The sequence below is a fragment of the Manacus vitellinus genome, unplaced genomic scaffold (genome assembly GCF_001715985.3).
Source record: "Manacus vitellinus isolate BGI_N305 unplaced genomic scaffold, ASM171598v3 scaffold_41_pilon, whole genome shotgun sequence".
Classification (NCBI taxonomy): domain Eukaryota; kingdom Metazoa; phylum Chordata; class Aves; order Passeriformes; family Pipridae; genus Manacus; species Manacus vitellinus.
Window position 1 is genome coordinate 210,032 of NW_021940545.1, and position 70,716 is coordinate 280,747.

The 70,716-nt window shown below is 45.0% G+C and overlaps 2 protein-coding genes across 5 annotated transcripts; both read left to right on the forward strand.

The window, feature by feature from the left end:
- Nucleotides 1–1,046: 1,046 nt before the first annotated feature.
- On the forward strand, nucleotides 1,047–11,762 carry ADAMTS8 (ADAM metallopeptidase with thrombospondin type 1 motif 8). Its single transcript, XM_029962040.1, has 9 exons — nucleotides 1,047–1,103; nucleotides 5,018–5,257; nucleotides 5,501–5,633; nucleotides 6,495–6,662; nucleotides 6,858–7,156; nucleotides 7,641–7,824; nucleotides 8,144–8,316; nucleotides 8,404–8,579; nucleotides 9,930–11,762. The coding sequence occupies exons 1-9, from the start codon at nucleotides 1,047–1,049 to the stop codon at nucleotides 10,660–10,662; spliced, it is 2,163 nt and encodes a 720-aa protein (XP_029817900.1). The 3' UTR covers nucleotides 10,663–11,762.
- A 5,973-nt stretch (nucleotides 11,763–17,735) lies between these two features.
- Nucleotides 17,736–54,178, forward strand: ZBTB44 (zinc finger and BTB domain containing 44). Of its 4 annotated transcripts, none has more exons than XM_029962094.1 (6): nucleotides 17,736–17,790; nucleotides 34,727–35,796; nucleotides 39,618–39,702; nucleotides 44,190–44,353; nucleotides 46,653–46,953; nucleotides 49,001–54,178. In XM_029962094.1, exons 2-6 carry the CDS (start codon nucleotides 34,746–34,748, stop codon nucleotides 49,281–49,283), a joined length of 1,884 nt encoding a protein of 627 aa, XP_029817954.1. In that variant the 5' UTR covers nucleotides 17,736–17,790; nucleotides 34,727–34,745; the 3' UTR covers nucleotides 49,284–54,178. The 4 variants fall into 4 exon arrangements, with proteins under 4 accessions (XP_029817954.1, XP_029817951.1, XP_029817952.1 ...); XM_029962091.1 differs by having other exon boundaries at nucleotides 17,748–17,790; nucleotides 44,241–44,353; XM_029962092.1 differs by having other exon boundaries at nucleotides 17,748–17,790; nucleotides 44,244–44,353.
- The last annotated feature ends 16,538 nt before the right edge of the window (nucleotides 54,179–70,716 follow it).

Here is a 70,716-nt window from a genome sequence, read left to right on the forward strand (position 1 = left end):
GTAACCACACTTCAGTTACCAAATATTTATTAAACGTCACCAGCATCGTTTGTATTCCCAGTTATTTTCTTACATAAGCTGTAACAGCTCGAGCAGAAGAGCCAACATAACATGCACTCAAGCATTGCAAGTTACAATCAATATGCTGTTGTTGGGGAAATGCTGTTAATGGTTTATTTCTAATCAATTTGAGCCTTATAGCTCAGCTGTTAACCTAATTTAGATAATAAGAGCTTAATGCTACCTCCGTCAATACTTGTGTGTAAACCAGGAGGGGATGGTGAAGTGAGAGCAGAACTAGACTTGAAATTTAGGGGTTTAGTCATTCTTTCGGCTTGATGATTTGCAGGGGGTGGGGTATTTTAGGGGGCATTAACAGCAGGACAGTGCTAAGCACTAAATCCTGTGAGGATGTGGCAGGATGTAGCCTGCAGTGATTGGGAAGAGCCCACTTATATAGGTATGGGAGTGAGGCTCCAGGCTGGACACATGAGTTATCCTTCTTGTTTTTCCTGCAGAGAACCCAAAATGCTTGGAAAAGGACTGTGAGCATCACTACCAGAATTAAGTGGGGGTTTTGGCAGGGGAAGCTGAGGCTAGAGACATGCAGAAGGGGTGAGCACCTGCAGCTGGGCTGCACTTGCAGGGATGTTCTCCATGGCTCAGGGATGTTCTGCCTAGACACCTCAAACACCAGGCAGTTCCAAAAACCAGCCACAGCATCCCCAGCCAATTGGCAACCAGATGGGATTCCTGTGGTGGGATTTCTCCAGTCTCTTGGGTGCAGATGGGACACATTTCCAAGCTTTCTTCTGCAAACACGATGGCTGCAATCCCCTTTCCTTTCCCATCTTGCAAGTGAGGAATCTGCCATCCCTGACTCCAAGGGTTGGTAATGACTGAGGACCGGGGCAGAATCAGATCACTCTGGCTAAGCCGGGGTTCCTCGCTGACTCCTGTGTTTTTTCCAGGCAGATTTACGAGTTTTTAGGAGTGCTGTTGCAATCCCTTCCCTCTCAGAGCAGACGGATGCTGGAGTGCATGGCATGGGGCACTGCCAGGGTCCTGCTGCTGGCTCTCCCACTGTCAAAGCGATCCTGGAGGTAAATCCAAAGCTACCCCAGAGCCTCAGGGCACCCCTCCTGTCTAGCTCCTCCACTTGCTTTGGGATATTTTGCAGCTTGAGTGGGTAAATTCACTTAATCCCTTGACAAAAGGAGCCAGCCTCTCCTGAGGCCATCCCAAAGGCAACCTGGGTGGGATTAAAGGGGATCTTTGCAAAGGGGGACCTGTGCTGGTAATGCCATCAGCCAGCTTTTCCTCTGGGATTCGTCCCCTGGGTGTAACCCCGAGCCTGCATCCACTTTGGTGCCAGGGGTTGAAGGACCAGGCAGCTTCCCTAAATATTGCTCTGGCTGATGCACTCATGTCACACTGGGATGTTGAACAGCTGCTGTGTTACAGGGGTTTGGAATGAAATATGCAGCATGAAAGGAGCTGGCTTCCACTGGAGCAACCCAAACTGCAGTGTTCCTGCCCTGGGCTGCTCTCTGGATGGGGTTTTACTCCATCCGTGCCTCTGGAGAGGTGCTGAAAGTCTGCATGTGCCTCAGTTTCCCCTGCCCCAAACAGGGATAATGGCTGCTTTTGCAGTCCAGCAAAGAGGGAAAGGAAGGTGGGAAAAAAACCCCTATGGCAAAGAGAACAGGGATGGGCAGGGAGCTAGGAAAGCAGGAGGGCAGCCGGGCACATGGGCAGGCTGGCAAGGTGGCCCTGTCTCCCCTGGCTTGCCCCCCATTTCCTTTGGCTTCCTTCTGCATTTTTGCAAGGGAATTCTTGGCCTCCAACCACAGGAGAAGGCTGGAAGGGCAGCTGGCAGCCCCTGGGTACCCGAGCCAGGGGGTGGCACACAGACAGTGCTTTGGGGAGAGGGACAGCCTGGAATGTGTTTTTACCAGTGGTTTTTTAAAAACTGGGCAGCATCTGACCATTGGTTTGCTTCCTTCCATCTGTCTGTGCTCCGGAAATTGCGGCATTTCTTTCCTCTTTTCCCTCTCTGCAGAAATTCTGGCTTCTAGGGAGAAAAAGGAGGGGAAAAACCAAACCAAATCCAACCAACAAACAATCCTGCAGCCCCAGGTTGGGTTGAACATTGATCCCCTCACACTGTTGGAGGGAGGTTGTGCTGGGGTGTTCCACGGGTGCTCCCTGCCATCCTGTTCTGGGATCCAGTGATATTACATCGTTCTGTGCATACCATAGTAGTACTGTCTGTGTAGGAGCAGTTTCACCCACCAAAGTAATGATAATAATTAAAAATAAACCCCAAAGTTTGGGGATCTCTGTAGACTTCAGCTTCTGAGTGGTTCCCATGAAGGGGAATGTAAGCAGAGGTTTTGCAAGACCCTATATGAGAAAGTGAAATCCTTCAATGTTCTGAGGTTAAAAGCAACCACTTCAGTTCCCCTCACTCTGATTTGTATTTATTTTTCCCTTCACTATCCCTCTGCCTGTGCTGTTTGCTGCTGGAAGGCTCCTGTAGGGCAGTACCTCACTCAGGGCTCTCCCAGACCCAGCAGTGCTGTGGTAGGAGAGATTTCGGAGCTGCTGTGGTGCAGGTGTGTGAGAAAAAAGGCATCCCTCCTCATTTTTGGGCAGGGGGTGGGTGGTGGAATGGGTGGAATTTGATCTTCTTGAGAGCAGTAGGAACCAAGGATTGCAGCTGGGGAGAAGCAAGGTAGGAGCTTTTGTGGGAACATCACCCTGCATAGTGCCTGGACACCTGGGACAGAGGAGGGATGCTCCGTGACCCTCTCTGGCTCACACTGGTGTCCTCTCCCCCCAGAGCAGGTAAGAGGCTGATTTTCCAGCTGTGTTTACCAGCTGGACAGAAATCCTGCCAAGATCTCCCTGGATTCTGGTTGGAAATGGCAGGGAAGCTCCTTGTGCCTGTGGGGCTGCAGTGCCTTGCAAGGAGGCAGAAACCAGTCTGTTTGCAGCTCTGGGCTCCCCAAACCTGACCCAAAATGCTGCCCTGAATCTGATCCCAACACCCACATCCACAGCCTCCATGGTGGGAAGGAAACGTTGGAGAGGGCACATTCCCTCCTAGGTGGCTTATCAAGCCAGAGCCTGTTTGCAGAGGCACAGGGAGGTTGGGATGAGTGGGATTCAGCTCATCCACAGCATTTGTTGGCCGAAAGTGCTCAGTTGGCCTCTCCTGAGCCCTGGGGATCCCATAATTTGCTTTTGGCCATGACTCCAAACCCTTGGCCAAACAGCCGTGCAGGTGGATTGCTGCTCTCCCTGGAGCAGTCGGAGTCCATCTGAAACCCAACCAATGCCTGCACAGGCCAGGGATGGGTATAAATAGACACCAGATGGTGGAACAAGTGAATTTGACCTTTTAATCTGCACTAAAGAGCTGTTTGTTCAGTTCGCTTTCCATCTTCCCTTTCCAGACACAGGGAAGATGGATGGATGTTTTCCAAGTCCCTCTGTTCCTACTGCCAAAAGAGTTTCTTGTACCTCTGAGGATGTACCTCTGAGGATGTGAGGGTCAGCGTCCCAGGAGATTTGTGATAGGGACTGAGAGCTCCCAGGTAAAAACTGGGAAAACCTGTAATAGGTTAGAAAAAGATACAGCTGGATTTATTCCCTTGGAAATGAGTGATGATCCCATGATGCACAGCTCCAGCACAGCATCCTTCTAGATCTTCAGGGGCTTAATTTTAGGAAGGGTTTGTGATATTTTTAGGAAGGATCCCAATGGATTTCCCCTAGAGGGCAAACAGTTCCCCCAGCTCATGGAGCAGCCACTTGTGGGGATCTCGCCTGGGTTTCTTGCCTCAGCGGTGACTTTTCCGTGACATTTGTTGCATGTTTGGGGCTGGGATGTGAGTCATGTCAGGGAGATCTGGCCAGTCTAAATAAACCAGTCTATTCCCTGCTCCCATCAGCCTCCCTGGGGCCTGCCCTTGGATAATGAGCTGGAGAGTACTTGGGATACATCTTGCTGAAATGAAACATCTGTTTACGTGGAGCTGCCAGTGATGGGATAAAATGTGGCAGAATAATTTAAAATAGCCACAGGTGCCCTGGGGAAGAAGCAAATATGCTGTATCTCTCTCAACATCTCCCTCATTTACTAAGAAAATGGCATTTTGTGTCTAAGAAAGTGGCATTGTCCTGGCAGTATTGTGATGGATGAGCACACAGAGCACTCTGCTCTGGGAATGGTGAATTTTGGGTGAAACTTGGCCATCAGAGAGGACTCCCATTGAGTCCTTCAAGTTTAATTAGGCTCCGAATTGAGACCGCAGGGTGTAATCTGTCTGGGGAGGAGAGAAGCCACTTTCTCTTTCCCAACACTATGTTGTGTAATAGGTGCATTTTTTTCTCCTGACTCGGGGCTGTGAGCAGTGCCAAGCAGAGGAGGAATTTCGATGCTCCGATAAGATGTTTACATCAGCGTAAACATCACTGGCGCGGTTGACATATGAAGTAATCCCTGGTCACCCCAGTCTGCAAGCAGGGGATGCTGCGGGGCAAAGACTTGGCTACCAGAGTGTTTTGGGCCCAGTTTGTCACCAAGGATGTCAGGTTCAAACCCTGTGACCAGCACAGGTGGTTTTGCAACAGTGAAATGTTATCTGTGAAGTATTTCCCACCCCGAGGCGGCGAGGGCAGGGTTAATGCTTTGGGGAATATGCAGGGAACTCTACAGAACGCAGGTTTTCCATAAGAAAATTCCTCCCTAGGGATTTCTGGGTGCAAAGGTCATGGCAGGTAAGACGCAGTAGCTGGAGAAGGGGATGCAGGGATGGGCTTGTGCTGCCTATCCCTTCTGCCGTTAGAGGGTAACATCACTTTAGAAAGGCAGCACTGAGTCCATCAACTTGTGTTCTGGATGTGGTGGGCTTCATAAATGAGGCTGATTTCTCCTTTCTGAGCAAAAAAAAGAGCCCCAAAACAAAGGTTTTATCCAGGCTCTGCCTGCCCCACTCCTTCCCTGCAGAACCACGTCCTGACCCTGATGTCCATGGCTGCTCACATCTACAAGCACCCTAGCCTGAAAAACTCCATCAACCTGGTGGTGGTGAAGGTGCTGGTGGTGGAGGAGGCAGCAGCGGGGCCAGAGGTGTCAGACAATGGAGGCCTTACCCTGAGGAACTTCTGCAGTTGGCAGCAAAGGTTCAACCCACTGAGCGACCGGCACCCAGAGCACTATGACACGGCCATCCTGCTCACCAGACAGGTCAGCATTCCTGGGGAGTGCTCTGGGCGGTAGAGGGGTCAAGGTGTCCATGGAGGGAGAGAAGAGGGTTGACCGTGGAGGTTGATGCCCCACCATGCAAAAAATGGAGATTGCAGCAAAGTAGTTGCAGGGGGATGGTTTCATTTGGGGTGCAGACCACCAGTGGGTTGCCCACAGAGATGTTGGAGCTGAACGTGGGACTCTTTCCCCCTCCCTGACCCCCTCGGTGCTGCTCACAAACAGGACTTCTGTGGACACCAAAGCTGCGACACGCTGGGAGTGGCAGATATTGGTACCATGTGCGACCGCAACAAGAGCTGCTCGGTGATCGAGGACGAGGGCCTGCAGGCAGCCTACACCCTGGCTCATGAACTGGGTAACACATCCCTTCCCGAGGGGGAGTCTGATTTTTCCGGCCCTGCTGCTGGGAGGGGTTATAACACAGCACAGCCCAGCACCACCATCTCCCAGCTGGGGACCACCTGCCAGACCTTGGGCAGTGTGGGGAGCTTCTGGCACTGGTAGAAGCTGGTTTGCAGCAGCAAAGGCTGTTAGAAGTACCCAAATTGTTGTAAATTGGTGCATTTACACTGGTTCTGGAAGAGTTTCTGCACTGAAAGGATTGTCAAGCATTGGAAGGGGCTGCCCTGGGAGGTGGTGGAGTCCCCATCCCTGGAGATCTTCAAGGAACAACTGGATGTGGCACTCAGTGCTCTGGTCTAGTGACAAGGTGGTGATCAGTCAAAGGTTGGACTTGTTGATCTTGGAGGTCTTTTCCAATGTTAATGATTTCATGATTTACCTGTTATGATGAGCTCAGATGTGGAATCAAGCACATATCTCCCTTGGTTTGTCATTCCTGCACTGACTAATTTTTTCCTAGAGAAGCTGTGGCTGCCCCATCCCTGAAAGTGCTCAAGGCCAGGCTGGACAGGGCTTGGACCAACCTGGTCTAGTGAAAGGGGGTAGAACAAGATGAGCTTTAAGTTTTTTCTAACCGAAACCATTTGGGGATTGTATGAATTTGTGCTGCTTTGGCCAGCATACAATGGGCCATACCACTGAGATGGAGCAAGCAGGTTTTTATTCGTTTTGATTTATGGAGGCAAATGGCTTTTGCAGCAGTAGAAGCTATTTGGTACCTTATTGATGCTCCCAGCTGCCCAGGAGTTGGGCTGGGGGGGCTGCAGCTCTCTGATGCTGGGGGGCTGCACTCACAGTGCCCTCTGCTCCCCAGGCCATGTGCTCAGCATGCCCCATGATGACTCCAAGAACTGCGAGCGGCTCTTTGGACCTCTTGGTGAGCACCATATGATGGCTGCTCTCTTCATCCACTTGAACAAGACCCAGCCCTGGTCTCCCTGCAGCGCCATGTACCTCACCGAGTTCCTGGATGGAGGGCATGGTAAGCCTCAGCTCAGCAGCCTCAGCACTCAAACCCACCTTTTCATTAATTGTTCAGGCTCTCTGCAACACCTGGAGGGGCATGTGGGGTGAAGGAAGAGTCAAACCAGACCTCAGAGGAGGCTGGGGGTGCCCTGCTTGGTGCAATCCAAGCCCTGATGGTCCAACTCCAGCCTAATTCGTGAACTTTTCCCAGGTGACTGCCTGCTGGACGCCCCAGCTGAGGCCCTGTCCCTGCCTGCCGAGCTGCCCGGTCAAAGAGCCCTGTACAGCCTGGACCAGCAATGCCAGCAGATCTTCGGGAAGGACTTCCAGCACTGCCCCAACACCACAGAGCAGGACATCTGTGCCCAGCTCTGGTGCAGGACGGGCAGTGGGGAGCCCCTCTGCCACACCAAGAACGGCAGCTTGCCCTGGGCCGACGGGACGCCCTGCAAAGCCAACGGGCTGTGCTGGGACGGGCGCTGTGTGCCACAGGATGCCCTGAAACCCCAGGTAATGGGGAATTGGGGAATGATTGCCTGGGGCTTACCCTTTGGGATTCCCAAACCTCTGACCCCAGCCCTGCCATCTCCTTGACTGGCTTTGGATTTGGCTGCTTTATTTCTGGATGTCTCTCCTTCATTAATTTTTATTACCGGCAAGTCCAGGTCATAAAGTCTGCTGCCGAGGTACGGACGAGTCTGACCCAGAACAAGCAGTGCAGATCTGCAATTAAATCATCACTTTTTGCCCTGCTGGGGGAATTAGCAGCGGTTTCAGAGTCGGTCAGCAAAGGACTTAAAGCCCAGCTTAACTTTAAGCACATGAACAGACTGATGGAAGTCAGTATTAGCTTCGTATGTGCCAAAGTACTTTTCTGGATCAGGGCTGGGCGGAGATTTTAGTGTTGCTCCAGACCTTTGCTCACCCTGGGACTGAGCAGCCGGGCATGGACAAGCTCAGAGTGGATCAATAACTTTCTCGTGGCCTCTTGCAGCTGGCAGTGGATGGCAGCTGGGGCCCCTGGAGCCCCTGGGGCTCCTGCTCGCGGAGCTGCGGTGGAGGCGTCCAGTTCTCCCACCGGCACTGCGACAGCCCCAAGCCCCAGCATGGTGGGAGCTACTGCGAGGGCCAGAGGACCAAGTACCAGTCCTGCCACACTGAGGAGTGCCCACCAGATGGTAAGGAGTGCCCACCAAATGCACACTCACCTCCCACTCCTGCTCCTCCAGAATACATCACCAAGGATTGCTCTGCTCTTCGTTGAATATTCATATTTGGAGGGGCAACAGCCTTCTGCTGGGGGCTGTGACCCTCTCTGGCTGGGTGGAGAGTGTGTGGGATCTCTTCTCTGTGATAACCCGCCTCTGCATGCTCACCACATGCTCCTCAGCTCACTCCTCCTCTCCTCAGCTCACTTCCACATCTCTCTGATGGCCAAGGACAGTGGTTCCTGCTGGCTTCCCACAGTTTTGAGTTGTGTTTCTCCTTCCCTTTCAGGGAAGAGCTTTCGGGAGCAGCAGTGTGAGAAGTACAACAGCTACAATTTCACGGATCTGGAAGGGAATCGCCTGGAGTGGGTTCCCAAGTATGCAGGAGTGTCCCCTCGGGACCGGTGCAAGCTCTTCTGCAGAGCCCGAGGGAGGAGCGAGTTCAAAGTCTTTGAGGCCAAAGTAAGATACCTGGTGATTGGAATCACCCCTATGTACCCCATTTCAGAACTCATCCACTAATTGCTGCTCTACATCCTTCTTTCTCAGGTGATTGATGGGACGCTGTGTGGCCCGGAGACCCTCTCCATCTGTGTCCACGGGCAGTGCATCAAGGCTGGTTGTGATCACATCGTTGGGTCCTCCAAGAAGCTGGACAAGTGTGGGGTGTGTGGTGGTAATGGCTCCACGTGCAGGAAAATATCTGGCTCGCTCAACAGATCCAAGTAAGGCACCAGGGAGAAGGATTCTGCAGGGATAGGTTGGGGAAGAAAAAACATCATCCCCTCTCATTCTCCTCTTTTATGGCTGAAGTGCTAGACTAGGAATATTAGGACTCTGTGCCAGCACTCTCAGCCAGGTGGCATTGCAAGAGCCTGGGCTCCTCCCCAGACTCCAGGGCTTACGCTCAGTTTGTTTCAGGGCAGCTTTACACAAGCCAAGTTGAGTTTATTTCCTAAAGTAATAACTAATACGATGGGCTCAGAAGACCACTGCGCATAAATGTGCTGCCCAGAGGAGTTTACAATGCACATTTCACCCCTGTGCAGGGAGTTGGACACATCTTTGAGGGCTGACATGTGATATAAATAGTTCAAAACTTTCCCCTGGGTTTGGGGGTGAATTGGAATCCTGGGTCATGGACATTGAGGACACTTCCCTCACCCAACATCCCTGTCGCTTTGCCAAAGAGCAGAAGTTAAGGCTTTTGTTGGAAGGATTGTAACAAAAGGCCAACGCATCCAATTCCATGCGGAGAGTTGACTCACGCAGGCAAATTAGATTTCCTAAATGGTTTCCTTCCAGGGAACTAGTGAAATGGGGCTTCCACCCTCCTATGAATTGTTTGCGGTTGACTAAAGGGAGATTAGTGCAGGAGCTACAGCCAAGAAGAGATCCCATTAAGATCAGGGTGAGGGAGGCCAGGATGACGGAGAGCAGAGTTTGACTCAAAAGCTTTTTTACAAAATACTCTGAACCTAATTACTGACCACAGCATCCACCATAGGGACACATGGAAAGCTGTCCTGGGGCCCCACGGCATGAGTCACAGTGCTGAGGGCACCAGTGCTGAAGCCTTGAGGGTGCTATCTCCGGAGCTCTAGGGATAGGGTCTGGCTGGCTTTGCAGGGAAATGCTTCCCTGGCATGGAAATGCCCTCTGTGTCCTCCAGTGGGATTGCTTCCGCAATGTAGTGGTGGCTGCAAAAGCCTTCCAAAGATGCTGAGGGTGCAGATGCTCTCTCCTATTCTGCTGTTCTATATCTATGCCTTCAGCATCACCAGTGACATGCTTTCACAAATACTTCACCCATTTCCAAAGGAAAGGAGCAAGGGGAATTTTCCACTAAGGCTGGTTGCCATGTGGCTGTTCATTTGATTTCATTGCTCATTTTCCCATCTAATTCAGTGAAATCTCCCAGCTGAGCTCACATCTGGCACATCCGCAATACCTCTGGCTCTGGAGTGCTGGGGTTATGGAGAGATGGGTTCAGAGCCATGATCTCAAGTGCTATTCACTACATGGGTCTTCTCTTTATAAGTCTTGGAAAATAAGTGTCCCTTTGCTCCGTGCAGATATGGCTACAACGACATCGTCACCATCCCAGCCGGAGCCACCAACATCGACATCAAGCAGCGCAGCCACCGCGGGGTCCGGCACGATGGGAATTACCTGGCCCTGAGGACCCTTGAGGGCAAGTACCTGCTGAACGGAGACTTTGCCATCTCAGCCATGGAGCAGGACATCCTCATTAAGGGAACCATCCTGAAATACAGCGGCTCCATGACAACCCTGGAGAGGCTGCAGAGCTTCCGACAGCTCCCGGAGCCCTTGACTGTGCAGCTGCTGACCATCGCCAGTGAGGTCTTCCCACCAAAAGTCAAGTACACCTTCTTCATCCCCAAGGACATACCATTCAGCAAGCAGAAGGGCAAAGAGAAGAAGTCGCCCAATGTCATCCGCCCTATGCTGAACTCCCAGTGGATCCTGGGTGACTGGTCCGAGTGCTCCAAGACATGCGGCTCTGGCTGGCAGCGGCGGACAGTGGATTGCCGGGATGTGGAGGGTCAAACCTCCTCCACCTGTGACAAATCCCTCAAACCTGAGGACATAAAGCCCTGTGGAGACATGCCATGCCCTCTCTGGCGCCTGGGCCCCTGGTCTCCCTGCTCCCAAACTTGTGGTGAGGGTGTGCGGACGCGGAATGCCTCTTGCATCGATTACACCGGGAAAATCACTGCCCCGGAGAAATGCAGCTCTCCAGGGCCACCACCAGCCACAGCCGCCTGTGTCCTGCAGCAGTGCTGAGCCACGCCAGAATTCGCGGAGCCAAGGATGCCGCGGGATCCCACCATGCCAGGGCAGGACAGCAAGGGTGCCGTAGGCTTGCTTACCAGACAACCAACCACTCTCCAGTGGTTCATCCTCACCCCATTGATGTCTACCTCAGAGTGAGGAATAATGGCGGCAAAATGAGGAGGAATCACTTCTTTTTCTTTCTTTCTTCCTTTCTCTCTGGCTGGCTGCTCACAGGCAAGTTGTAATTTAAAGGGAAAAATAAGCATAGGGTGTTTCCGAAGAGCTGTGGCTGAACGTCGTTGCAGATTCCTTTTGGGAGGTTCACTGGGAGAAAATGTGGAGTCCGGGTTTGCCATCACCCTGTCCCAGCTGCAGGTCAAGGAGATCCAGGGTGGGTGGCTTTGCTGATAAAATTGGGATCCCTGTGCAAAAGGTGTGGAATGGGTTGCCGTCCCCTCCCTGCAGCAGCATGGGTGTCCTTGAGCGTGAGAAGTGTTTTATCAGCTGTGTGTTAACTTGGGAGATAAATTGCTTGTTTGGATGGGAGCAGGAATAAGCTGAGGACGAGATCATGGCATGAGTGAGGCAGGAGAACAGGTGAGGTGTTCGTGGTGGTTTCTGCTAAATTTATAATCCACAAACTGACAAACCTCTTCTCCGAACACCCCCAACATCTGCAGAGTTATTCCTAGAGCTGCTACCCCATCCATGTCCCCATTTCCCCAGCTTTAAAACCAAGGCTTAATTACACCTGATCTGGCTTACAGGGTTGCTGTGAGGATTAATTAATTGCTAATTCTGCAGTGCTCTGACTGTGAAATGCCCATTGCAATATCCCACTCCTTCTCTGGAGCGGACACTCTGGTGTACCAGCCTTTCCTCTCTCATCCTTTGCTTTCAGGCCCCTGCAGACTCATTTTTTTTCATCTCTGCTTGAATTTTGGAGTTAATTTGCTAACCTGGCTTGCAGCAGGATAAGCCCAGGACCTGTAGAGGTCCTTGCCCAGGACCTTGCCAGAGGTCACTGATGCCACTCTCCACCTCTGCTTTCCCGGGATATTGAAGTTGCTCGGATCTGATGCCAGCTCCAGCCTTCCTTGAGCAATTCTCAGTCCAAAACCAAGCCTGGCGAGGCTGGAGCTCTTCTTTCGCAGCAGGAAGCAACCAGATGCCTTTCCCCAGCCTGGCTGCTGCCTGGCCCCAGCACGGAGGCTGCTCAGCCCCTGAACTTTGCCCTTTCCAAAGTGATCTATGTTCTGGCAGCAGCCGGTGCCTGGGGAGCGGGGATGGAATTTGGGAAGGTTTTGATATCACAAGCAATTTGGTGTCTCCAGGCTCCTCTCTCGTACCCTTCCTTGGCTTCCCTTTTGGCATGTTGAATTTCCAGCGGGATCTGCCTTTTTCTCATAGGAAGGGGAGGAGGGCTGGAATTTTTGATGTCTGAGCTTCCCCATTTGTAATTACAGAGCGAACCTTTTTGCCTGAGCTAAGCTCATGTGAGACCCTTTCCTCACTGTCCAGGCAGGAATGGGATGGGATGGGATCCCCTAAAGCCATGCCTGAAAATATGAAATACTCCTGTTTTATCTCCCATAGATGATTCCTGTCAAAACCAAGAGAGCTACAGTCCAGGATTGAGGGTACTGAGGGCTTGGCTCTGTTTCTTTAGGGAAGGAAGGAAAACTAAAGGCCAGATGCAGAGTTTGGATGCAGAGCTGTTTGGGCTGTGGTTCAGATCTACCTTCGGGCAGTGTTCTGTGTCTGCTAATTAATCTCCAGGAATTTAAGCTCTAACAAATAGCTGGATGTTAAAGTCATGTAGCCTTGCAGGGTTATTTTCTTTTCCCCCTTTGAGTCTATGAGGCTTCTAACTCCAAGCCAGCATGTGTCTCCTCTCCAGTGTAACAACCAGCATTTAGGACAGAGCAGGAATATCAGCCTGAGCCAGTGCCAAGGAAATTGTCTGTATTTATCACACAGGAGTCATGCACGCCGAGGGGCTCTTCCAGTTTTTTTATAATCCCTGAGCTTCCTAAGAACTCCCTGTTGTGGGCAAATCCTGCTGTTTTTCCAGTGAGGAGGAGGAGGATGGGGACCCTGCTCGGTTGAGGTGTGGGGTCTGGGTGATAGTAAGTGGGATTCTTGCCTTAGGCTTCCGTAGAAACACGAACCTTTATGCTGATTTAAGTCAAAGAAGTTATATACTAGGATATATATATATGTATATATATGTTTCCCTTCAGTGAAGGATTGTAGCAATGTACTGAGCCTCTTGGGTTAGGTATTTATTATAAATTTCTGTTTGGTTTTGTACAGTAGCCGTCTGGAAAGGAGGAAAAAAAAAAAAAACACGTAAAAAGAGAGAAAAAATAAAAAGACCGTGTTTTAACATGCTGCTCCTACATCTCCTCTCCAAAAGCTGCAGTGGGGTAGAGAAGGGATGTCTTTGCTCATCATTTAACCTCTCTGGTCTTTGGTGTCTCCCTCCTCCCTGGAGCACCAACCGAACTGTGTGAGCATAACAAATCCAATTAAAATTAAGCTTGGGACTTGCATTTTAAGGGGGGGGGGAAATTATAATTTTTCAGGTTTTAGCCTCTTGTTTGTATTTGTTTGTAATTTTGAAAACAGTCTGTTTGTGGTTCTGCCTTTTCCCTTTCAATAAAGGATTTCCTGCCTTTTACCTCTTCGCATTTGTCTCTATTTGCACTTTTCTCAGGATATAGTATTTTTATCTCTATCCCAGAAGCAATAACTTAAATATCCTTTTTCCTTGTCTTATTGAGCCTTAAATAAATGGTTCATTCAGTTTTAAGACGCTGAATGAAAATACATGAGCGAATAGACAAAACCCACAAGCAAAAATTAGTCCACTGAAATTGTGAATCATCTGTTTTGTAGTTGCCTTGTGAGTACCTCCCTCCTCTCTATACATGTACAGTGTATCTCTAAATACATATTATAGAATTCTGTTATGTATTATATTCTTTTATTATATCATACTGTTTTATAATAATGCATTCTATTATATATTCTATGTTATATATTTTATTCTATATATTCTATTATTCTGTATATTCTATAAATTCTATTATATATGAATTCTGTGGTTCTATGCTAATATTATATTTATATATACATGATGTAATAGGTACATGATACATCATATGTTTTATAGATACATAACATAGAGAAAGTATATCGCTTTATGCATATAGATAATTCTTGTACTTACTAGGAGGACATACAGCCTAAACAGGGCTATATCTATATATAAATCATATATATTATAGATACATATGCATACTATATTTACCTATATATATATATATATGACAGATATCATATAGGTTATTTATACACAGAGATAATTCTTGTACTTTGTAGGAGGAAATATAGCCTAAACAGGGCTAAACCAGAGGGGATGTTGACTCCTTGGCTTAACTATGTAACAGCTATAGGCAGTGGGAATTTGGTGCTGTCTCTCTATAGGTTGACTTCAGAAGCAACAGGAGGGCTGGAATTTGGGATTTGGCAATGGAGATTTTGGAGCCATTTCATTGGAATAAGCATGAGCTTGTTACAGGGTAATTTGGATGCCTGTAACCCTGTCCTAGGAGAAAGCCCAGCCTAACATTGAATAGCAGCTGTGGTTTATTTTCTATACATTGGGGATTTCCAATGTACTGATGGAGCAGGAAAAGGATGCTGCAGAGGCTGCCTGTGTTCACCCCTGTGGGAGGGCAAGGGAAAGGGTTAAGGGCCATGTCCCCATGTCCATGGGCACAGTGACTCCTGCCACCCTATTTATAACCAGGTGTGACATTCATTTCACATGACTTCCCCTGGCACCCGGACAGCCCCTGGGGTTCAGCTCATTAAGGTGACAGCCTGCCCGGCTTTTCCCCCACATTTCCACTCTGTTGTTTTGTTGGGTTGGAGTTGAATAATTGGAATTTCAAGCAATGCCAAAGGCTTCAGGATATTACCAGGCTGGGGAAAAGCCCTTAATTAATTATAGCAACATAACCATCATCATTTAACTTTTTAGAAAAGAATAGTGTGATAAGAAAGCAAACTGTGGGACAAGAAGTTAATCTTATGGGAAGTTCTTTGTCACCATATTCACAGTTGTATCCCAGAGGCAATGGAAACCAGAGGGCAGAAATGCATCTCTGTAGTTCCATCAGGGGGAAATTATTTACAGACTGGATCCTCCCAGCCTTTGCTGCACATAATGCTGCTCCCCAGTTGGGGGTAATTATATTTTATGGGCATATTTCCTCTTATAAGGCACTTTCAGAGGATGTAGGATGCCCGAGGCTGCTCCCCCAGGCATGAGCATCACCAGGTATGTGTTGAAAGGGTGGTTTCGTACCCTCTTCCAGCCTTATTTTGCTAGAGTTTGTAAAGCTCACCTCATAAAACACCCTCCTCAGCTCCTCACTGAGGAACTGCAACTCCACGGAAAAAGCAGAGTAATAAAGGACAACCCAGTAGCTTGGGAAACCTGAGCATGTGGAAATCAATACAGCTCCTTCCCTGGTTTATTCCAGCAAATGCCATGGATCTGGGAATCACTGGAGAACCTCTCCAGGTATCGAGGGCTAATAAACTGTTATTAGTAAACAGCCTTTCCTGCTGCAGGGAGAGGAAACTGAGATTGGAGCCAGGCTGGGGAGGCTGATGTGCCCCTCCATGGTGATGATATGTAGTGCTCTGATCCCAAACCTACCATCTTTCCTGCATCCAGGAATGATCAGTTTATTAATGAATTAATTCCTTAAAAAGAAAGTCAGTGGTCCTTCATTTTGAAGTTTTATGGTTTATTTCCAGGCCTCATGGAGCAGGTTTAAAGGCTGGTGGTATGAATGCCTTACTTGGAGGATGTGAGGGCACAGGCCACGCTGAATTTCATGTCTTCCAGACATGAATTTGGGTAGTTTGGACCTGATTTCCCTTGTGTCCTGCTCAGAGCAAGTCTCGAGCTAGATACAAGCACGTGTAACAACCCACAGCACTGACTAAGCATCTCTGCTGCTCCCACCTGATGCTTTATTCCTGAAATGGTTACAAATAATCATTTTGAAACCATTTTAAAGATGCAACAACCACATCTACAGAGCCAGTGAGAAAAAGCAAATCTGATTCTGCATCTACAGGAACCAGCACTGGCTCTTGGTTGATTTAGATCACTCCATCTACAACAGTTTCACCATCAAACACTCCTTGATCGAGACTTTTCAGAGCATTTTGAAGGTGAGGGATGGCAGCCTTAGGTTGTTGTGTTAATCCTCTGTGATTCAGGAGTTACCATGGATAGCCAGGAGCAGATTTCCCTGAAAATTATGTCTTATGAAAGTGGAAACAACCCCTGCACACGTATAATAGGCTGAAATCAGCTCTATTTTACTCCTGCTTTACACAGGAGTTGCAACAGGAGGCTGCTGTGTATCAGGGTTACAATACAGATCCCTGGGAATATAAAGCCAAGATAAGAGGAAGTGAAAGGGAATTAAGCAGAGTCCAACTCTCTGCTCTGATTCTCCTCCCAGTTTTGCAAGGAATCATCTAAATGAATCCCAGAGTTTTCACAACAGAGCAAGGGAAGTTTGGCCTCTTCTTTTCTTTTTGTCATGGCTGTTCCAGGGACTGGTTTTAGATTTTTTTCCTGCTGATTAACATTTTTGGACCATGGCTGTTCAGTCTCTTTCCTGCTTCAATTCACTGAGTGCTCACCACAAAAAAACCCAAACACAGCAAAAACCCCACTGCAAAACAAGGCTTCGAGGAAGGGGTTCTGTTAATCCCATCAGATTAAACCGATTTTAGCCCGAGTTAGTGCAGATTTGGGCCAAATTATTGGGGGGGGATTAATGAGAGACTCATTAACTGTAAAGTTCATTGGGAGGGATGCAAACTGGAGGTGGTTTGCATGGTTTTGGGACTCTTGTTTTCCCACTATTTGGGTGCACTGGGACCCCATTACTCCTCATTGGGTGGCACTGGGACCCCATTACCCCCCATTAAGGTGCACTGGGACCCTATTACCCCCATGCTGGTACACCCACAGGACCCTGTTACCCCATTATGTGGCACTAGGACCGCTTTCCCCCCATTGAGGTCCACTAGGGCCCCATTACCCCCTATTATAGAGCACTGAGACTCCTCTCCCCCCACTGCAGTGCGTTAGGACCCTGTCCCCACCCTGGGGTTCACTTGGACCCCATTACCCCTCACTAAGGTGCACTAGGACACCGTCCCCCACTGTTACACAGCCCTGGCCCCCCCCACTCCCGGTTCCCATTCACAGTCCCCATCCCCCCATTCCCGGTTCCCATTCACAGTCCCCATCCTCCCATTCCCGGTTCCCATCCCCCCCATTCCCATTCCCAGTTCCCATTTTGGTCCCTATTCCCGGTTCCCGTCCCCCCATTCTCAGTCCCCGTTCCCAGTTCCCCTCCCCCCATTCCCGGTTCCTGGTCCCGGTCCCCGTTCCCATTCCCCCATTCCCCCATTCCCAGTCCCCATTGTCCCATTCCCGGTCCCCATCCCCCCTTTCCCGGTTCCCATTCCCGGTTCCCGTTCCCCGTTTCCATTCCTGGGTCCCGGCCCCGGTCCCCATCCCCCCATTCCCGTTCCTGGTTTCCGTTCCCGGTTCCCATCCCCCTGTTCCCGTTCCCGGACTCCGTCCCTGGTTCCCATCCCCTGTTCTCGGTTCTCGTTCCCGGTTCCCATCCCCCCGGTCCCGGTTCCCGTTCCCATCCCCCCATTCCCGGTGCCCCCGCCGGCCGGGGCCGCTCCGTGCGCACGCGCGAGGCCCCGCCCCCGCGGCGCGGTGCATTGGGGGACACAAACAAAGTGGCCCGGGCGGGCGCGGCGCGGTCGGCTCTGCCGGCGGCGCGCGCTCCCCCGCCCCCCGTGACGCGCCCCGCGCCGCGCCCCTCCACGGGCCCCTCGCGCGGGGTGGATGTCGCGCCCCCCCCCCCGCCCCCCCGCGCGGCCGCCCGAGGGGGAGGGCGGAAGGCCTCCGGCCCCCCAAATCCCCAAATATTCCCGCTCGTTCCCCGGGCCGGCCTCCACTGTCCCGCCGTCAGGGCCCCAGATAGTGGACCCGGCCTCACAGACCGCCCGCAGGTAACGGGAAGCCGCGGCCAAGGCCTGGGGCGGGAGGGGGGCGTGTTCGCATGGCGCGGCCCGGCCCGCAGGTTTCCCCCTCAGGCCGGGGCGGGAGGGCTCCGGCCCCGGCCCCTCTCCCTCCCTCATTTCTCTCCCTGGCCGGTGTTTTCCGGGGCCGTGCCCCGCGGACCCCGGGGCTGCGCTGCGCCCCCCCCGGGGACATCGCGTTGCGCGGGCTGCAACAGCCGGTGTCCCCTCCACGCGGGGCCGTGTCACCCTCGCGCCGCACCGCAGGGTTCCCGCGGCGAGGGTGTCCCCTCCCTCCGGGGGTGTCCCCCGTGCCAGTGTTTGGGGGTGTCACCTTCCTCCGAGGGTGTTCTCTGCCCCTTGTGCAAGTGTTTGCCCCTCCGGGGGTATGCCGTGCCCTTGTACCGGTGTTTAGGGGTGTCCCCTGCCCCGTGTCCCACTGTTTGGGGATGTCACCTCCCTCCGGGGATGTTCCCTGCCTCTGTGTCTGTGTTTGGGGGTGTCCCCTGCTCCCTGTCCCGGTGTCACCCCTCCTTGGGTGTCCCCTGCCCTGAGGGGTGACTGCCCAGGCCCTTGGGTGCACATCAAACCTGTAGTTCCAGGGGGTGTGAGGGGCAGTTGTGTTGTTTCCTGCATCCCAACGGGATACCTGCTGCCTCCACTGCAGCTTATGGGAGGAATTAGAGGGATTCCCACGAGTTGTTGGGCAGAGCCTGCTGTTCTCGTGTTGTTGTTTGGTTTTTTCCTACAACAGCCCTTTCTGCACATTCTTTAGTGCCCATCTGCTGGGGTCTGCTGTGCTGCCTCTGTGGCCATGCACCTGCCCAGACCTGCTCTGTGTTTTTCTGCTCTCCTTCTATCTATCCAGAATTACATTGCTATAGAGACATAAACATTGGCAGATTTTGGGAGGGTATAATCTGCTTCTTGCTTGCCCAGAGCCTGTTGCCTCTTTCCCACACAGTACCTCACAAAATCTGCTATCCCTGTTTCCATGTAAAGGTGAAATCAACTCCATGCTTGACCTCCTGAGCCCATTAAATCCTCCACTCCATGAGGCTCCTACCTGTCTACAAAAAGCTGCTGAGTTTTTCCCCACCCAAGGAGACGTATCCTTCTCCAGAGCCCGAGAGATGACTCCTCCAGCCCATCTCCTGTGCTGTGGAGCCTGTTCTGCCCACTGATGAAGGATGTGTGTCTCCTCCTCCACACACACGAGGGTTATCCCACTGATTTCCTGCCAAAAGCTGGTGCATCCCATGTTGTGTATGTTTGTACACCTCAGGAAGGTGCAACCAGTGTTTCACCAGTAGCCTTTGGGACAGGCAGACATTTCTCCTACATGCTTCCAGGGAGAAGGTTCCCACTTCGTCCTTTCATGTCTCAGATGTTCCCAGAGATGCCCTGTGGCAGCTGTTCCAGGTCCTGCCCCCAGCTCTTCCCTGCTGCATGGGCCAGGGAGGTCAGCCCTGTACCCACCGCTTGTCTCTTCTTGGCTGCCTGTTCCACCTTTCATGGCTGAGATTTCCACTTTTTGCCTTCCTGGTCCCTGTTGATCCTGCACTGTGATATTATCAGGTTAAGCCTACCTTGGTTTTCACTTTGGCTTTGAGGTTTTCTTTGCTGAACAGTTCACCAGAGTAAAATCAAGTAGCCTTTGTACTGCCTGGGTATCTGCAGATCCCACAGGTCTAAAATACCATCACTTTCTCTTTTTCTGGTCATATACATAATTTGTCCATTCCAGGATCTTTTCTGAGGCCTCCGAGCCCCTTCCAGTGCCTAAAGGAGGCACTCCAGGCACTCCAGCTCCAAGAGAGATAGAGAGGGACTTTGGACAAGGCCGTGGAGTGACAGTTCAAGGGGGAATGGTTTCCCACTGCCAGAGGGCAGGGTTAGATGGGATATTGGGAAGAAATTGTTCCCTGGGAGGGTGGTGAGGCCCTGGCACAGGTTGTCCAGAGAAGCTGTGGCTGCCCCATCCCTGGAAGTGTCCACAGACAGGTTGGACAGGGCTTGGAGCATCGTGGGCTAGTGGAAGGTGTCCCTGCCCATGGCAGGGGAGTTGGACAAGATAATCTTTAGGGCCTCTTCCAACCCAAACCATCCTAGACGTTTCTAGAAGTCTCCTGCTTTCATAGTTTTCCTCAGCTGAGGCCCTTGGTTTGCTGTACCCACATGGGGAGTTTCTCAGGTTTCCTAGTTACATGTTTGCCCCTGCTTTCCTTCTGTGCTTTTGCTTGGCACGAGGCTCTTCCTTTTCCCTTTCAAAATTTTTATTTTATTTTCCTTGGGGTGTATCCCCCAGGTAGCCACCTGGCAGCTCTTCCTGAGGTGCAGGTCTCCCAGTTCCCGTCCTGAGCTGATCTCTGGCTCCCAGCTGAGTATTTCTATAGACAAGGTGATGTGTTGTTTTTCACGTGTGGGACACACCTATGGCACTGCTCTGTGGACCCTGCAAGATGATGCTGAGTGGGAATGACTCCTGTGCGGGCAGGTCACAGACCAGCATCCAGGAGCCTTTGGGGTATTTTGAGTGCAAAATGTTTTTCTTCTGCCATGGAGGTCTCTTACTTGATGTCTACACATGACTCAGGTCTGAGTTGTGATGCACCTGAGGACCTTGCCTGGGTTTAAGTACAGCTATTTAAGGAGGTGGAACTGAACCTGAGAACTCAGACATGGCTCTCCCAGTGTAAATGCTGCCACTGATATCAAACTGTTTATTCCAGAAACCAGTTACAATGCTCTAAGTGTCTCTCCCTCGAGACTACTTGTATTTAAACAGCTGGTTTTAATCCGAAGCTTTAATTGGTGCAAACACTCCAAGCAGTCCCTTTCCAGGGGGAGGGAATTTCCAGCCCTACTTTAGTCTCCCCAGGTGGGTGTTGCAGGGATGCTGACTTGTCAGGAGGGAGGATCACACTGGATTTGTTTACAGGGTGAGAGAATTCCTGTTTCTGTGACTGAGGCTTGGAGGGGGGAGAGTGTCCTTGTGTATTCCTTGTGCAGTGCGTAAGAGGAGTAGTGAGCGAGTGAAACTGAATCCTTGCCATGTTTGTTGCAACAGGAGGTTAATCATAAACTCTGGCACTTTCCAAAGGGGTGGTTTCATTCTGTGGTGTCTGTAGGGAATTGTGCTGTTCAGAGGGTCTGGTCAGCTGTTTGCCAAGAGGATCAAAAGCAAATACAGCTTCCCCCTGACTGAGGTTGAACAAGCACCCAAACATTGGTTTTGGTTGTATCCCATGACTTGCTAAAAGTATTTTTAAGTCCTTGTGAATGAATGTGTGGTGCCTGTGGTGTGTGAGGTGTTCGTGTAACCAGGACCAAGTCTTGGGTCCTTCACATTTGTGTGAGTTATTTCACAACTTATTTCACCGGCCTTGACCATTACATCTGGTAAACTTCTTTTTCGGTGGGCTCAGAGAATGTCTGAGTGTGTGGGAGAACATCTGGTGGTATATCTCCAGATATATCACTTCTTTTAGCAGTGTAATCCACTAGTTTAAACAAGAAGAAAGTCAAACTGTGACAAAGCAGTGATGCTTCTGCTGGCACGTGACAAGGAAGGAGATGTCCCCTGACGTAGAAGGGGTTGTCTGTTGACATTTTTCTCCCTCTCCCAGTTATAAGTAGGTTATCCCTGCTCAAATTATGCAACCGTGCAGACAGCCAGACTTCAGGAATTCCAAATGCTTCAATGTGTCAAGTACTGCCTTCTAAATGAAATGCCACAGTTGCAGAGCCTGTTCACAGTCTGTCACTTCAAATACAACATCGATCTTGGAATCGCGTGTGGCTGAGAAGGGGCAGCAGCTTAATTGCTCCTTCCCTTGGGGAAGTATTGTGTGAGATTGCAGGAGCCAAACCGGTTGGGAGAGATGCCTCTACCTGTGACAGCGTTTCCATATGGAAGTCAGTAGTTATAAGCAGAAAAAAAATCCTAAAAACATTGATTTCTGTAACAAATTGAAACTCCTCACTCTTTGTGGCTGCGGCTGTTGCCTCCAAGATGCAGTTTCCAGCATCCAGATCTAATTAAATAGTTGTGTGCTTACTGCTAAGTAAACATTGGAGTCCATTACTCTTAGCTTGCCTTGGAGATCAAATTGATTCTTCTAATGGTTTCACTGGATGAAAGCAAATGTACTGGGATTTGTGCAAGGTGCCTAAATGAAATGGTGGTGGTAGGAAAAGAGCTGCAAACCTGATAAAATGGGATGACAGGAACCGTAAACGCCCAGCTTTTAATTTAATTCTTACATTCCAATTAATCAAGTTAAGGAAGGGACTTAAACTGTGCATTATTTGTCGATAGCGTGTTTTTAATGCATTCCAATTCAGGGCTGGTGAAATAATTATTTCACATGAACAGGTTTATCAGAGCACGGGAACGATGGGATAATAAGGACTGCAAAAAGTGTGTTGGGCTCAGCATGTGGTGTGTGACAGTGGCCGGGAGTAAATCATCAGGGGAAGAGTGGAGGAGCAAACACAGACAGCTCAGTCATGTCCCCTGTGCATCTACTGCACTTTGGGGTTTATTATTTGGGGTGATTTGACCACAATATTTGTTTGCCTGCTCTACACAAGAAGGCTGAATAAAAGCATTTCAGAGCATGAAGAGATGCTTTCTAAAAGGACACTTTGTATTTCATCTGTGATAACATTATAAACATTTACCGTGTGTAATGTTTTATATTCAGAAGTACAAGTGAACATAGTAATTGTAGTGAGAGATATTTTAGTGGAAATATAGGTAGAGCTACTGAAGAAGATCTGAGTTTATAAATACAGCTACAGATGGTGCTTGATAAAGCATTTTGTATTTGGATATTACCAAGAGTGTGTTATGGAAAAACTACAATTTCAGTGATACTTACCAGAGTTAAATCTGTTGGAAGGTGATGGAAGCATGAAGATGCCATGTCTTGGAAATTACTAGTACATTTGGGAATAACTGCTGAGTTAAGGGAAAGTTGGTCCCATGTTAGCGACAGATATTGACAATGTTGGAGCTCTGTGGGCTGACAGTTTCTGCAGTCTTCTGTCTTTGTTTTGGGGTTTTTAAGTGGATAAATGCCCCTGTTATGAAATACCTACTGTGAGAAGTTTCTGTGAAATGCTACATTTAAAAAAACCCACAAAACTCTCCTTGGATATGGTTCTGCCAGCCCAGCATTGGCCATACAAGGGCAGGCAGCTGCAGCCTGTGGAGTCGCTGCTCACCTGATAACATGATTTGTAGATAAATACAAGGATTTTTAGTTTGGGGGCCAAGAAGAGCTCCTTTTAGGCATTTATCTGCATAAATGAGTCATTAGGAAAATAAAGGGTACACGTAGTGCTGAAAGGGTGATGACACAACCACATTCCTGCCTTGCTTGAGCTTGTTCAGGATTCCTTATAGCTGCTTCCGTTGGAAAGGTGGCTGTTGTTTATATGTCTGTGACACCTTGACTAGCTGGCAGCAGTCCATGCCGTCTGGATTATCCCTGCCTTTTCTCCTCTGCAGATTGCATGGGATGGGAGGCTTTGCCGTGATCTCTCCCCTCTGCTCTTCACTCAGGTTTTTCCTCGGTCTTGCTTCCAGCACTTGAAGTGTTAATGGGGCTGGGGTGCTGCGGGGAGAGTTGAGATTTGCATTGCACTGCACAAAAATTCATTATTTATAGTTAACGTGGATTTCATTGCAGTATAACACTTCCTCGTTAATCTGGAATAAAAGTGAGAGAGAAACTGCCATTTTTTGTAACCCTACAAGAATGTTTTGGTGTGAGTTACAAAACCCATGCCATTTTACCTGATATTTCTTCCACATTCTAGCACCAAAAAGGGCTTGGAAATTTTTACTTTCATGACTAATTTAGGAGGCTGACTTGAGTAGCCTTTCATGTATATTTTTCCCAAGTTTATATCGATATGCTTTTCTGAGAGTGAAGACTGAAATGCAGTGGGTAGCCATGGTAAAACAAGAAAAAATAGCGTTCTAGTTTAAACCAGCAGGTTGCTGCCACGTGACAAATGAAAGTACTTTATGGATATTTTTTGGCAATTTGCAGTACTTAAAAGAATTTAATTTTCGATTGTATTTTTTTTTGCTGCTTTTAAAGACCAAGGATTATAAAACTGAAGCCTTGCTTTTTATTACACAGAGTGGGAAGCAGTCATGAAGCGGCTTTTCTACACTGAGAAATTTGGGGAAAATTTAACCTGAGTTTGCATGGAGTGAACGTGTAAAGAAGTTACTGAGATCACGTAAAAATGATGCATGAAAACTGCCATTGTTAAATTTGAATGTGTGCCTCAGGGATGTAACACATCAGTCCTATAATCTGATGACATTCTGAGGCACTTCCATGTGTAAGGATACAGTGACGACTATGAATTCACTTGTTGCTTTTATTCTAGTAAAAAAAGCCTTAAATGGAGATTTGTTTCATATGTTGATGACACAAACATCTTACTTTCAGGACAGATCTGGTAGTTTGATCATGTGCTTTTTTGGAGAGCTGATGAAAAACAAAGTACAGGACAGTGAATCTGCTGTGAAATATCCCAAAACACTCTGTCCAGTGACGTTCATACATTAATTTTTATTATGAGAATAAAGGTAATTCAGTGTGGAACAAGGCCTTTTAGCAGCTACTGCTCATGTTCTTAAATGAGCCTCAGTTTTAAGTACTGTCAGAAAATTTGCTTTTATGTGTTACATGGAGCACTAATGTGAGATTCCTACAATGCAATGTTGAAAGTGCTGGAGGCTGAGGAAGGTGGCATTTATCTGGTTTGCTTATTCAACCATGTGAAAGCTATATTAGGCACATAAACTTTATGCCCTGCACTGCAGCTTCAGAAAGGCAACAAGTTAAATCTGAGTCCTTTGAAATAGTGAATGGTAATACTCTGTTCTCCCAAAGAGCCGACTTCAAATGATCACACCAAAACTCCAACAACTCTGTCAAGGCTGGGGAAAACAAGGCAATTCTCCACAGATAAAGTTTCCTTCAGAGTCTGGCTGTTGCATGAAACACGGATTTTGTTGGAGCCAGCAAATTTGAGTTATGTAGGAAGGTACAGAGCCTTAAAAAATGACATTTATCTTAATTATGTATCTGTAAATGGTCTCAAAGAACATCTTGTGTTGCATAAAAGTGGCCAGTGGCGTCAGATCAATTTACATACAGCACTACTGTCCTGCCCTGATTATTGTAATCTCTGCTTTTAATTAGATCCTGAGATTAAGAGCTGTCATGCTGATCAGTGAACTTAATGTATACTCTCTCAGTTCTAGCTGGAATGTGGTTGGTAAAGTCAGATGCTCTGAAAAGATCTATGTTTACTTTGCAGAGACGTTAAGGGGGAGCTGCCCAGAGAAGGAAAATAAACCAAAAACCCCCTCTTGAGAATCTTTCAGGAGGTGAAAATACATATTGACAAATACCTGACCAAAAATGAGGCATTGCAATAGGCTGGTGGTTCTGGGGGCCTTTTGGTTGGCTGTAATTTAATAGTGTGGAGATCTTGCTCCCAAGTTACTTTTAACTCATTGGCTTCCAGTTTACAGCTCAAGTCCATTATTGGCTCCTTAATATATCATGTCAAATATTAATTTCAAACTGATGGATTTCCCATGAAGTTCCTTCTGTTCCCAGGATGCCAGTTCTCAGTCATTTGTTTTTATGTCTTGTGCTTAACCTTTTCATCAGCATTTTTTGAGCCAGTGTCTTTGCTATAACAAGTCCTTATGGCACTTCCCAGGTGAACTCTTTAACCTATTATTTCAGGTACATGAGTTACTTTCTTTCAGCCAGCTCCTTAGCTTCAGTTTGTCTCTTCATCTCCTTGTTCTCACTAATAGCTCTAGATCATGTTATTAAAACATTTTAATTAAGGTCTCATCATAGCTGGCATTTCCTCTTTTTCTGAAAAATACATTATCAAGTTTGAGATAAAGACTTTAACTTCAGTAAACACAGGTGGTGTCCCATTTTCTGTTTGTTTTCTTATTCTTAAGTCTTTTTTTCTTCAGATTGTTTTTATTTCACCACATTTCTGCAGTTGTATACAAACAGCTATAATCATATATCTCTGAGAGATGAAAACATCTCTATATTTTTAAATAATCAGACCTTGTACACTAAATATTTGAGAGAAGAAATTATCACAGTGTTAATGTTGCCAAGCTTTTTTGCAGGTGTGTATTAAAAAATGAGACAGTCTTTGAACAATCCTGCATCTTGTGTTGCACTGACACCTTTTCCCTGAGAATTCAAATACCAGTGTTTTATCACAGCAGTGTCTAATGGAAACACTTTTAGATTGACTTCTAATGAAAGGAGTGGTAGCATGTTTTACACACCTACAGGGTGATCTTTAATCTGCAAGTTTTATCTGGGCCAGGAGTTGTAGCTGTGCTTTAATCTTCCTGCTGTATTAATCCAGCATACTCAGTGTCATGTACAGAGCTCCAGGTTGTCTGAAATTCCAGCTCTGTGACACTTCCACAGTTAAGAATGTCCTGGTTTATCTGTGTACTGGTTATCAACTGCAGATACCACAACTCTCATTTGCCTGAGACATAAGTGATGTGCAGTTCCTGACATAAAAATTAAAAAGAGAGGTTTGCAGTAGGATTAAATTCTCCTACCAGTTTGAGATCAGTCAGGAGAAAGTCTTGCAGGCCCCTTCCTGTAGGCAGTATATGCAGGATGATGAGGGACAAGAATAGATCTGGAAACATCACTTGCACGAGGAAATGACAAGCCAGACACGTTGCACATCATGTTTGATGTAGAAACAGCAATTCCTGAAAAATAGTGATAGTTTGACAAATGGTTTTCAACTTTTTCTTTGCTATGACATCCCAGTACCAGAACAACAGCTCTGTGATGTTTTATGTTGGATTTAATATTCTAAAATAAAAGTAGTAGACATGTACACCTCTTTCTCATTACATGAGAAACATGTTTTGGGTTTTTTTCCACTTTTATATGCTGAGGCAGCATATAAAAGACAACATGAGGATGACTTTGGTCATCTCGGTCTGGAAACTACTCTTTTTATTGGAGCTTTATAGTTTAGACAACTGAGATATTTTGAACTGAACAAGTAGTTCTGATTTGTTCTTGGGCTGCATTGCTTTAACAGTACTTAATATCCATGGTGTAAAAATACTGAAGTTCTGCAAAAACAAGGAGGAAGTAGAAGCACATGCTAAAGGTGCTGTTGGCTTTCTGGCAAGGAGAAGTTGAAATAAAGTGCCAGAAAGGTGCTGAACTGGATTTCAAGAATGGTGCCATTCCCTGTCCTACCAGGCAGCACAGATTCATGGAATCATAGAATCCCGGGATGGTTTGGGTTGGAAGGGGCCTTAAAGCCCATCTCATTCCATCCCGCTGCCATGGGCAGGGACACCTTCCACTAGCCCAGGTTGCTCCAAGCCCTGTCCAACCTGTCCGTGGACACTTCCAGGGATGGGGCAGCCACAGCTTCTCTGGGCAACCTGTGCCAGGGCCTCACCACCCTCACAGAGAGGAATTTTTTTCCTAATATCCAAATCTGACCCTACTCTCTGTCTGTCTGAAGCCACTCCTTCTTGTCCTGTCACTCCAGATCCCTGTAAATAGTCTCTCTCCATCTTTCTTGTCAGCCCCTTCAGGCACTCACTGGCAGGGCACAGTTAGGTCACCCTGAAGCCTTCCCTTCTTCAGGCTGAACGATCCCAATTCTCTCAGCCTTTCAGACTGAAAAGGTCTTTTCCAACCTAAATATTGTATGATTTTGCAGGACAAGGTTAGTGTTGAGTCACCACAGGGTCTCAGTCTCTAAGGGTACTTTGACTTCCCCACAGGCCCCTTCTGTTCTGCTCAGATGAGCTGAGTCCAGACAGCCAAGCTCAGGGGACGTGTCCTGAGGGCAGTGGCAGGTGAGGGATGAGCTACTGAAGTTCTGAATCACTGTGCATTCCAAGCCTCAGAACCCACTGTAAGTGATGGATGAGCATGACAAAATTGCTAAGCAGGCCCTGGACTCATCATGACTCAAGTTAACTATATTAGCTTCTTCCAAAAAACCAAGAGTGAATAAGGCCCAGTTGCCAAAACCAGTGACTGTGTTTAGAGTGATAAATTGCAGTGATGACAAGTGGCTGGGAGCCTCAGCATCTCAGGGAGAAGGGGGGTCAGCTCCTGGATTCAACACTCAGCTGAAGTTCCAGTCACAAAAACCAGTCTAAGATAATGCTCTTCTGTGTAGGGAAAGTCTGTTGGTGCTGTTCCCCTAAAATGTGCATGTAAATGTTTTCTAATTTTATCCTCTCAGGAGTGTTCTGTTGCAGCTGACCTACCATCTCAACTGACAATAAAACCATTTTGTAGAATTAATTGCTGGGTTTGGCACCCTGCTACTTGTCTCAATGCGTTCACCAGCCCTGGGAATTAAAACGCACCTACTAGATTTGCATCGTGCAAATTCACGTTTCCATGATCCGAGTCATTCTCTTCCTATCCTTGTGAAATATTAATGTTTTCAATAGCAGTGACAATGTGAGTCAGTACTGTGACTGTGAGCTGGGACCTTACCATGGCCACACACATCTGCTTTCTTCTCATGGCATGGTACAGTTAAAGCTTTTGTTTTCTGTTATTATAGGGTTTCATTTTGGGGAAACTGAAGAGATCCGTTAGGAGTAGGAAACACGTATTTCATGGACACCCTGGGTCTGCCTTGTTCCTGCATAATTATATTGGAAGGGAAACTATTGGATGCTTTTTCTCCTTGTCCTTTGCAGATAAATACTGTTCCTAATGGAATAAATACTGTTCCTGATGGTCTGATGGAGAACTTAAAGAAATACTGTGTGCTTTTGTACCTGCCTGTTTCCTGCCCTGCAGAGGTTTACCTTGGTTGCTGCCAGAAGTTTTCATGAGTGCTGTTACAGCTCAGGATTTCCAGATGTGCAAATCTTTTCAGCAGTTTTTTGTAAAGAGTTTCAGCCTTGGTGTTTTGACTTTGTAAACCTCAGCTCTTACAGTGCTCATGAGAAACTTTTATCTAGATGCTTACAAATGTATTTAAAATTGGGGAACAGGGAGAGCTTATTGGCACAATGTAGTTTCCATGTGTTAAACACTTAGAGACTCTGAAAATTATGTATGTTATTTACACAGATCTGGATCAGTTTGACCCATGGTGCTTCCTGATAGTGTTTTATCTGCCTCCACTAAGCTTAACTCTAGTGCTGGAGTACTGCCTGCCACCCTTCTGCAGCAGCCTCTGGTGGACTCTACCTAAAATTTAGGAAGATATAAATTTTAGAATTTGGAAAGTCTCTTTACCAGGAGTTTTTCAAAGGAAGAGGTGGCTGCTTGTGAAGCAATTTGCATCCTCGGAAAGTATTCTTGCAAATAAAAATAAAAATTAAGTGTTGAACATAGGTACAAGCTTGGGTGTGAGTACAGAGCAGCCAACAAATGCTTTCTGGGGATGACACTAATGGTACGTGAAGGCAGTGGCTCAAAATCTCTGGCATGTGAACTTGTCAACAGTGGTGTCCAAAACCCCAATCTTTACAAAATATATGATCTTGTCAAGTACAGTATTTCTGGAGTACACAGGCAAAGCACAACACACTTTTGTATGCCTTCTGCTGTGAAAGGGAGTGTTAATGCTAACGATAAATGGGTGGCTTGTAGAACTTCAGGCCTCTGACTTGTTAGGTGAAATTGCTCTTCCATTCCAGCGCCCAAGTGGAGTCCTCTGGAGTTACTTACCTGCCATCAGCCATTCTTTGCTGGGCAGATCTTCCCAGAGGACTGTCCCATGTGCAAAGAACATGCCCAAGAACAAAAGACCTCCAAACTCCTTAAAACAAGAAGTTGTCCTCTTCTGAGGAGCTGGGAGGAAAGGGACACAGGAGTGTCCTAGGGTATTTCAGTGGAGTCATTTGGAGAATCAGAGTCTGGTTCCTGAACTGAGAGACCAAGGGCCAACTCAGCCCCAGCACTGAGCTCCCAGGTTTTCACAGGGCATGGCATCACCTCACTCCATGTACAGGCTGGAGCTCAGCATCTATTTCAGGTTTAACAGAACGGTGTTTATGCCTCAACACTGGTTCCTTTGTGCACTCAGGGTTTTAAATCTGCTGTCCTAGAGGAAATGGAAGTTCTGAAGCCCTGCATACTTCCCAGGATGGTTAATTTCCCTAGTCCTCTCACCCACTGCAGCCAAAGGTTACAGGTTTGCATTCCACAGATTCCAGAGCACCAAAGTGGATGCTGCACACTGATGTGATTCTGAGCACAGAAGCCTCCTGTTTGCCTCCTCTTTTTCATGAGTACCATCAGGCTTGGCTGTGTTGGGCTGAGTTCTAACTAGGTTTACTGACCTGGGTTAAAATATGGTTTTAAATAAAGTTTAGAAAGTGCTGTTGGTTTGTTTGAAACAAGAACAGTGTGGCAGCTCCAGCCAGCAGTTTGTGAAGTGAAGCGGGGCCAGATCTATAGTGGAGATAGTACCTTTTATTAGGCCAGCTGCTGTTGGGGAAACAGATGCGTGTTTAGATACACAAGTATTGCAAGGCTGAAATAGAAGTAGCCAACTTGAAGTTAAATACGCACTAAGAGCAGTTATTCTGATTAAATCGTGAACTTAATTATACAAACCAGTTAATTTGAGAGAGGGGGGTGCTGGTACCTGTGTACTGTAGTGACAGAGATAAAGTGATCCAGGTCACATGTTTATCCATGTGGAACATTTGTCTGTGTCTGGCTGCTGCTGTTGATGGGATGGTGCTGCCAGTGCCCAAGGAGTGATCTGCATTAAAAATAAATTAAAAAAAATAATTAGTGACCTGATTTCCACCATAGGCTCACACACAGGTAAGTGTACCTAAGGGATTGCTGAGAATTTCCATAAGGGTGGGAATTTCCTGAGCTTTTTGAGTACCAAAGCCAACATGGCATTTATGTATCTGAAGTCTGTTGATTTCAGTATTCAGAAAAATTTAGTGTTTTCATGCTCTAAGTTGCCACAGGTCAGGATATGGAGGTTAAAGGTGGGGTGGTAGTTTTGTGGTGCTAAAAATTTCTTCTGTTGTAAAATGATGTGACTTAAGTGAGAAACTGAATGTGAGCAGCTCTGTGAGTTTCGTTCAGTGACTCTTCCAAAAGATTATTGTAGGTACCATGTTTCAAACCCAATGATTTGAGGCGCAGCAGAAGGTGAATAAGGAGCTAAACTTGGTGTACATGAAGTAGGCAGGTCACGTGAGGAATATTTTTCAGTTCTGTTCTAGTTTCTTTTCAATTTACAGTTTCATTACATTACATTTATAGAGTACAGTTTCTTCTTTATGGTTTCTAAGCACAGAAACTTGACACATGTTTAATGCCAAAATAGTGAATGTGACTTCGTAACTTGCTAAAACTTGTTTTTCGGTAGCCTTGAAATAGTCAGAATGAGCTGAGTTACCCTGAACTACTTAAAGGTCAGGTCTCTGTTAGTACTCCTGGGAGTAAAAAAAAACCAACTAATTTTCAACTAAACTGTACAAAGTCTGGTGCAGTAGCACTTCCCTTCGCACTGCTTTTGGCTAATAGTGGACAAAATTCTCCTTGCTCTGGAAGTCCTGTAGTGCTCATGTTTGAATTCTCACCTTCTCCAAGGATCTGTGCTTTGGTGGTGAATCCCCACATATCTCCAGGGCAGGGATGGACTCTGGAAAAAACATTCTCTTAAACTGCAAATGTCTGTTCAATACAACCCATTAAATATGGGCTAAAGTGTCCCACTGGGAATATCTTTTAAAACTTGTGAAAGTGTCTTTAAATTTCATCATGTTTTCCTAGAGCTTAGAAATAATCCATGAGTTGTGGGCAAGGTGTGTGTGCCTCGGGATTGTGGAGAGGAGGAGGAAATGCTTCTGTCTCTGTGATACCATCCCTGATCCCTGCTTGGAGAATCCCTAATAGTTTGTGGCTCAAAGATGAACAACTTTGCCAGCTCCAACCCACTTATCACTTAGTTTAGGTGTGCACCTTGCTCTCCCCACCCCAGCAGTTGCAAGGGAACAGGTATATTTAGTTCTGGATTTTGGTTCTGTAATCACTCCTGGATCTGCCACCCTGCACTTTATGGTCCAACAGCTCCGTCAGGGACTGGCTGATAATGGGAAATCAGACATGCCAAAATGTCATTTCAAAATGGTAATGGGACGGAAATGTTGGACTTGGGGTGAAACTGTAACGCTGCAGCCCTTTCCCCTCTTTGGTCACTGGGAGTGCAGCTGTAAAAATGCCCTGTGCCACCGAGAGATTGTCAGAGAGTTGATTCATTTTATAACTTGGCTGCTTTAGCACGCTCAGCTTTTCATGTGAAGAATATTTTCAAATTGTTTAAATTGTCTTCTAAAACTATTTGATGTTTTTACTTCCTCATTAACTGTAAGGAACTGATATTGTTTGCCCTCCTCAGCCCACCCCTTTGGATTTTCCCAAAAATGCTCCTTGTCCACACTGAGGCCTGGATAGGAGCCACTTGTTTAAATGGTGGTGTCAATGCAATGAGGGGGAAAGTCATTTTACAGAAGTGATTTGACAGAGCAATATCCCACATTCATGGCAGGAACGCTGCTCCTTAATAAATTTAAATCAGTTTATTGCACATCACTGACTTCCACTATTTTATTTTGAATTCTGTAACCAGATCAAGGTCAAGGAATTAAATGATGAAAGGAGAAGAGGAAAGGAAACCAGAGGAGGGGAGAGGCTGCAGGAGGGGGGAAGCAAGACAAGGAATGGTTCAGAGCAGGGCAACAGAGTCGAGCTCTCACTTAGGGACTGAGGGATGAGCATTTCTCACTCAGCTGAACAGAAAAATGGGTTATTCTGAGCCTACAGGAACTGGGAGGATTGCTCTTGATTTTCTCCTTGTTCGTAATGATGTATTGGTACTGTTTCTAAATACCAGATTGTTCTGTGGATAGTCCTTGTGAATGTTTTATTCCTTTTGTAGCCAGTTGCAGAAGCACTTCTGGAACAGAAGCACTTCTGGACTTCTGATGTGCCAAGGAACTGCGGCAGCGCCTGGGATTTCAGAAGAAAGGGTATCCCAAGGCCATTTTAGAATATGCTGTTACAAGCTTTTACTGTAGTGTTTTGGTCTGAGATCAATGGAATATGCTTTTCATTTGATTCATGCTGGAGAACAAACAGTCTGGATGTTCAGATGCCTCTTGAGGTCGATCCATTTTCTTTCAGTGAAGGGAGTGTTTTGGTTGTGCTTAACTTTTTCCTCTGCACTAGTGTGAAATCTCATTTTAAACTCAAATGGCCCTTACGGTTTCTCCCAGACTTTATATTGTCAAGTGTTAGTTAATCTGTTCTCTCGAATAGTTCTTTTTCCTCTGTCTGAAAGGGTTTGAGTATCAAAAGTGAAACCCCAGCTACAAGAAGCAGCCAAGTGTAAATGTGTGTAGAACAAGGTAGGCTCTGACAGCTGCCATTTCAATATGTGACATTTGGAGCAAATTGTTCCAAACTTGCTCTTTGTAGCTGAGAATCTCCAAATGAGCAGCTTGTAAGTGTGGTATGCTTTTGTGTATGTGGAAGGGAAAGAAGGATGATGTGAAGAAGCTGCTGACTCCAGGAACTAATCAGATCCAGTTATGTTGTTGATGTTTAACCCAATGATATTTCTATATTGTGGTAACTGTGTGAGGCATGTGAAACACAGAAACCCTTGGGGGGTTGGGAGGTGGGGGACTTAAGAAGGTGAAACACGGTGGGTTGTGTTTCGTTTACAGTGAAATAATTCAGAAGAGTTTGGAGAAAACCCAGGAACTGATTTTCTTGGTGGCCACAGCAGTTCCAGTTCCATCCCAGGGGATGTCTGGGCATGTGGCATCTTGCTTGGCACTGTCTTTCCCCTGTGTACTGCAGAGGGAGTAAGTGGTGGATCAGCTTCACCCTCCTCAAATCAGAGTAATTTATTTTTTAGAGGCTGCTGCAGCCCTAAAATTTGCAACCAGTGTGGGTCACACCTCCCAATCTTGCACAAAACACAAACATTTGCTCCCACATGGAGAGAACCCAAAGAAGGGAGGTTTTTATTGTCAGAAGAAAAAAGTTGCCCTCCTTGTATTATTTATCACACATATAAAATCAATATGTATGTATTTGATTGAGACTTAAACTTTCCTTTGAGGTTTCTAATGCATTGTGTTTCTGAAGGAATTTTCAATAACTCCTCACCCTAGTCCAAAACTGTTTATTAAAAGCAGCTTTAGGCAATCGGTACCTGCACTGCAGCAGGAAAACAGAGCTATTGGCAGCTGTTGTTTTATGTTTACCAGCTTGAACTCTGGCCTCTGGAAATTCACATTGTAGTTTCTCTAAAGCTTTTCTGGAATTAAATACGATCTCTGGGAGATTTACTTGCTCCTGCACACTTGTAAGTTGACCCAAGCTGACGTCTTTTCCACTTAAAAGAAACATTCAACACTCTGTCAGGTTTAAGAACTGTGAGCAAGAGTTTCCTGGGCCCAGGTTTCTACTCACTGTTAGTTAAAAAAAATGCTTTTGTTTTAATATTGCAAACATTTCTTTGAAGTGTGTTGGGCATTTGGTTTTGAGTGGGCAGTAGCAAGAAATACAGGGGTTATTTATTATATACGTATAGAGAGATAGATATAGGGAGATATATATAGAGATATATATATAAGGATAGACTGCAAATAATTTGATCCATGTTTATGAAAATTGCAAGTAAGTAATTGCATTTCTGTAGAATTACTCGCACAATCTGGATCCTAGAAAAAACTGATCTGAAAGAATTTGGTTGAATTTTCTTCTTACAGAGTCTTAGAAAGCCACTTGACTTCCGCTTTCTGACATGAAAATGACAGTTTTCCTCTTTGTTCCAGGACACCTGTGATCTCTTGTATGTGGGAAGAACGCTGGGAGAACCATCTAAAAATGGGTGTTAAAACATTCACTCATAACTCCCCTGCTCACAGTCAGGAGATGCTGGGGAAGCTGAACATGCTCCGCAACGATGGGCACTTCTGTGATATCACCATCCGTGTCCAGGACAAGATCTTCAGGGCGCACAAGGTGGTCCTGGCGGCCTGCAGCGACTTCTTCCGCTCCAAACTTGTGGGCCAAGCAGAGGACGAGAGCAAGAGCGTGTTGGACCTGCACCATGTGACTGTGACCGGGTTCATCCCACTGCTGGAATACGCTTACACGGCAACGCTGTCCATCAACACGGAGAACATCATTGACGTGCTGGCTGCAGCCAGCTACATGCAGATGTTCAGCGTGGCCAGCACGTGCTCTGAGTTCATGAAGTCCAGCATTTTGTGGAACACGCCCAACAGCCAGCAGGAGAAGGTGCTGGATGCAGGGCAGGAGAACAGTGCAAACTGCAATTTCACCTCTCGCGATGGCAGCCTTTCCCCCGTCTCCTCTGAGTGCAGCGTGGTGGAGAGAACCATCCCTGTGTGCCGGGAGTCACGGAGGAAGCGCAAAAGCTACATCGTTATGTCTCCTGAGAGCCCCCTCAAATGCAACACACAAACCAGCTCCCCCCAAGTGCTCAATCCCTCAACTTCCTACCCGGAGTCCAGAAACCAGCCCGTAGACTCGTCCTTAGCTTTTCCCTGGACTTTTCCTTTTGGAATCGATCGAAGACTTCAGTCGGAAAAGGTGAAGCAGGCGGAGAACTCACGGACTTTGGAAATGCCTGGGCCCTCCGAGTCCAACCGGAGAATGGCGGATTACGTGACTTGTGAGAGCACCAAAGCCAGTTCTCCCCTGGTGATCGAGGAGGACGTGCGAGTCAAGGTGGAAAGGCTGAGCGACGAGGAGGTGCACGAGGAGGTGTCACAGCCCGTGAGCGCTTCCCAGAGCTCCCTGAGCGATCAGCAGACAGTCCCGGGGAGTGAGCAAGTGCAGGAGGATCTCCTGATCAGCCCACAGTCTTCATCCATAGGTACGACCATTTCTGGCCTTAGGTATGAGTATGTACAGAAAAGCCTCTGATAGGCACGTGTGCACCTGGGATTTTACTGGAGGAAACCTGCCTTGTGAGTTTTTATGCTTTAATTCAGTGAAATGGCCTTTTTTCCCCTGTTTCATGAAATGTTACTTATAAACTTGGAGTTCTTTAAATAACTTTTAGAAGGCAGCTGAGAAAGGTAAGCCCTCCTCATTCAGCAGAGGTTGATAACTCCATTTTACCTCTAGTTCCCTAACTGAGGGAACTAATTCTGCTTTCATTAGTGTCAAAAAGACACTGATCTCAGCTGAGCCGCAACACCAGATCTGAAAGGCTTGTGCCTGTAGCCATAAGGGGTTACCACAGGACTTTGCATCAGACATCAAATCGTGTATAATTGTGACAGAGAGCCTTTGTAAGAGGATTTGCAAAATAAGTGGTGAAACACTGTCGTCTTAATGCCCCAGACAAAAATAAAACCACACAATCATAATATTGAGAATCTTTCCATTTTTGGGGGATTTGATTCTCAAGTTGCTTCTTCAAATGCTGCCAGTTGCTGAGAGAATCCTTTTTTTTTCCATGAAAGATAATTTGAAGCCAGTTTTGGGTTCTTCTAGCAGGCTGTTTTTTATTAGTAGCTAATACTTAAAGGTTACTGGAACAATCCCTTTTTTCCTCTGCTCACAGAATGCATTGAATGGCTTTTAGGAAGTCAGAAGGTAAGAGGGTTTGCAATGTTTCTAGTTTAATTACCAAAATTTTACCTAAGTCAGCTATTTTATTCTCAGTTATGTGGCTTGACCTGTGCTTGGTAGAGTTTTTTTGCTGAAGTATCTTTAATAAAGCCTGTTTTATTTGCAGACTGCTCTGCTTCATTCAAATAATATGTACATGAAAGGCTGCTCCAGTTAATTAAATAAATAAACTACAGGGAGGTAAATAAATGTAGCCTGGTAGCATTATTTGTTTGGTTTTGGTCAGTGTAACACTTACCTTCTCTGGAGAAAGTGAGATCAGTCTGACCCTTCCAGGATTGCAATACAGTAAGTGCTGTTGAAATATTCAAGTAATACTAAAAAGAAATGAAAATATTTCCTACTTATACCATCCTTTGCTGTCGAATTGTTCCCCAGTTCGTGTAGCTCATACATTGATATTTTAGATTGTAATGCTTTTTCCAACTGAAAATGTTTTATTTACTGGAGACAGGGCTGTTTACCTTTGCTTAGTTTCTATCTTATAGTTTATAAATCTTTAAATGTAGCTTGCCAAAATAGTGGATAAATTAAAAATATATTTTTTAAAAAAGCTTTGTTTGCCGGTAGTTTACCAGGAAAAGCGGTCCTTGTTCAAGAACAGGTTTTGTTTGATTCAGTTTGTAACTCATTATAGTCAGAACTTCAGAAAGGTCTTGTCGGGGCCATGTGATAAGGCATGCAAATTATCTCATCAGCATAATTGTATCAGCAGAGGCAAAATAGAACAAGTAAAAATAATGATTAGGGAAAGTTAAAAATACCATATCGGTGATACTTATTTATACATTTAAGACATATATCATGCCCAGACAGCTTAAAAGGACAAATTGGGTGTATACTCAGGATTACAGATGAGTAGTAAATAACCTGTAGAAGTTTTTGGAGGGCATCTCTCAGAGTTAGAAGTGTCAGAAAAATTGTATTTCAAAGGCAGCTTGAATTGGGAAATGGAAGTATGAGACTGGGGCTGAACTGGAGAGAGTTAGGTGCCACTGAATGCTATGAAATCTCAACTTCTAGCACAATCAGTGTTAAACAAAAAATACTTTGAAAAGTAGTAGGTAGGGTAGGGGATCTCAGGCCTTAATGATTATAATATTAAACTTAAATCTGTCACTGGTGTTAGTACAGCATGTTCTGCCTTAAAACAGCTGCAGAGAGAATTAAAATGTGCCAGGGCAAAATCTTTAAAGTACAAATCTGCTCTTTGAATATGTTCGAATGAATATTTAGTGGCCTTTGCATAATAACCACCCTCAGAATGGTTTTTATTCACGATTTTGCTCTAAAGAGAAACAGTGCTCTTCCTTTTTAGCACAGTGGACATGTACCTAATATGTGAAACAGCACACTTGGTAGCCAGAAGGCACTTTTTACCTCCCAAAGATGTCTTTCTTCATGCAGTAATGTAAGAATAATAAGTGGAGGCAGCAAGATGTGTTAAAATACAGCTTTCTCTTCCCTGAATGTATTTTCCTGGTATAATTGCATATATTTATCTCAGTGTTTTATAGTGCATTTATAAAAGCATTCCTACTTCTCTCTCTGATATCGCAAAAAGCTCTTACTCACTCTTTGGGCAATTTCAAGAATTGTTCGTTTGCAATTTATTATATTTGGAAGCACTTTATAATACGAAAGGAAACATGGAGCAGGGCCTTGATAAGTAAGTTATTATGGTTACAACAATAGCTGTATCTGAGAAGATGTTTTCATAACTCATTAGCGCTGTTGGCATTTGAGAGGTGAAGGCATAAAACTAAACCTAAGAGCAGTTGGGCTTATTTTTCAGTAGACTTCAAGTTAAGTATTTCATGAGAAAGAAGGATAAATCAAAATGGGATTAACTTTTGTAACTTTATAGATTGCACAGTTGATGAATTTCCCAAATATAGGTTGTCAACTCTTAACAAAATTAAAAATTTTGATTCGTAAAACTTCCAGAGATGCCATTTTCCTCCTGTCACTGGCCCCATAACATGGTATCACATTAAGACAGGAATCTTTCACTTCAGGAAAGATCTTTCATTCTTTTTGGCAGAATATGCATATTTTCTGCCTCACTTTCCATGTCTTTGTTCCTTCTCTTTGGTTTTCCATTCGGTCTGACACTTGCCATTGTAAACCCAATGCTATTTGATTTTCCTAGTGAGCTTTAGGGTTCCCAAATTCAGATTGCTCACATACCACTCTCTTAGGAAGTAGAATTATTTTTACCACAGCAGCAAGAACATCTCCCACCACTGTCCTAAACTTTGCTTGTTCTCAAGATGGTGGTGTAGGGAGAGAAATCTCCTTTCCCATCTTGTCTCCTATGGATTCAGTGGTAGAGATCCAGGGACCGTTTGGCCAAACTCCTGGTGGTGATGAGGGAGGCCAGCTGAGCAACAGCCATATGAGATGAATGAAGTTGTGGTTTTGTTTTAGTGCTTCTTTTCCCTCGGATTCTGTTCCCAGACTCATTGAACTCCATTTTCTCAAATGTTGGTGCACTAAACAGAGCTCTGGAGTGATTTTGTATGTACATTTCTCTTACAAACAGGTGTTTGGTCTTTTTTGTGTTGCATTTCTAATTTCTCAGAGGGTTCTTCCTGTCTCAGAGGCTTATCATTAAATGAAGGCATTATCAATTGATATATTTATGGAATATTTGGATCCCAAAAGCCATGTAGTGTAGCAGGTTTGAAGTCTTTATTGCTCAAGAAGTCTTGAATATTGCTGTAGTCCCTTTAGGTGAATGTAACTTTTCTGTTTTACAGTTCTAGTACTGGATGGGTTTTGAAAACTGGCTATATTTAACCTTTCCATTTTCCAGGTGTGCCAAATATGTGTCCTTTGTTGAGTTGTCAGTTTAGTAACTAATCTGAGTAGAGGAGAAGCTGACTGGGAACAGGATTCTTCTGAGTGTTCTAAATGACTTTCCCAAGGCAATTTCATTCTGTTATCACCAGTAGCATCTATCAGAGATTGGGAAAGCAAGCTTGTTGTGTATTTCCATGCCCCCCATCCCTTTTTGAACAGGTATTTGCATTAACTTGCCCTTTTCTCTCCTAGGCTCCATAGATGAGGGAGTTACGGAGGGGTTGCCCACACTCCAAAGCAGCTCTGGCACCAACGCTCACGCAGACGATGACGATCGGTATGTACCAACCCAGGGTGCAGAGTGTCCTGCACAAGTGCTAGGCTGTAATTAGCCCTCACACCCTTAATTCCACAATGTTTGGTTGTTCCCACATCTAATTCTCTGTGTTGCTCAGAGTACAATCAACTTCTGGAAGGGTAGATGCTTTAGGAGAATGTAGGTGATGAAAGTCAGAATTTGCTTTTCATTTCCTCTCTGTCTCCAGGAAGCACTGGTGAAGAAAGATATTCATGGTTTTGCTGTTTCTTCATCACTGCTCTTTATTAATAAATTCAGAAAAACCCCTTTACTGTGAAACATGCATACTAAAGCTGCCACACAGCCCCAAAAGCAGCAAACTGAAAACAAGGACCTGGTCCTGACTTCACTAGACGTCACTACTGCCATAAACCACATAACAGCCTTAAATCTCCTTTCCCAAACTCTCTGCCTGTAGCTTCTTACCAAAATGCTGTATGTCACTTGCTGTAAATATTTGGCAGCCTTTGCTGTGTTGAGCTGAGTGATTTATTAAGGGAATCCCTTATAAGGAAAGACTGGCAGAGAAAATCAATCTAAAACAGGTCTGTTTGGTCAAAGATATATCATAATTCTGTTAGAGCCAAGGGATGGCATACAGGAGTACACACAACTGCTTTGACTTCTATTTCTTAGTTATGCCCTTCCTAAGCACATTTTTTCAAACTGGCTTTTGCAGTGTTTTGTCAGATAACTGGGTCTGTGGAAGAAGTGTGAACCTTTGGGAGTGTTCCAGAAATTGTGTCAAGTGAAGCTCCCTACAGAGATAACAACCAAGAACTGCATTTTCATAGCTCATAAAAATCTTTCCTGCCATTTTCATCTAAAACCTGTCCCATTGTAGGATTAAAAAGGGAAAATAACTGCTTAGATAAGAGTTTTTTGTATGGAAGATTTTATCTATCTGCTAACAAACCTCAGTATAAAAATAACACCCAGCACTTAGATTGAATTAATAGTAGGAGCACATGTTGCATTAGAACTAATCCAGGTTTTTAAAGCTGTAATTGTTAAGTCAAGTGGACTCATATATTCAGCACTGGATTATTTCAGAAATTTCCTATAAAATTGCACAGTTGCAAGCGCAAACTGCCTTGAAAATCCAAAAGATATAAAATTCTTTAAATGCACTGAAAATTCTCACTAAAAGATCTCTTCCATGCAGAGGAGGAAAGAGTATTTTCCTTCATTTATGCCCAAATTTGAAAATAATTATTCTCAGAATGACAGAAGCATCAGCAAAATGAACTAGAATTTGCACCTTGTTTATAAAACAATTGAACTGACAGTTATGGGAATTTCAGACTCCATAACAAAGATTTTCTACCAAGTGATTTGTTTTGTAAATTCAAATGAAAGTGCCAAGGCTGTGCTTATTCCAAGATGGAGAAAATCTCCCTCTATTTTGGTTTTGTTGGGTTTTTTTTAATACACCTTTAGTTTAAGTCCAGGTTGTACATTTCCTTACTAATAGAGATTCTCAAAATGTCAAAATCAGTTGTGAGTGGCCAATGCAAATTTATATTGAAAAATATAATTTATATATTTATATTCCTAAAACAAAGCAGTAGACTAGTCCATTTAAAATTCTAAATATTACATCCTTACCACTGTGGAAAGAATCATAAATATTTCAAAATCTAAAATGTCTTATCTCTTGAGTTTCTCTCTTAAATAATTAACATCATTAATTTGGCCTCCTCTATAATCAGTGTTTCATAAACACCAGGTCACATGTAATTGTCAGCTTAATAGACACATAGGAATCTGTTAAGTATTAAAATTACTGTTTCACAGTGAAGTCTGATCTATTCTTTCTCTGATATTTCACGTTCGGATTGTAAATCACTTTCTAACATAGATCTGTAATTCAGCTGATTTAATAGTTGGTCTGTGTATCAGTTCGTGGCTGTATTTAAAAGGAGTTGCAAGGACTCAGTTATGAAAGGTTTCCGATCAATAAAATGAGAACCCCCACATTTCTATAATAATTGTTATTTACAAATAGAGAACATTTCTAGGCTCACTGAGCATTTTGGCATTCACATTTTTCTGAGTTTAGTTCTGCATAATTAAATATGTGTGTAATCTCTTGGTGGAAAGAAGAAAAAATTGCAAGCAGAATATTTCAGTGAAAACATTTGAAACCTATGTTTTTCTGTAGCTAATACAGAAATTCTCAGAGATGTCAGACAAATCTCAACTGTTAAATGCCACATCTATGACAAGTCATGAAAAATTGAGTACTTGTGGAAAAGAAGCAGGGGAGAGAAAATCTGGGTGTGTTTCCAGTATCATCTCTAAGCTATGTCACCAGTAGGTATTTCATCTTGCTTGCATTATGAGCATGGGAAAGACAAGCCTGTCACTGGTAGCTGGAGAGCCTCATGATTCCCATTGGATCTGCTTTAACCAGCCCCCCCTCATCAGGTTTTATAGAGAATAAAACCAAACTTTATTTTAAATTTCTTTTAGGCAGTTGTGCCCATTCTCCTTCAATGGCAGAGAAGGTGGCACCAGTATAGGCCTTGAGGGTGAGAGAGCCTGACAAAGCTGGAAACAAAAAGAGAGCTGTGGCTCCTCATTTCTACCCTAGTTTGAGTGTCTCCTGAGAGAGCTTGCAGGAGCACAATGTGCTTTTGCCTCTTCACGGTGCCCTAATGCAGGAATGAGGGAGGAGGGACCTCAGGAACATGTCACAAAACCCAAATATAATTCTTATTTGAGCACACTACCTGTGTGTCTGTTCTTTATCCAGTGATCTGTTCACAAAGAGGAACAGGAGTGCCAGAGTTGGTCAGAAATTCTGTGAGAAAAATCAGAATGTATATTTATATTTATTTCAAAACCCCTCAACTGGCTTTTTTAGCTCCCAAAGTGGCAGTGAGCTACGTTCTTTCTGCCAAGCCCAGGACATGAGCTGGTAACTTCCCTCTTGCAAGTATTCCCTTTATCAGAGAGCAACAAGTCTGTCAGCATCTCTTTTTTCCATCAGCTCTCTGTGTATAAAAAGAAGTGAAGAACGATAAAATTTCTTCTACAGAGCAAATATTATTCCAATTCCATATGAGACCAGAAATCCTTATGGGTTTTACAGACTGAGTGATACTCAACTCCTGCAGGAAATTGCTTCATCTTGTGTACCTGGTGTCTCCAGATAAATTTTGCTTCTGAGACCCATCACTGCCCTCCGACAGATAGCCCCTGTCCTCACAGTTGAATTGGCATCCATTTCCAGAGCAGATAAAGACAATTTAGGTATTGATTTTAAAGAGATGATTCTGCTTCTTGTCTTTCTGTGCTGATCTGCTCTGTGAAGGTCTGTGTGATGTGTAGGGAAATGTATTTGTGCAAAGTGCACGTTTCATTCCTCTGAATGTTAGAAGTCCACAAATCCAGCCTGACCTGGAAACCAGCCCTCTGGGCTCGAGGTGCAAGGATTCCCTCAGTAAGGGAGACTTTCTAACTGTGACAGGAGACATCATTGTACTCTTTTCTAAGGACATTTTAGACACTATGGTTTGGTAAAGCTAAAATTGCAGTGTTCTGACCACAGAATGAATGTTCCGGGTCAGAGCAGTTCCCTGCTGCCAGTGATGTCTGATCTTCCTGTAGGCTCTGAGCAAGCTGAAATATCTATTGTAACAAAAAATATAGACCTTAATGCTCAGGGAATGGAAACCTCAGGTAAGTACAAATTGTCATTGTACCTCTGTTTGTACCAGCAGATTTGTTTTTATTTCACTGTGCCCTTTAGCAAGTTCCTTGCCAGAGGACTTGGATTAGCAAGGGAATTGTAGTTCTCTTAAACAGTTTGCAACTAGAGGCTATGTAGGAGCAATTAGTCAGTTTTAAATAAATTACTTTGAAAGTTAAATTGTTCCTATTACAGCCTGTGTGCTGTTTTCTAAACACAGCGCTGGAGCTGTTTGAATCAGACAAGGAGCAAGTATTGATTCATGAGATTAATATTTTAAACTCAGAAATATGTAATTGTAGATACTAATATTTGTTCATGGAACTTGGATTGAAATGAAAAATGAATTGGCTGCAATTTCATTTGTAAATACCACTGAAACTGCAAAATACTCCTTTGCTTTCAATTTACTCAGCTCTTTAAACTCTTCCTCAGGGACTGTTTGCTGATTGCAAGTCATCGATACGCCTGAGAAAATGCCCATGCCTGGAAAATAAAGTTCAGTTTGCAGCTGTGCTCAGGCCTGTTGCCCAAAGAAAACACAAGTCAGAGGCTGTTCCCTGAGGGTTTGTTCAGATGTGCAGAGTCAGTGACTGTAAGATTTCAGGTGTAGGTCAGACATTGCTGTAGAGACAGAGATTTCCAGCATAAAGAGAGATTTCAAATGTGACGCGCCAGTCTCTTCTCCTCATACAAATGTGCTCAAGGTTCAGATTTCCATGGTTATTTCTCTGGCGTGCCTGTAAATCAGTGCCTTTTTTCTTTGTAGTCTGGAGAACGTTCAGTATCCCTACCAACTCTACATTGCTCCTTCCACCAGCAGCACAGAGAGGCCCAGCCCCAACGGTCCCGACAGACCCTTTCAGTGTCCCACCTGCGGGGTCCGCTTCACTCGCATTCAGAATCTAAAACAACACATGCTTATCCACTCAGGTGAGAAATTCCCAGCAATTCCTCATTTATAGCCTCGCTGTGCAGCAAATGTAATAATGCAGGTTTTTTACTCACCTCCTTGAGATCTGATTTCAGCAAGACTGAGTAGAGATATGTCTAGTTGAATGCTTGTTTTGATCCATGGAGTCTGACTGATAGCTCTGCTTAGGGATGATTAGCATTTGTGTGGATCTGATTGCCTGAAACTCATCAGGATAAGGCATTTTCATGATAAAGATTTGAGATGAAATACAGTATACTTGGCTTTTTTATTATACAAAAGAAGTGATGTAGGTTGAAATTCTTCCTCTGATGTGTTGTAATTGTCTGCTGTGTTTTAGAGGAGACTTGCAGCCATAAGAAAATATTATCTATCCTTGCACTGAAGAAAGTTATGTGCCTTTGGATCTCAGGGTTTTTGGAGGGATTGCAGGACAACTGAATTGGTTTGCTAATCAATTTAGCTCCTGCAGATAGTACAGAGTTTTGTGTGAATGCCTCCTCTGAGCCTTGATCCCCAGATTGATGCATTCATTTTGATTTGTAACCAAGCTTGATATCTCAGTGTCTTTGCTATTGGTGTTGTCAAGACTTGTCAGCATTATCTGACAGTAGCATTGACATTTGAATGAATAAAGGGAATATTAAAGAGTTTTTCCTCTTGGGCACTAAACTTCATGGTTTAGCATCTCCTGCTTTGAGCCTGACTCTTACTTGCACACACAGGATGTACCATTTTGGGGCAGAGCAACAACTGTCAAGGTATAATTTTTTCCCTGTCAGCAATTATTTGTCAAATCCCTTCAAGCAAGATGACCATATATGTGTTTAATATTAAAAAAGCAAACTCTGTCGGCGTATCAAATGTGAAATTATCCAAAGCCTGTTGTTAAAAGTCTGACAGCAAAGCATCTCTGGCCAACCTGTCAACTTGGAACTCCTGGGCAAAGTTGGGAGAGATTTTTACTGTTTTAGAGTAATTAACATGCAGAAGAAACTCTCAAAGCTTGTAAATGTTGGAAGTGTTTTCTCATGAGCAAAATGACTGAAGAGATTTTCCTCAAACTTCCAGAGGAAATAGATGCCCTTGGACAGTAGGAGAGCGTGAAAAGTTTGAGCTCCACCAGCCCGTATTCTGGTGTATTAACTTGTTTTCACATGCTTAACAGGGCATTTTAGTGTAACGTTAACTACAGGTTTCTCTGTCTAAAAGCCCCAATTAAAAGTTCAGCTCCTGCTTTGAACATAAGGAAAGCAGACTGAAAGACCTGGGAAATAACAGCTCGGGCTGATGCACATTGAGCCTTTTGAAAAAACCTTTTTTATTCCTTGACAGCCCTATTATGAATAGAGCTCCATATTGCAGATTCTTGGCCTCATGTTTGGATTTCCCCACTTTCTGGAGTTCAGACTTTTTATTAAATCTGAAGTTTTTGGTGGTTCAGACCATTATGTTGTAATACTTCTGTTTGGGTGTGATTGCACACTCAGCCACTGCAGCATGTTGCAGAGCTCGTATGTTTTAGGGTAAGAAATGAAAAATGAACTAGTAACTGAATTTCTAAATTAATACAAGAAAAGAAAAAGAGGGGCATGAAGCTAAATTGTCTTAGAGAGCTGTCTGTCATGCAAAGTTGCTGAAAATGCTTGTATAGCAAGGTTCCCACGCAGTATAAAGGCTGTTGCTTCCCCTTTTTATCACCATTCCTGCTGCATTACAGGGGCATCCGTGTGCACACAGTCCCCCTGTCAGAACACTTCTCTGAGGCCAGAGGCAGCCAGAGAAAAACATTGCAATTAATTAAGGTTAGGCTGATAATTGCATTGTTGGGAACCAGTCTGGCACAAGAATCTCCTGAGATCAAAGGAGATCAAAGGTGGTTTGAGATGGCAGCGGCATCAGATCCATGTTGGCTGTGCCTCAGGGTCTTAACCATGTGCTCAGTTTAAACCGTGGGGACGGAGACTATGGAGGTCACACTTAGGAAATGGAGAAAGTTAGGTTGGAGAACCCTGTAGAGGGTTATCCACCTAAAGATGGTCTGAATTGCCATTTGGAGCCAGTTGCAGCAGTATCTAAACAGAGATTGATGTTGCTCTGGGCTGGGCTCCTTAATTCCTATTTTTCTAGGTTGTTTCAAGTGCAGCTCCATCCTCATTGTTCCTGCCATTTTCAAGTTAACCAGGGAATCTCTTCCCAAAACAGGGCTTCTCTGAGAGCTGCTGTAGAATTCCTGAAGGATTTTGCCTGTGCCCTGTGGTTCCAAAAGGTGACATGTCTGTGCTCTCTCTCCCACAGGCATTAAACCCTTTCAGTGTGACCGCTGTGGGAAAAAGTTCACCCGCGCTTACTCGCTCAAGATGCATCGCCTGAAGCACGAAGGTAAACGCTGTTTCCGCTGCCAGATATGTAGTGCCACTTTCACTTCCTTCGGGGAATATAAACACCACATGCGGGTTTCCCGGCACATTATCCGCAAGCCTCGGATTTACGAGTGCAAAACATGTGGCGCCATGTTCACCAACTCTGGAAATTTAATCGTTCACCTGAGGAGCTTGAACCATGAAGCATCAGAGCTAGCAAACTACTTCCAGAGCAGGTGAGGTGCACAGCAAAAACCTAACAGGGAAACTTGCTTTTTTTTTTTTTTTTTGCTTTTTTTCTCCTTTATTTCCTCCACCCCCCCCAAATCATCATTTCCTGCTTTCAGGGCAGCCTACTGTGCCTCTCCTCAGGTTGCCAGCTAATTCCAGTCAGATTGATTCCTGTGCCACTCTCGGTTGTGTCTGATCTGTCTTACAGCATGTGAGCTCTATAGGAGGGCACTGAAGAACCCAGGGATATGCAGAGGATGCTTCTGAGCTACTTAATTTCTCTTTTCAATAGTATCTATGGCCAGGCTAATGGTGTGAAGCCATAGTGTTCTATACTACAGCATCCATGGAGTTCTGTAAATAATTTTCTATTTAAAATCTTGTACGTAGCCTGTTCGCTTACATAGGGCACAGATTTATTGCTTCATTGTAAGTACTTGCTTGATATTGTGGAAAGATTGTATGACTCCATACCCTCTTTCATTTTCTAGGTAACATTACTAAATTATTAGACTAATAGAGTTGGCAATACTAAGGACCACTTGAACATTTTCTATCAGGGCACAAAAGACTGGGCATATCTCACAAATGCACTTTGCTAAAGACTGTGAAAAGGGTTCTGAGGCATCAGACCAGCACTGTATTCTTTTATTGATATAAATATATTAGTTGGGATTTGAGATATAAAATACAAAAGTTGGATGAGGAAAATTGAAGACAAAGGTCTCCCAGCTCTTAAACCTATAGAGAGTTGATCACTTATAGAGTTTCACTCTACAGAGAGAATGCAGCTTGGTGTGCGTAAGTCATCTGCCTTCAGCAGCGCAAAAGAAGTATCTTCTAAAAGTTACAGCATCACAGTCCCACTCTTCCTGATTTCCAGACATTATTCTTTTTCCCCTACAAAACATTTCAGTATTTTGTTCTGTTTGATTAACTCAGAGGTGACATAGGATGAAAACATTGCAAAAAAACCAGGAAAACCTGTTACTGTTTTTTCCAGCAGAATATTGTATAAAAGTACAAGTGCTTCATATCTGTGGGCTTACGCAGTTCTTGTTCTTGGCTCTCGGGCCAAAACCAAACTCTGGTTGTGGTAAGCACTGCATTGTCAAATTAAAGTCAGATTAAAGGGTGTGATTTTAGCTGCCTATAGCCCTTCCTTCAGTTTGAATTGACAAACACCAGTTTAGCATAGTTGATTGTGAGTTCAAGTTGAAGCAGTGAATGCTGCTGTCATTTAAGGACTGCTTTTAACTCGATTATTGCCAGGAGGAACCAAAGCATACAAACACGCATATATGTAATAGATATATATGTTTGTCTCAAGTACAGACTTCATGCCTGGTGTTGAAAATGTGCAAAAAAAATTTATTTTTCATATGTCCTCATGCCATGAAAATACTACTGGGGAGTTTGGTAGGTTTTCTTTGGATCCGCTCAGCCCTCAGCTGGTAAAAGTACGTTACAGAAGTGTTGTCTTAGGAGTGAAAGGGGAAAGAGAGGCAATTCTGTGCTTTTCCTGGCACTGTGATGTGTTGGCATCACAATCTCCCACTGCAGCTCTGTCTTCTGCAGAGCCCTTGCTGCTTCCAGCCTGTCCACTCCAAAGGAAATGCTGCTGCTGGTCTAGGGTGGATTTACCTCTGAGGTGGGAAAGGCCCACATTTTCCCACTGCTGAACTCATTTATGCTTCTATTTTTAAAGGCTGAGTGCTCCGTTTCTTCAGTGAGGTTTTCAGTGCCATGTGATGTTCCAGACATTAACTTTCATTCTCATCAAGGTGATACAGTCTAAGTAACAAGAAGTTGCTGTGTAGGAAATACAGCTGCAAAATAGATGCCATTGAATAAATTCTCTGTGTGTAGAAATGAGAAGCAGGTTATAGTGCTTGGGGGAGCATGTCACTGCCATGTTCTTGCAGCAGTGTGAAATGAACATCTTTGTTCTCAGTGTGTAGCTTGTATGATGTAACTGATACAAAGAAACTGATACTGCTGATGTTTGTGTGAGAAATGACATTTCTCTTCTGTCCTTTGCCCCTCTTCTAGTGACTTCCTAGTACCGGACTACTTAAACCAGGAGCAAGAGGAGACCCTCGGGCAGTATGAGCTAGGGGAGCATGGCTTTGAAAGCAACTCTTCTGTCCAAATGCCTGTCATTTCACAGGTGTCGTCAACTCAGAATTGTGAAAGCACTTTCCCCTTGGGGTCTCTGGGTGGGTTGGCAGAAAAGGAAGAAGATGTGCCAGAGCAGCCAAAGACTAACGCCACTGCTGAGGCAGCTGCAGGTGACCCTCCCAAATCGGAGCTGTCATCCATCACTATCGAATAATTCATGGCTTGGTTTCACTTTTGTTCTTTGGAAAGTGCCTGTGTTTGGTCCTGTACATTTTAATTTAATATTTTTAAACAAAAAAAGTGGGGAGATTTTCCCCTTTTTACTTTGTAAGCTACGCTTTAAACAGGAAACTGCAACAGATGTTTCATTATTTTTCATGACTGAATGATCACTTCTGTGAAAATATTTAAGACTGATTGCACAAAAAAAAAAGATCTTGTCAGAACATCATGGAAGCTGTGATACACTTCTAAAGAAGAACAACTGATTCAGATCACTTTAACTATTCCTTCTTCCACAGTTATAGCAGCTCATTAAGTTTCTCTTGCTTCTGCAGACCCTCTGGTTAAAGGCAAGAAATCAGAGGAAACCTTTTTCAAATGACAAACAAAAGGATGCATTGGAAATCATGATTGAACAGTTTTGAGTGTATGCTTTAATCTTGTGCATAAAAAAATGACACTTCCTATCTGTGCCTGCTGGTTTTCAAAGCTCTCACTGTGCCCCTGTGCTTGGCAATGGTGAGTAGTTTTGAGACTTAACAGTCACAGACTTCTTCAAAACACATTATCCCTTCCCATCTCAGATTAATCAGTTTTCACAAACCAAGTGAATCGTGCCAGGTGTCCCTACTTCTTCTATTCCAGTGCTTTTAGAAAGTACTTGATCAAATAGCCTGTCCAGATCTGCCCAGCCAAGGTTAGTGGAAAATGGTGCATCAGGAATTGGGGATCATGGAAAAGGTTGTATCCATGCAAGCCTGACAAATATCTCCTGACTGGATCTGTAGATGGGGAACCATGTAGGAAAATGAGGGTTTTCCCAGATTATTTGCAGTTCTGATCACTTCCTCTCCCATATACACTGTATTTTTACTAATCTGAAAGCTAGCTAGAGAGAGTTTACAGATGGCAAAAATTTAACTCTTTTGTGCATTATTGCACATTTTTTCATTTCTACATATGCATGTATAGTTTCAGAGACTTTTATTAGCCTGTTTTGGACAAACCAAGCAATTTAATTCTCTTTAAGGCCAACTTTCTAACCAACAGGGGGTTATTTACAAAAAGCCTATATAGCAATGATGAATTGTTCCTGCTTCAAAACACTTTAAATCCTTGCCAACTCGGTTTATTAAAGGCCATTACTCTAGCTACACACACAGCCCAAGCAAAGCAATAAATTGAAAGATTTGCAATTTCATTTTTCCATATTTAGAAAAAGCTGGAAATTCAAGGTGTGGGATTTTCAGAGCAGTGAGTCTTGTTTTGTCAAGGCTGTTTGGACTCCAGTACTGCTTTGAAACCTAAATTAGGAAGTCCATTAGGAGATTTGTGGTTTTTCTTAGAGCTTCTGAAGTTCACTCAGTGTTTGATGCCAAATGCCCATGGCCTACAGATGACATGCTGAGCGAGTAAGTATTGCTTGATCTTAGTATTCCAGAGGCATGAAATACTCCCTTAGTTTTAAGTCTTATTTTTTGGAAATTGTTGTTTTCTGTCCGGATTTGTTTTATGCAAACACAAGGAGGAAATGAAACCAGTAGAGAAAGGTTGCTCCTGAAGAAACACAAGACACAAAAGTCGTATTAATTGCAGATCAATTTGTATTCAGGCAGCTTAGGCAGCTCTGATACTCTCTGGGTCCGAGTTCTTTCTATTAATAGCCAACTTTTGTGAGGAAAAAAGTTTATTGACTTTTGGAAAGAGCTTAAAGGGTTTCAGTGACTTTAGCAATTTTTCTCTGCTGTGTTTTAGTTAAAACCCACATATTTTACTTAAATAGAGTGAAAGGCATTGGGATTTAAATACTTTCCAAGTTGCTGGAATGAAGTTCTCCCCCAGATAAAGGGTGTTTTAGAAACATGCTGCAAATTCAGTCTCTCGTGTGTCTACCTTTGTGAGGCTTCTCAAAAGGGCTTGAAGGAGAAATGCTTTTGCTGGGCGGCTGTCCTGGGAATTAGCCCAGTCCTGGTGATGGGCTGAATTTAAAGACCATTTCTCTTCCACTTCTGATTTCTGTAACTGAGAAACCAGTGAGATGAGACAATGCCTTTTGCTGAGCTTTATCCTGAATTACAGGGCTATGACACTGAATTCAAATACAGAATTCGCTTCTTTTTCTGACAAGTATTATGCAGGTAACTGAGAATCCTTTGTGATTCTGAAAAGTGCTTCACCAGAACCACATTTCTTAACTGCACAGATGTAACAATCAAAGGTGGTCAGATATAAGGTGGTGGATATTACCTTCTGTTAGAATCTGATAATTTGCACCCGTTAAGTATTTTGGTAATGAGTTCATTGGGGAGGAGGTGAGCAAATACACAAATGACATATCTGGATATTGGATTTTTAAGACTTAAAATCTTGAGTCAGAAGGCAAAGTGCTTTCTGAACGCCAAAGAGAAGGGGAAAAGTCACAAGCTTTTGTAGCTCTAATGTGTTCTTCCTTGGAAAGAAATGAGGATCATTAACCCTGTGGTATAAGGCAAGGCCTGGGGTTCACTGTTATTGCACTAGGTGTTACATATGATCTTCTCAGCCCCCTAATCTCTGGGTAACATCTTCATTTAGTTCTCACTTCTCTGTCTGGTTCAACTGGAGGAACAACAGAGTTCTTGGAGGATTTTGCTTGGTTGGCTTAGAGTTGAGTTTACATGTTAATTATCCCGTTTGTAATTGTTTCTTGTTAATATCTCTTTTCTCCATAGAAATGAACACAGTTTAAATGCAAATACCGTTTTATTTCTCTTCCCTAACTTGTTGGAAGTGTTCCGTTCTTTGAAATGCTGGTGTTCTTCACAAGAGAGGTGTAAAAACAGGACATCTTAAAACAATTTCTGTTGCTACTGTGGTTAGATTCCAAATAGAGCGAGAGGGATACCTAACTAAGCTAGAAAAAACTTGCCTTAAACTACACTTGGGATTAAAGCTAAAGCATCAATTCCTTTTAGTACATTGTCAGAGTGTTTTGAACTCTGGACTGCATTTTCTTTTGTCTTCTTTCTTTTCCTCCCCCAAACGAATCCATTATTTCTGCTTGACAAGGGGCCCGGGAAATTGGGATTGGAAGGCACCCTGGAGGTGATGTAGTTCAGCCTCCTGCTCAAAGCAGAGTCAGCCAGGAGTGGTGTTTGAGCTGGAGTTCAGTTGTCAGGCTCACAGAGACCATGGGCAAGTCTCTCATACTGAGAGATCAGTAGACTCAGTTCTTGAAAATGGTTCTGGGTTCACGTGGATCTTGAGTCATAAAGGTGTGAATTTAAACTTTTTAAAAAAGAAATAGCTGCCAATGCAGTCAGATATATTTTATAAGACTATGATCCCTATATGTCCTTTGCAGGATAAGATTTTATTCGTTTTTAAGCTATGGTTTAAAGTTTTTATATGAGGGCTTCAGTCACTTCTTGGTTGCTGGTTCCCCCTCCAGCCCAGGGTGTGAGAGCTCTGAGACAGTGCTGGTCTCTCTCTGAGACAAACCAGGAAGCATTTTATATGCAAAATAAGCTTTGTGCACCCTGCAGGGATGGAGAGAATGCAGATGGAGGAGCACCTGCTGCTCCTACATCCACCACAACTTCCCCACCATCAGAGTATGGAAAATAGCTAATTTTCATTCAGCTCAATTATGTTGGAGTTTTGCTTACTAGTTGAAATGAAGTTTTGGAGGGTTCTCATCTCCAGTTACAGACATAATAAATCCCATTGCATCTTGATGACAGATAAGAGGGTTCAAGGCCAGACAGTACCTCAGCCCCATCAGAGATGCCTGGTGAATACAGTGGGTTCCAAGTATTTGAGGAAATGTACCATAAAAAAACCACAAATGTGAATTATTTTAATGCAACAGTAGTTACTGCTCTGGGTTTTTGTTAACTCAACGTGTGCTATCACAGGAACTCAGTGTCCCACAGGTCTCAGCTACAAATCTGGTTGCACTAATTAGAAAAAAGCAGAATCTGATGCTGCCAGCCTGTGTGGCAACTGTTCCTACAGTCTTCCTGAGGGTTGCTGCAGTCCCCAGAAAGTGATTTTGGTTCACCATTCGTTCAGCTGATGCATGCTTTGATATTCTGCCCTGTAACCCTGGCTTCACCGACTCCTTGGACAGCTTCTTCGCCCTGTTCCTGCAGTGCCTTCACTCCAGGTGCTGCCCTGTGGTGAAACCCTGAAAAGGGAAAAGAGGAAAAAATGTGAATTAAATTATTGTTGGGCTTCTTTGTGCATTTTAGTACCAGTGAAACCCCCTTAACTGTGCCAGTCTCCAGTCACCAGCCGTATATCCAGTCATCTCATCCACAGTACAGCTTCTCTTGTTGATGCTGGTCACAGCTTGATTACTTGGCATGTTTATTGACCTAACAGACTTGGTTTTTGGGTTTTGGTTTCGTTTTTTAATGTATACGATGTTTAAATACACTTCACATTTTATATAATACTATCTGGCTATTAGTATTTTTCAGGAACCATAGTTCTTGGTGGCTATATATATTTTTGTGACTTTTTTTGTAAACTAAGTGCCGTTTCAACGTTACAATCATTTTTAGAGTTATTGTAATCAATGTGAATATCATGTTTTTTCAAATCTGTTCTGAGCCTGTAGTGTTTGCTTTGTGATCATATGTGTAATGTATATATTCTGTATAGTTACATTGTATTGAAATACTAGCTTGTTTGATATAAGAAAAGTATGTATTGGGTACCTTTTTGCTAGCCTGGTTGTTTAATCTTTAAAAAAAAATGTTCCAAAATACAAAAAAAAATAAAAATCTCCAAACTGGTCCCATTATAGGTCAAAATTAAGGGAAGAAAAACTAGTTTTGAGTGTCTTTGGATAGAAACATGAAGCTAAGATTTTTCATTAAAATATTAATGTTTTATGGAGTATATCTTTGCTTCGTGTCGTTCTTTAACTCTGCCAGAGTAGTTTGGACCTTTGGTTAGAAGGTGCAACTCTGTCACTAGAACTAAATTCTCTTACACCTTTTGGTTAGAATTAGTCCCAAAATAGCTGATTGTGAGGTAAACTTGCTGGTGTTGAAGCTGCCACTGGGAGGACGGTAGTTTGAAACACATTAATAAATTATTGGAGAAGTTAGATGAGTAAAGAGTATTAAGAATAAAGTCCACATTTCTGTTTCCTTTCCAGTGTGTATTACATTGCCTTCTGCTCATGTTCCCTTTTAGGCTGAGCTCTGCAAAAGCCAGCCTTGCATGGGGTGTTACCAGTGGAAAGCCAAGAAGGAGCCTAATCAAATTAGCCAGAGCAGAAGATGTTTAGAAGGACAGTAGACACTCATCATGGTGGCAGCTGTGAGCTTCAAAACAGTCCTGAAACAGCCCAGAGTCGTGGGACTTAAAATCCACCTCTGCTGTTCCTGCAACTCTTGCAATTAAATTAATTTGCCTCCTACAGACCCACCTGGAATCCCTGCTGGATCAGCATTCAGGGAAATGGGAGGTTTGCCACTGCTTGGCTGAAGGGATAACTCTGCCCTGCACCAGGTGAATGCCAAGCAAGCTGAGTGATCAATACACCAGCAGCCAAACTGTGAGGCTGGAGAGGATGAAGTGTGAGAGGTAAAGGCTTGTTGGGTCTCCCGTAAAAGGAAGAATTTTGATGCTTTGAAGCCAGCCCCAGTTTGGAGACTGCAGTGATGCTTAGCAGAGCATCCCAAATTAAAGATTAAATTCCAGATTAAAGCCTGGCTGAGTGTGGATGAACACACCATCCCAGAGCTGAGCCAGGGCACACCTTGGATGGATGGTGAGGTCTGGGCTGGTGACTCCAGTGGGTTTTTCCAAAGCACAGCCACATGTTTAAGTTTAGTGTGAAACATCTTTTAGCCATCCTGGACAAAGCAAATTGATACTAGTGAAGCTTTTTCTGTGGCTTCCTAAGAGCATTTAAGCATTTTATTCCTGACAGTAATGAACGAGTATTTGTTTAGCACAGATGAGCTGAGACTGAACTCAGATACCGAGAATGTGGTGGAGCAGGGACCAGAGTTCTCCCAGGGCTTCCTTCACCATTCCCATTAAAATGAAGCTGCTGCGAGAAACCTGGCTAAAGCATAAAGTGCTTTTCACAAGCATTTCCAGAGTAGTGAGTAAACTGTCATCACCACTGTTAGAGCAGAGATTGCTGTGAGACCTGAGCAAGCAGAGGAGGGGAAAGTGTGTCCATGTTAGAGCCTTGCTTACAGCCCAGAGACCTGGGGTTCAGTCACTGGGGGGGCTGGGATCTGTTAACACTGATTTTTCAGAGGAGAGGGACTCTTAAATAGCAGTTTTAGCAACAGTAACCCCCGATTTCCTCAGCTGCCTTTCACAAATCCTTGAGAAACAGGCCACAACCACCCAGAGTGAGATCCCTGTGTTTGGAAACCACTCTGAGGGCTTGAGTTAATTGCCTTTGAGCAGGAGCTGCCTTTGTCTCGGTCACAAGGTCTCAGGTGAAGATAAGTGAGCAACTCAAGGGGAATCTGTTTGTGTATCTCGCTTGAACCTTTATCTCTAGTTGTTGAAGTCTGAACTCTCCAAATTTTGGAATTAAAGACTTCAACAGAGTTAAGCTTTGCTTAACTGTTAATTTGAGTGGCTATGCTGCTATCACTGACTCTTACACACTCATTTCAAACACTACTGGTTGCATTTCTGTGGGAGTATCTTTAGGAATACATCCACTGCATCTGGATAAACTATTCCCAGTCTTCCATATGCCTGCAGAAACCTAGGTGCTTTGAAATCTGTGTTTTGTAAAGCTTTCATCATTCAGAAGGTAACAGTTTTTCTCACCCCGTACTGCCTGTTACCCTGAACACGCACACTCGATCTGTATGTGCTCATCCAGAAGGAATTTCAAACAACTAACATAAAAAAACATCCATTGACCAACTCTTTCCTTGCTGCTTCCCTACAGGAGCAGCTGATATTTTGGTTAATTCTCAGCTTAAACCTCCAGCAAGAACCTTGCTTTGCTCCTTTTTAGCCCTTACAAACTGCTCTTGAGTTTGGAGTGGAAAGGAGAGACATGATTTCTCATCTCTAAAGCTTTTCCACAGGGAGGCAGGACTGATGGACAAAATATTAATAGTAAGGAGCAGATCTATTTTGTGGTCTTGAGAAGTTTTGGTTTTTTAGGAGGGAGTGGTGGTACTTCAGTATATTTTTCTCTTCAGTTTTTTCTTCATGTAGACTCTGACATTGTCAACACTATTTCTAAGAAAAAAACAATGTCAACCACAAACAGATTGCTCTCAAGTATGAAGGAACATCAAAAAGTATGGGCAGTATTCATTTATGCCAAAAAAGTACCATCCTTAATTATTTGTTGGCTTAAAGCATTTCTGTCTGCAGTGCAGATTGGCTTTCAAATTACCCTGGGCCCAAGAGAGCTTGAGTATGCCTATGGCATTTGTGCCTCTGGAAAGACAGAAAACTAACGGTGAAATGAATCACCTGAATTCTTCGGAGGCAGGGAAGGAGAAGTTTCCCTCCCAGGTGAGTACTGCTCTGAGTCAAAAGGAATAAGCAATGTTGGAGAGGAGCAAGGACACCAGGATGTTTGTGAGTGGTGGAGGAGCTGACTCTCGATTCCAGGATCATTTTTGTGTGTTTGAGTGCAGAGACACAAGGAGAAATGATCACACAGGGTTTGCTACTCCATCACTGCAGGGTAACAGTCCACTGGCTTCAGAAGAGCAAGGTAAATTACAATCCCAGGCCGCCAAAGCATTTTAACAGTCTCCAGAAATTTAAATTGCTCCTTAAGAGCTTACCCATTTTGTGAACTTTTCATTTGCCAGTAGCTTCTCTGACTCAGCACAGTGTATTTTATAGCCTGTGTATTAATGGGGTGCACAGGACTGGTTTTGGAGAGTTTCTGCACATAAACAGACCCTTGTGCTGTGTAAAACAAAGCTGTAGAGAAAAGGCACCAAAGCACAAGACTAATGGACAACAGAGCTCAGAAAACCAAAACATCTCTCCAGGGCAGGACTTCATCTTCCCACAGTTTCAACGAGAAAAATCACAGAAATCCTAACAAACCCTTTTATATAACTTCAGTGTGGCAGTGATCGGGTTCAAGGCTGACGTGACAGCAATTCTAAACAACAGTTATGCAACTGCCTCGTTGATTGAATTGAAATTAATATAGAGAAAAGAAGGAGCTAAACAGAAAGAAATGGCTTTGGGTTGAATTGTTATGCCTGAAAGAAATAAAAATATTGCTCAGGTCAGCGTCTTTTTCAAAAGTGAGCCTGAGTCCTGGCTGAAAAATCTTAAGAGCAGACAGTGAATCGCTCTTAAAAATTCTCTTTATGCTAGAAGCAGAATTATGTTTATCTTCTAAGGCTTTTACAGCTCATTTTTTTAATCTGACATCTAATTCAGTATTTTAATTTCTCTCAAGTTCATTAAAACTTCTTTGTAATGACAATTTCACAGTGTATCACTGGGTATTGTGATTCCAGTGTTGCTGATTCACACCGTGGAGAAGGCCCACGTATACGTGTCCATCCACATCATTACTCCGCTCTCCATCTGGCAGGTGTGGGGATGTTTCAAGTGGAGCTGGAGGCAGCATCTGGCATCCTGGAGAGGAATGCTTCCTTAGGGTGAATGCTGTTTGGGAGGGCTTGGATTCATGTAAGGGAAACCTGGAGAATCCTTAGTCTTGCTGTGCTGGCACAGCCCAAGCCGTGCCTCGACAGGAGCTGGCCCAGCTCATTCCCTCGGATCTCTAGGATGAGGCAGGATGTAATTACTGCTCATACGGTAATGGTTTTGTGCAGACATGAGCTAAGCTCCTGGAATTAATTTGCCATTGTGAGGTAGGTGTATCAAACCATACCAGAGTGGATCTCTTAAGAATCACTGAGGCTTTTCTGCTTCTCCAGCATTGGAAGATTCCCTATAGAAGGTTCCCTGCCCATTGCAGGGGGTTGGAACTAGATCATCTTAAAGGTCGCTTCCAAGCCATCCTGTGAAACTCTGAATTTCTCCTGTTGATTAAGGGAATAACACATCCAGGGAGAGATGGGGGGTAGGAATTAAACCCGCTGTTTCCTTGCTCCTCCTTACCTTTTTCACTCTGAGTATCAGGAATCAGAGGAGTCTCAATTGCTTCCAGAGAGAGGAAGAAGCAGATTTTGGAGGCTCCTACACAGGATGGGTTTGCTACATACACCTCCCACTGACGTGTCCTAGTGTGAGTCATCCAGGGAATTCACTACCCTGGATGCAATAGGGTCAGGCAGAAAAGTGCCAAAGGAAACCACTGGAACAGAAAACACTGACTATTCATACACAGTGCTCAGCTGCCACGAGCCTTTGTGCTGGATCCACACCAGGTTTGCCACAAGTAGATGTTGGACAGGGGCTTTATCCCTTGTATTCTTGTTGTTGAGGGGGAAAAAAGGTGATATTGAAGCCACCTGCCTTGTCTGTTTAGTTCCCAAAACCACTTGTTCACATTTATGTTTCCTGGGTGTTACATGTTGCCCTTGGTGTGCTGTAGGTGACATTAAAAGTGCAGTTTCTGTAGCTTTCTTGTTGTCCTTTCCTTTCCTGCTTTCTTCCTTCCATCTCTTGTGGATTCTAAACCAACAAGGAAAAAGTGAAAGCTCACATGGCCTCTGACATCTCTCCAAGCCAGAAATAAAGCACTGGGAGGTTAAACTTGATGATTTGCTTTGCCTGCCCCTCTGGAGACATGAAAAGAATTAGAGTAACTTGATGTATAGTGTGGCTGGGCAGCTCTGCTGGGTGCTTTGTTCCAGTCTAGAGCAATCAAAGTGACATAAACCAGAGCCTTCCCTGCAGCTTTATGTAACCCTTTAAAATATGATGGATGTTTTGCAGCAGGAGAGGAGGGGGAATTAGTAGGTTCAGTCAAATTGCACAATATGACAACCAGGGGCAATTAATAGTACTTAATGGGGAATTGCAAGCTCTTGGCTCCTCGGAAATTACATAGGTTGTAATCCAGGACAGATTGCCTTGGAATAGGGCTCTTACCAAGACAGGCTGTAGAGCCTCAGTATATTGTACTGTTCCATGGAGATGATCCTTTTCTCTGTCTGCCATGTCTTAAGTACTTTTTGGCTACTGTTTTTGCCCCTTTTTGTCTCAGCACTATGAGAGCAGCGCAGCTTTGGGGGAGGGAACGAGATCCTTTCTTTGGAGAACTGGCAGCTGAACCCGAACGGCAACAGGGCCTTTTCCCCGAATCAGCTGCAGAGCTGTAACTGGGCACGGTCTGGCTTTGTCTTTGCTGCTGGTGATGATGCCAGAAATCCTGCAGCCTGAATTCCCATCCCAGAGTGAGTTTGCAGGACCCATGTTCTGAGAAAGCCTCTCTTTTGTTTGCTGGCCCAACTGCACCTGAGCTAGGTGTTGGCAGAGACAAAGCCTCAAACAACCCTGGTGTACCAGGGCACATTTTCCTCTCCTGCAGCCCCTTGGCTGTTTTGATCTCTTAATTAACCTGAGACATTCCATTGTCTAGGTAAACCAGGCAGCTACTTACCTGTCTTCTTGCCTAAAGGCAGAGAAAGAGGAATCAGGCCTCAGAAGGAAGAGGGAAGAATCAAACCACAGCAGGAGAAATCAAAGAGAAAGAGGCAATTCCTGCTGAACAAGTGTCACTCTTACTGGTATAGAAAAACCAGCCTCCTGGATCCCCTGCACTCCCTCTCCTCATGCAATAATCCCCGTGTTTTCTGCAATTCTGTGTGCTGTTATTGCTTTCTCTGACACAGGGTGCAGCCGCATAATTTCAGGGTTTCCTGTGTTCTGAGAAGTGCAGAAACTCAGATTCTCATTCCCATGATATTTTTTATACAACAGCACAAAATTCATTGCTCTTGTTGGTTTTGTTTTATTTTATCAAGGTTGTCAAGCACATCTTCTTTTCTCATTAAAATTAAACTGCAGGGAGACAGAGGGAATGAAGAAGTGGAGTTTCAGTTTTCTGGAAACAAAATTACTGGATTATCGTAATTATCACCAAAGCAGGAATATAAACCCCACAAAATTAGAAACTAATTTTCACTGCAACTTTTTAATTTAGAAAGTGAGTGGTGGTTCATTTTGAAAAGACAGGGGGGTGTTTTTTGACAATATACCTCTATGTTTTTGAAATTGCCTCTTGAAAATGTCTCGCTTTTTGTTTTTCCATGATATACATTGCTCTTAAAGATTTTTGTCCTGACTTGGGAGACAAGGTAATTTCAGATCATTAAAATTTTTCACAAAGAGGGCTCTGGCTTGGCTTGCATTCAAGTCATGTTTGGTAGTTTGGCTTTGGGGCAGAGGTGCTTTTGCCACGATTTCGAAGCCTAAAAAACAAACCCTTAATCCCCTGTGAAAACCAAAAGGAACTGTGCTGGGAGATGGCAGCCCCCCCATAAAGGTGGTGGTGAAGGGCAGGTATTGGCAGCTCTCTTTCAACTAAGCCGTAATTCCATGGCTATAACCATGGAGCAAAATGCCTGCCTCCCTGTGTATAGCAAACAAATACGATATTATCAGAGCAGGAGAAAGGCTGGACTCAGTAAATTGCATTAATATATTGGCAGAGTTTGGGTTCCTGTACTGGAAGAGTGTCCATAACAAAACAATCTTTTTAATTACTCTGAGGTCCAGCAGCCCTGAGTGAGAAAAAGCAGATTTTTTCAAAATAAACCCAGTTCTGCTGTTACCTTTGTATCCCCCGTCCTCAAACAAAGCAGTTCCATCTCTGCATAACCTTGTCATGAATGAACGTCAAGTCTCTGAGCCAAGGCTGAATTTAGCTTGTGTTTTTTATCTCCAGAGGTGTTTCATTAGCTCAATTACAAATGACATGTTCCACTATGCTCTGCTGACTGAAAAAACTCAGCCAACCTAAATCCCTCTCCAAGTAGAATCCAATTAACCTCTTACTCCCCTTTCCTTTAATCCCCTGTGCCTCATGACTTGTTCACAGGCACACCTTTTAAAGAAGACCAAAGTAAACTACCTGAGATAACCATGTACTGAACTGCTGAGGTGTTTGTACTGGAATCGTTGGGTCGTTTGGGATTGGGTGTGTGCTGTTACTGTTCCAAAAATCAGAGGCTGTGCTTTTTGTGATAGTGTCCTGTGCAAGTTCTCTGTTGCACAAACCACCACATGGGCAGGTGCCCCATAGCAGCATGTACCAGGTTCCACTATCCCAAGGTTGCTCCAAGCCCTGTCCAACCCGGCCTTAGACACTTCCAGGGATGGGGCAGCCACAGCTTCTCTGGGCAACCTGTCCAGCACCCTCACAGAGAAGAATTCCTTCCTAATATCCAATCTAATCCTGCTCTCCATCAGTTTGAAGCCATTCCCCTTGTCCTATCACCCTTGTCAATAATCTCTCTCCATCTTTCCTGTTGGCTCCTGGAAGGCCACAATTAGGTCACCCTGAAGCTTCTCTTCTCCAGACTGAACAATCCCAGCTCTCCCAGCATTTCCTCTCAGCAGAGCTGCTCCATCCCTCTGATCATCTCCATGGCCTCCTCTGGACTCTCTCCAACAGCTCCATGTCCTTGTTGTGCTGTTCCCCAGGGTTGGAGGCAGCGCTGCAGGGGGGGGTCTCACCTGAGAGGGCAGAGGGGTAGAATCACATCCCTCATGTTAGACGCAGACTCTGTACTTGCAGAGACCACCCAGGGGCACGGCTGGTGTTGGGATGGTGCCCATGTGCACTCTAGGCCTGGCTGAGCACTGTTTTGGAGCCTGGGTGTTACTGTGGCTCCCATTCGGGGCTGAGTCCTGCCCTAGATCCATTAATGTTTTGGCAGCAGTGCTCCTTCGCTGCTGTTGTCAGGACAGTTGGGTGCTGAAGTCATCAGTAAGGCTTAGAACCCGGAATGCAGGGCTTGGATCAGTGACCTACTTTACCATACGAGTCTTGCCCAAGCCTGACCTTCTCCACATGATCCACCCCTTGGCAGCACAGTCCGGGTCAAAGCATCCCATGCTCTGGCCCTATGCTGAAGACACAAGGCAGCAACTCTGTCAGCTGTGGTTTGGAAACCCTGAGTGCTTGACTGAGCTATAGCCTTGCTTTCAAATCCACACAAACATCTCATTTTCTCCATTTTTTTCATTGTATCCACAGCCCGTGTCCTGACAAACCTGTACTCCCTGTGAATTAGTGGTAAGATTACAACTGGAATTTTGTCTGCTTGCAAGCTCAAATAAGCTCTTGGTCTGGGTTCAGATTTATTTGTTGGATTTGGGTTTGTTAGCAGACAGTTATTTTTTAAGAGTTGTTTTTTGTCTTACAAGCATTTTTCCTTCAAGTGTGACTACAACAAACAGACAGTAAAACTCAGAGAATGGCATAAATGTGCTGTTGAGGAGGAACAATCTCTATGGGGTTACAAACTGAGGAATACATAAAACGCACACAGAGAAACTTGATCTCTTCCAAAAAGGATGCTCTATGTGTCTTGTGGGTCCTAGAGCAGCACAATCCAACTCTGCATTCCAGCCAAAGCTAGTTTTGGAAGTATTGCTACAAATGGCACCGTAAAATTTCATATCTGTGTTGGGTTTCACTTTTTATTCTTGTAGGTTTGAATATCCTGACAAGGATATTTCCTTGGCCTGACCCCAGGAATGCCATATTGCTGTCCAAAATGAGTATGTTCTGGGGGATAGGAGGAGCAGCAGAAGGCTGACAGGATCTGGATGGGTTGGTATGAGTGCTGGCATGGGGTTTTGGGGGGCCACACGGGCAGATTGGCCAGACTGGTGCTCAGGCCTGTGCTCAGGCCCGTGCTCAGGCCTGTGCGTGTGCTCATGCAGCTCACGGAGCGATGGAACAGGATGAACACTGGATCCATGGAACAGTAGCCATGAGTCTGTCCTGAACTGCAAAGTCAACACAGAGAGAACCAGTCTGGTCAGGTTTTCCTCAGACAATTATCTATTCTTTTCAGATGACATCTCTCTAAATTCTTTTCTGGCTTTTCTGCTTTTAATTCCCCTTTCCTCCCTGAAGCTGAACATCCATCCTTCCTGTCTTTTGCTGTCTGAAGCCCCTTCTTGCCAGTGATCCCAGTGCACATCTCCTGCTTCCCTCATGATCCCAAATTCAGCCTCCTCCTCCTCCTCCTCTGTTGGCCCCGGGCAGCTCAGGACTCTTGGCTGCTGACAGACTTTAGGCAGTTTCTGTGCTCTGGGTCCAGCTCACCTGTCTGGGTTTGAGGCAGCCATGGGCCCGATCTCAAGGCTGATCTCAGCCTGCCCAGAGGTGCATTCCTGGTCTCCCAAATCAGGCTGCGATGTTCCCAGGTGTCTGCTTGGTTCAAAGTGTGGTTGAGCCACGTCCTCGGAGCTTTGGGCTGTCTGAAATCCACCCAGCATTGCTGTGGCTTTGGCCTCTTTCTCCATCTCATGCTCTCTGTCCTTGGAGATATTTTGTTTCTGCCCTTCCCCTTAAGAGGTCAAGTGCTTCCACAGGGAGGTGAGCCTTCAGTTTTCCATGGATCCAAACTGCTCCATGCATGAGTGAATTTGTTCTGTGATAATACAGCCGAGCAGGCAAAACCACAAGTAAATCAGCCTGGGGTTTTTCCCCCTTTTAATAACAGTTTACTATTCTGTAAGTGCATGTAAAGCACATGCCCTATTCCCCCAGCCAAGGAGCTTGACAGCTTGTCAGCAAGAACTACCATAGGTCTGGAGTGACTGATTTATACAAGTAAAAGCACATGTGCCAAGACCTGGCAGAGCCTGCTTCTTCTTCTTTTTTTTTTTTATTGCAACCACTTGGCAACTCTCTCTCTCTTCTCCTTTATCCAAACTTTTGCCTTTTATAGTCTTTGAATAATGCCTTTTTTTTTTTTTAAATGTATGTAGCAGTTTCCCCTCCCTTCTCTTTCAACCATTTGCTTTCCTTATCTGAACTGGCCATGGGACAAGAGATCTTGACTTCACAACAAGCAGTTCCTGACTGAGTACGGAATCGCAAACCTGATTGCACGTGGAATTGTCTTTTCGGGAATGGGGATGGGGATAGGTGTTTCAGGGCTTTCTTACCTGTGCTCTGATCTCGCCAGGTCTGTGTGTTCTACCTACTTACGCTAAAATACACCTTCCTTTAGAGAAACATGTGCACATAGTGGTGCAATGGAGTGTTTATTACCATTATTCACATGTTTTCAGCATGGCACTCATTTAAGGAATCACACAGATTTGTCTGTGTATCCAAGCAGGAATTCTTAAACCAAACAAATAAGCCACCCTGCATAATCAAATGACCTCCAACATGGATTCAAAGGGGATTATATCTGAGGGTTTCTGGCTTTGCAATGTCTCCCCCCAGCCTGTGTTCAGGTACAGGCTCATGCACAGCTGTGCAGCCATGAGGTTTCTCAGACACCAACATTCTTAGGCACAGACAGTCTCTCACACAAGAGCTTATAGATTTATGATTTGTTGTGAGAGTGGAAAACAGCTGCTGTAGGCTAATCAAATACAGCAGAAGATTTAATGCAAAATATTGAAAAACACTGGTAGGAGTGTTTTTCTGGAAAAAACTGTCTGGTAGGAGGGTGAAACTCTGAAAAACATGCTGATCTTGTGGTGCTGGGCCAGTACAAGAAGATTTGCACCTGGCCATGATAAACGTCAGCAGCAGGGCTGCAGGAGGTTGCTTCACCCTCCCAGGCTGCCAGGGCTAAAACTCACATTGGGTTTGGTCCTGGAAATAAATTCCATAAGTCTGGGGCTGCGGTTTTTCAGGGACATGCAAGAGCTGCTTAGGTAGGAACAACCTTGCAGCACATTAGAGCAGGTTTTAGTTCTTGCTACTGGCTCTCTTCTGCCCGTCCCTGTGGACACATGGAAAGCCTATTTCTCCAGGGCTGTCAGTTCAGCACCTTTCACCAGTTCTGCTAAGGCTGCAAAGGCTTGGAAATAATTAACTGCAAAGGAAAGAATTTCATCTCAGGTTTCTGCTGACTGACGACACAGGCAATTTATGATGCCACAAGAAGCTCAGGCTGGGATTATTTCTATGTAACTCCCAATGCTGCTGCTTGGCAGCTCAGTGACTGTGTTGGAAGAGACTGAGCCAGATTAATACCCTGTGGATTTGAACCATAAACTTGCCCAAGTTTGGAGTTCGAGGGCTCGGCTTAGCTAAGCACAGACTAGAGCTGCGGCACTTGCAACATCCTCACTGCCTTTCCAGGTGCCAGGAGGTAGGACTTGTCAGCACAGCTCTCCCCTTTCTCACCTGGCAGGTATGATCTCACTCATCCATCTCCAAAAGTCAAACTAGGAAGGGCTGGGCTGTGAAAATAACTCAGGATCCAATCTTCAAAGTGTCCTTCCTGCAGAGCCTTGGCTTGGCAGCCTCTGTGGGTCTGTGCTGCCAAAATGAAGCCCCTAGCTCCTCTTGTCTTGGGTGCCAGGCAGAGAAACATGATAGCTGAGCAGGGTGCTCAGATGTCATGGCTAAAAAACAGGTGGATTTTGTTCCTGGCCACTCTTGGTCTGCAACAGGAGATGAGAGGCTGCAAAAGAGATTGTTGCTGTGCGGTCGGTGGTTGTCAGTTTAGTCCCTCTTATCCACCTGCAAATGTGTGTCAGTCTTCCTGGTTGGAGACTCCAATCAACAAGGCAGTTCTGCTGGCCCTGCCATGAGCTGGGATAATATTTCTAAGATGGGCCATGGGGTGGTCAGGCTGAGCCCACTGATTTTGCAGTGCCTGTCTGCACAATCTTCACCCAGCAGTTCACAGAATCATGGAATATTCTGAGTGGGGAGGGACTCAAAGGATCATCAAGTCCAACTCTTAAGTGAATGGCCCATACAGGGGATTGCACTGTTGACCTTGGCATTATTAGCACCAAATTTTAACCAAATCTTCCCTCCAGTTATTCCTGGCCTGGCCTGTCTATGTGTGCTGTGAATCCCTCCCTGTCTTTGCTGTGTGTTTTGAGATCATCAGATGAATAGGGCTGTTTCATCTGTTCTGTGCAGTGAGACACCAGCTGCACGTGGACATTGTGGTGCACCAACAGCTCTGACTCATGGACCCCTCTGCTGAGGAGCCCATATTCTCTTTCTCCGTGGGTAGACAGCCCTGGGTGACATAAAGTACACACTGGATTGCGCCGTGTGGGGGGATAAGAAGCATCTGTTACTTCCAGATGTTCGGTCCTCTCATTGTTTGTTCGATTTGAGGACAGGAACCCCCTTCAGTTATGAGAGGCACTCACTGTTCTCAGGTGTCCGGGAGGGTGTGTGGGGGGGGAAAGATTGGCTTTGTGTGACGCCAGCAAGGAACAAAGTTTTCATGCTTTGTGGAAAGCACTTGAAAGGCCTTTGAGCTCTGGCTGATCTCCATTGTTCATATGTTTTCCAGCAGCAGAACGAGAGGGGAAGAATGGGAAGGCAGGAGAGCAGAGCTGAGAGCTACCACTGGACACCTTTCCTGTGCTCAGGCAAGCTTGGCAGGATCCATCATGGCAAATGGAGCTGGATGCAACAGAATCCAGGCTTAAGCTTAGCTCAGATCTTAGGCCCAGTAGAGCCTCCTTAGATCCACAGGAGCTTTGTAAGTAGCTGAATGCATTTCAGCCAGGCTTGCCGAACCAGCACAAGTGCAGCTGTTGAGTTCAGCTGTGGAACAGGGCAGAGGGGAGCCTGGCCCAAATCTGAGGCCTTTTTGCCCACAGCCATTTTATGTCTTCGGTTTTTTTGTGGACTTACTTTCTCCTTCTTCCACTGTAGATCTACAAAACTGTTAGAACTACACATCATTGCAGGCTTTGACCCATTGGCATAGGAAAGCTGAGGCACAAAACTTCCAAACTATGTGCAAAGGTGCCAGTAAGTGTTTGCTAGAGCTGTGTATTGTCCCTGAACACACAGAAGAGAAGGACAACTCTAAATCTGGGCAGATGGAGCTCGTCAGCCCTGTAAGGCCATCCATCTAAGAGAAGGTCACTCTAAACAAACCTACATCCTGAGGACCTCACTGCCACTGTCCAAGCTTGCTCGGCCCCAGCAGATGAACCTTAGGATTAAAGGGTGGGCTCAGTTCAGCGCACGCTGTGTCTCACCTAAAAAATCCATTGCACAGGCTCAAAGGCCTTACTCGCATTTGCAAAGCCCTGTATCACCAGTGCGCTTGTAACAAATGTGGGTAAAGACCTTTCCCAAATCTTCGTTTGCGAAGACTAGCCATGATGTATTGTCCATGAATTCCAGGTTAGTTAATCCCCTCCTCTTCCAGCACATTGAATTTTAACCATTTGCAGAGTGTCATTATGATCTATCTATGTCACTGTCCTGGCTGGTGGGTGGGCGGTTTGAGATCTGGGGTTCCCACCTGATTTTCATTTCTGATGGAGACATTTCTAAGTGCAGAAATACCTAAACCAGACAGGACTTGAGGAATAGAGGTTATATGACAATTTTTCTGTGTGGGTTCAACCAGGCACAAATAGAGCAAGGCCTGAGTACAAACCTGACACCAACCAGAGCAGTGCCAGAAAGAACTGCCCCTTTGGTATATCCCTTCCACTGAAGGAAAACTGCACAGCCCCCAAACTTTCCTACTCCACACTTGTTCCCTTTCCCCTGCACCAGCAGAAAAGCTTTGTTAAAGAGAGTAGTTTTCAAGATTCTCAATGTTTTGTTCCTGCCGGTGAGTCAATGATTTTTCCAGTCCCTGCCCCACAATAAACAAGTGCAGGCTGAGTGTGGTCCAGAGGAAAATGTGAGTTACACGTGTCCTGGCCACATGCTGCTCTGGTACCAATGATAACCATATGGTGGCTCTCCAGCAAGAAGAACTGTTAGCAGGAATCAGTGCAAGGTAGAAATATAATCCAGCCCAGAAAGTGGCCAGCAAACTCCTTCCCAACCTGATAGGGCTGTAGTACCTTGTGTTATGGTTCAGCATCACCTCAGCTGAGGAGGATTGGGCTAAGGAGTTCGGTCGAGAAACTCCAGGAGAGCAGGAGCCCTTGTGTAACAAATTCTCATCACTGATCCCACAGCTCCAATTACATTTCTCATCTCCAGCACTTTGCTGGGAGAGGGAAGTGTACTGCCCACCTCCACCGCTTTCTGTGTGAGTACAGAAACTGTGTTTTCTGTCTGGGAAAGGAAATTAGAGGGACTGGGGAAGGGCAGAGACAGGCTTTGGGTTGGTCTCAAGGTTTGGGGGCAAACCAAACGCAATAGGTACCTTATAATTTTGGAATCTCACTCCGTCCCCAAACCCTTGCATAATGCTGCTTTCATACCACACATGCAGAATTCTCAGCTCCCTCAAAGTTTGCATCACCATCACCATTTCCTGCAGAGTAATAGAAAAGCCAAAGCCCAGGTATCCCAGAAGATGTTATTCCTATAACAACCTAAATACCTGGGAAGTTTGGGTCATGGAGGAAGGTCTTCTCACTTTGAGGTTGGTGTCTTAGTTTCTCTTTCTCTGGGCTGGCCTTTGGTCACACAGGGTGTGAGATTTCCCTGTGGCTTCCTATTCCCCTTTGGAAATACCTAGTCCCTGCAAGAACTCCATATCTCACTTTTCCATGCTGCTACTTTCTTATTTTGAGCCACTGAGGCAGTGAACAGGAGGAGGTTCATTGATGATTTTTAGAGTAAAATCTCAGCTAGGATACCTTTATTAAAGCTAAGTCCACAGCAAACATAAGCTTTACTCAGGCAGCACTTCACAGGAACTTGGCAGGGGCCTGCCTGCGTTTCAGAATCCTTGTCCTTTTTCTAGATGAAAGCCCTGCAGAAGGATTTGTTTTTCAGACAGAAGGCAAGCCAAGTTGGTGATTTCATCCCAAGGCAGGCTGTGTCAAGCTGGTCCTATTCAAACATGCAGGAAATCAACCTTGGAGCTTATTCAGAAACGAGGATGGAGAGAGGGGGTAGAGAAGGGGGTCCTGAGGAGGAGAAGAGCTTGGATTCGGTAACCGAGGTCGGAACAAGCAGGGAAGGTACCTGCTGTCAGTGTAGTGCGCAGGGACCCCTCCCCCACCTTTGGAAGGATTAACTGGCAAGGTTTCAAGTAACATTTCTTAATTCCCAGCTCTTCCAAGCAGCTCTCCCACCTCTGTCCTCACAGAGCCCTGTGAGGGACATGCACAGCATCGCTCTGATCACAGGTCAGGGGCTACCACAGCTCAAGGGGAATTTTCCCCAAATCCTCCCATTCCAGGATGGCTTTTTCTGTGTATGGCAATCATTGCTAATTAAAACAGTTGTTTTCTGAGTGTAAATGAGGAGAGGAAGAGGGAGAGGGAGAGGGAGAGGGAGAGGAGAGGAGAGGAGAGGGAAGGGAGAGGAGGGAGAGGGAGAGGGAGAGGGAGAGGGAGAGGGAGAGGGAAGGCTCGCTTTGAACATGGAAATGGGTAAAAGAGAGCAGGAAATGGAAAAGAGAGACTGTGAAGTCATTTTTTACAAGCTGTTATAATGGTCTCCACTTAAACATTTGTAGAGCAGCTATGGAATACCAGTGATAGAGGGGAGGCAAAGGATGGCAGAATTCAGAACATTTGTTCTTGGTTTGCTACAAAACCAAGCTCTTTGGACAGTCCCTTCCCAAGCTGCAAGAGAAGGATGATGGAGAAGAACTTGGCATAATTTTATCTTCTGCATTTCTGCAACTGCCACCTTGCCAGTTGTTCAGTGAAGATACCACTCCAAGAAGCACCACAAGCAGCCTGAGTACAGCTGACCATAGAGGAAATTCATGACAGAAACCTGCTTGGGATGTATGTGAGTGTGTATAAACCTTCATACCTAAATAACATCTGCAGGAGCTTCTGGGCAAGGCAGGCAGAGCTTGCTATTACTGCTAGAAAAAGCTCAGAGCTGCTCCTTTGCACATTTTCTACAGAAAATCTTCAACGACTCCAGTCCTTCCTTTCTAGCAATTTCTCTCACGGATCCAGATTTTAGTGGTTTGGGTTTTATTTAAACCAAGCACTTTCTGATGTGAACAATACCAGCAAAACATTTGTGACTTGGCCTGGAGGACGGGAAAAATGCAGCCACCAAAAGCCAACGCAGGCTCTTAAATGTCGATGCTCATTAGGCACTTTTTAACATCAGTGGCTGGGCTGGAATCTGCCCACGCAGGCTGGAGACTGAGGAAATATTATTTGAACACATCTGCTCCAAGAGATACTGTCAGACATGGGGAGCCTCTTGTGGTAATTAGGGGAATTCATTTCATTATTTAGTCAAGCAGTGGGGTTTTTTTCTGATTTTGTTCTTTTTTTTTTTTCCTTGTAGGATTCATTAAAATTTTATTTTCTACATTTGTTTAACAACTGAAGGGCTCCCTGGCAATATTAAGACCCTGTGTTCATGTAACACCTTCCTCTCTGTTGCAAAGCACCTGGGCAAGAAGCATTTTGGA

Coding starts and splice junctions, on each gene's coding strand:
- ADAMTS8 (XM_029962040.1), top strand. CDS start 1,047: ATGGGGCACTGCCAGGGTCCTGCTGCTGGCTCTCCCACTGTCAAAGCG. Junction 5,634..6,494: donor CACCCTGGCTCATGAACTGG/GTAACACATCCC, acceptor TCTGCTCCCCAG/GCCATGTGCTCAGCATGCCC. Junction 7,825..8,143: donor TGAGGAGTGCCCACCAGATG/GTAAGGAGTGCC, acceptor CTTCCCTTTCAG/GGAAGAGCTTTCGGGAGCAG.
- ZBTB44 (XM_029962094.1), top strand. CDS start 34,746: ATGTGGGAAGAACGCTGGGAGAACCATCTAAAAATGGGTGTTAAAACA. Junction 39,703..44,189: donor CACGCAGACGATGACGATCG/GTATGTACCAAC, acceptor TTTTCTTTGTAG/TCTGGAGAACGTTCAGTATC. Junction 44,354..46,652: donor ACACATGCTTATCCACTCAG/GTGAGAAATTCC, acceptor TCTCTCCCACAG/GCATTAAACCCTTTCAGTGT.